The following is a 72,089-nucleotide window of genomic DNA, read 5'->3' on the forward strand; positions in this document are numbered from 1 at the left end:
GGTTGCTATGTCAATGAAAATGGCCAAAGATGTGAGCCATAGCCGGCCATGGGGCTTAAATAGAAGCCCCCACGAAATAGAGCCGTTGTACCCCTTCACTGGGCACACTGCGCTTTGACCAGATGCTCCGGTCCAACTGACCGGACCCTGGACTCAGTGTTCGGTCCACTGATGGACGCCATGTGTCACCAGCTTCAAACGTTGTTCGTCAGTTTTCAATGGCTATAAAGCTGATCGGACGCTCCGGCAAAACTGACCGGACGCTGGAGCCTCAGCGTCCGGTCGAGTACAGTAAGGGTCAAAAACTGGTTTTCCTCGACCGGACGCGTTCGGTCCACCTCGACCGGACACAGCCTAGCGTCCAGTGGTAAACCCTAGCCTCTATACCTCCAGTCAACACGACCGGACGCAGGCAGTCAGCGTCCGGTGCTTTTGGATCCAGCATTCGGTCACTTGACCGATGCTGGCATCTCCTCTGTTTTCACTTCTAAGTTCTTCACCCTTGCTTCAACGTGCCAACCACCAAGTGTATCACCTTGTGCACATGTGTTAGCGTATTTTCACAAACATTTTCAAGGGTGTTAGCACTCCACTAGATCCTAAATGCATATGCAATGAGTTAGAGCATCTAGTGGCACTTTGATAACTGTATTCTGATACGAGTTTCACCCCTCTTAATAGTACGGCTATCAAACCTAAATGTGATCACACTCTCTAAGTGTCTTGATCACCAAAATAAAATAGCTCCTACAAATTATACCTTTGCCTTGAGCTTTTTGTTTTTCTCTTTCTTCTTTTCAAGTTTAAGCCCTTGATCATTGCCATGCCATCACCATTGTCATGTTATGATCTTCATTAGCTTCTCCACTTGAAGTGTGCTACCTATCTCATGATCACCTGATAAACTAGGTTAGCACTTAGGGTTTCATCAATTCACCAAAACCAAACTAGAGCTTTCAATCTCCCCCTTTTTGGTAATTGATGACAACCCTTATACAAAGATATAAATTAAAATTCAATTGAATCCATGTTGCTTGCCCAAGCATATTTACCATGTGTGAAAGAATATGGACAAGTTTCATGAACCCCAAATGGTAGCAATTGCTCCCCCTACATATGTGCTAAGAGTTTGGATTGAAGCTTGCACATATGCTTGAATAGGAAATATAGGAGTCAATATCTACCATATGATGCTAAGGTATAAGAGATAGACCTTTGAAGTGTGATACCAATCGGAGTGCATCATTATATCATCCTTAGCATCATGGTTAGCTCAATATCACTTGAAAACATACTTTGAAAAGATACCACTTGTAAAGACTTGCTTGGAAATGAAAATTATCTAGTGATTTCATTTCATCATTCAACCTTACAACTAACATTCATCACACAAGCATGGATGTGTAAACTGAATACTTGTGCCATGTAAGCAAACATATGAAATGCACATACAAATGCACCATACAAGTTCATGAGCTTTCTCCCCCTACTTGTGTGCTCAAAATTTTAATTGATCCCTTTCCTTTCCTTTTTTATATCTCTCCCCCTATGTCATATGTCAAGATATCTTTATGTTTCTTTCCCTTTTTCACTATCTTTGTTTCTCTCCCCCTTTGTCATCAATGACCACAAAGGTTCTAAATGTAGATAGTATTACTTGTAGGGTCAAGATTATCAATGTCAATCAATGGGGTGAGGATTATTTTCCCAAATTTGGTCTAGTCTAGATCATTTACCAAAGATATTTAACTCAGTTTGATCCAAGGACAAGCTTCTTCACACCTCCAAATAAGGGTTATCTTGTACCACGTTGAGTTAAACACTTATATCTCATTTTCTAGATTAAACACTAGGTTTACAAGCCCATAAATATGTCATATGCTATCACTAGATCAAGTCAAGCATAGAAGCAATAGTGATATCATATAAACACCAACTTCATTTGATTTTCATGAATGAGCCTAATAAAATAGAACCATTTGAAAGGTCCTAAGAAGATTAAAAATATGACTAGATGCACGAAACATGTCCTTAGCAATGATGTATGCCATGTCAATCAACTTTTACCTTGGATTGCTCAAAGGAGAGGCATGTCATATGAGTGGGGGTGCATCAACACATATTTGAGAAATCTAATATGTTCAATTCATTCCTTAGCTTGCAAAACCTTTTCTCATCCAATGGCTTGGTGAATATGTCAGCAAGTTGATCTTCGGTGCCTACACTCTCAATGCAAATGTCCCCCTTTTGTTGATGATCTCTTATAAAATGGTGGCGGACATCAATATGCTTTGTTCTTGCATGTTGAACCAGATTGTTGGTTAGCTTGATTGCACTCTCATTGTCACATAGCAATGACACTTTCTTGAACTTGATTCCAAAGTCACACAAAGTAGCCTTCATCCAAAGTACTTGTGCACAACAACTACCGGGGGATATGTATTCGGCTTCGGCGGTTGATAATACAATACTATTTTGCTTCTTTGATGACCATGAAACAAGTGATCTTCCCAACAATTGACATGTGCCCAAGGTGCTCTTCCTTTCTACCTTGCATCCCGCATAATCCGAGTCGGAGTAACCAACTAGCTTAAACTTTGCTCCTTTGGGATACCATAAACCAACATTTGGTGTATGCTTTAAGTACCTCAATATCCTCTTTGTAGCCTTCAAATGACTTTCTCTTGGTGATGCTTGAAATCTTGCACACATGCATACACTAAACATGACATCCGGCCTTGATGCGGTCACATAGAGTAGGCTTCCAATCATAGACTGATACAACTTTTGATCTACCATATTTCCACTTGCATCACTATCCAAGTTGCCATTGGTTCCCATTGGTGTGCTAATGACTTTGATATCAATCATTCCAAACTTTTTAATCATGTCTTTGATGTACTTGCCTTGACTCACAAATGTACCATTCTTCAATTGCTTGATTTGAAGACCAAGGAAGTAACTCAACTCTCCAATCATGGACATCTCAAACTCATTAGCCATCATCTTTCCAAACTCATCACAAAAATCTTGATTTGTTGATCCAAATATGATGTCATCTACATAGATTTGCAATACAAATAGATCTTTTCCAATCTTCTTGATGAAAAGAGTGGTGTCAACCTTTCCCATTGTAACCCTTTAGAGAGTAGGAAATCTCTCAATCTCTCATACCATGCTCTAGGTGCTTGCTTTAAGCCATACAAAGTCTTCTTCAACTTGTACATATGGTTGGGCTTCTTATCATCTTCAAAACTGGAAGGTTGCTCAACATATACTTCTTTATTGATGTAGCCATTTAGAAATGCACTCTTAACATCTATTTGATAGAGCTTGATGTTGTGAGCACAAGCATAGGCTAGCAAGATTCTTATTGCTTCCAATCTAGCAACCGGGGCATATGTTTCTCCAAAGTCAAGACCTTCAACTTGTGTATATCCTTGTGCTACCAATCTTGCTTTGTTCCTTACTACTATCCCATCTTGATCTTGCTTGTTTCTAAAGACCCATTTGGTTCCAATCACATTGTGTCCCTTTGGTCTTTCTATCATTTCCCATACTTGATTTCTTGTGAAGTTGTTTAGCTCTTCATGCATAGCATTGACTCAATCAACATCCTTTAAAGCTTCATCTATCTTCTTTGGTTCAATGGATGAGACAAATGAGAAGTGTTCATAAAATGATGCCAATCTTGATCTTGTTTGCACACCTCTTGAAATATCTCCAATGATTGTATCCAAAGGATGATCTCTTGCAATACTTGTTGGTTGGAGTAATAGAACTTGATTGCTTGCACTTGCTAGATCATTGGGTTGATATGATGTACTAGCCACTTGATCTTGATCAATATCATGAGAGTCACTTGCACTAGCTTGATTTATATCATCTTGCACATTTGAGTTAGAGAGCACTTGCACTTGATCATCTTCATCATCATTCACTTGCCTAGGCCTTAATTCACCAATATCCATGTTCTTCATGGTATTTGAAAGTTGAATGCCTCTAACATCTTCCAAGTTCTCATTTTCTACTTGTGAACCCTTGGTTTCATCAAATTCAACATCATGAACTTCCTCAAGAGTACTACTATCTAAATTCCAAACTCTATATGCTTTGCTTGTAGTGGAGTAACCAAGTAGGAATCCTTCATCACATTTCTTGTCAAACTTACCCAATCTAGTGCCTTTCTTCAAGATATAGCATTTGCAACCAAAGACCTGAAAATATGCAATGTTGGGCTTTCTATTATTCAAGAGCTCATATGGTGTCTTCTCTTTCAATCGGTGACAATAGAGGCGGTTGCTACAATAGCAAGCCATGTTGATAGCTTCGGCCCAAAAGGATTGACTCACATTGTACTCACTAAGCATAGACCTTGCCATATCAATAAGTGTTCTATTCTTTCTCTCAACAAGGCTATTTGATTGGGGTGTGTACTTGGCTGAGAATTGTTGTCTAATTCCAAATTCATCACATAACTCATCAATTCTAGTATTCTTGAACTCACTACCATTGTCACTTCTAACTCTCTTGATGGTTGTTTCAAACTCATTGTGAATGCCCTTGATAAATGATTTGAATGTTGCAAATACATCACTTTTGTCCACTAGAAAGAATACCCATGTGTATCTAGTGTAGTCATCCACTATCACAAATCCATATTTGTTTCCACCGATACTAGTGTATTGTGTTGGCCTAAACAAATCCATGTGCAATAACTCAAATACTTTACTAGTGCTCATCATGCTTTTCTTAGGATGGGTGTTTCCAACTTGTTTGCCGGCTTGACAAGAGCTACAAAGCTTATCCTTTTCAAACACAACATCTTTCAAGCCTTTAACTAAGTCATGCTTAATCAATCTATTCAATTGTTTCATTCCAACATGACCAAGCCTTCTATGCCATAACCAACTCATGCTAGACTTAGTGAACAAGCATGTAGATAATTTAGCTTCACTAGCATTGAAATCAACCAAGTATAGATTCTCATATCTAAAGCCTTTGAAGATCAAATTAGAGCCATCTACACTTATGATCTCTACATCATCTACCCCAAATATGCATTTGAATCCAAGATCACATAATTGAGCCATAGATAGCAAATTGAAGTTCAAGCTCTCTACTAGCAACACATTGGATATGCTCAAGTCATTGGATATTGCAATCTTACCAAGCCCTTTGACCTTGCCTTTGCCATTATCACCAAATGTGATACTATCATAACCATCATTGCCATTGGTGTTGATTGAGTTGAACATTCTTGCATCACCGATCATGTGTTGAGTGCACCCACTATCAAGAACCCAATGCTTTCCTCCAGCTTTGTAATTGACCTACAAAAGAAGATCAATTCTTTTTAGGTACCCAAACTTGCTTGGGTCCTTGAAGGTTAGTTACTAAGCTCTTTGGAACCCAAATGGCTTTCTTCTTTAAGCCCATCCATGGTTTGCCAATGAACTTAGCCTTTACACCATTTGTACCCTTAGTAAGCATATAGCATGAATCAAGCTTAATGAAGGATACATTAGCATTTTACTCTTGTTTTTGCATTCTTGCTCTTTATGACCAACTTGCTTGCAACTAGTGCAAAACCGACCATTGTTCTTCATAAAACTAGTCTTGTGAGGAGCAAAGGTCGCCTTACCTTTCTTAGGGGTATAGCCCAATCTCTCTTTGTAGAGAGAAGCTCTTTGGCTACCCAAACACATAAGCAAGCGGTCCTCACCACCATAAGCCTTAGCTAAGGTGTGAGTGAGCTTAGTGACATCTTTCTTGAGGTTCTTATTCTCAACCACTAGTGAAGTGTCACAAGTGAGACCATCATTACTAGATGAGGTAGAAGTGGAAGTGCTACAAGAAGAGTTAGTAGGAGCAACGATGATAGGCATAGATAGTGATTTATCAATTATATCACAAATTAAACCTACATTGCAAGTTTCAACATGCTTCCTTTTATTTTGCTCATCAAGCAAAGTGGAATGAGCCTTTTCAAGCTTTTTGTGAGCTTTGCCAAGCTTCTCATTGGCTTCCTCTAGCCTCTCATGAGATGCATTGAGCTCATCAAAGGCTTGCTTAAGGGCTTTTAGTTCCTTACGCAAGCTTTTGCATTCCCTTCTCTTGATATCAAAATATTCTCTAGCATCTTCTAGCATGTCAATTAATTCATCTTTAGTAGGTTCATCATCATCACTATCACTATCATTTTCATTTTCATGTTCATTATCATCAACATGTTCTTCATCACTTTCATCATCACAAGATTGTACCTTAGTGGCCTTAGCCATGAAGCATGATGAAGATTCGAAGAGAGAAGGCTTTTCATTGATGGCAATGCTTGCAAGAACCTTCTTCTTGGTGGTCTTGTGATCATCACTATTATCATCATCATCACTTGAGGAGTCATCACTATCCCAAGTGACTACATATGAACCACCCTTCTTCTTCTTGAAGGCCATCTTGTCCTTCTTCTCTTTCTTCTCTTTCTTGTCCTTCTTCTTGTTCTTCTTGTTGTCATCATCATTGTCACTATTGTATGGGCATTGAGCAATAAGATGATCTTTGCTTCCACACTTGAAGCACCTTCTTGACTCTTCTTTATTCTTGGATGAAGACTTCTTTCTTCTAGCACGGTAGCCCTTCTTCACCATGAACTTGCCAAATCTCTTAACAAATAAAGCCATCTTCTCATCATCATCATCATCCCATGATTCATCTTCTTCACTTGATATTTCTTGCTTTGCTTTGCCCTTGGATGATGTGGCTTTGAATGCCACGCTCTTCTTCTTCTCATCTTTCTTCTCCTTCTTTTCTTCCTTCTCATCATCATCTCTATAAGTGTCATTGGTCATTATATCTCCCAACACTTGGTTTGGTGTCATGGTGTCCAAACCACTCCTCACTAGAATAGTAACCAATGTACCAAATCTTGAGGGTAAGCATCTCAAGAACTTATTGGAGAAATCCTTGTCCTTCACCTCTTCTCCAAGTGCCTTGAGATTATTGATAAGCACTTGAAGCCTATGAAACATCTCCAGCACACTCTCATCCTCCTTCATCTTGAAGTTTGCAAACTTTTCTTTGAGGATATATGCCTTTGCACCCTTCATGGCTTGAGTGCCCTCAAATGATTCTTCCAACTTCTTCCAAGCTTCATGTGCCATCTCAATATTATTGATTTGATCAAATGTTCTTTCATCAATTGCATCATGAATGGCACTTAGAGCAATGTCATTGTTTTGGAGAAGCACTTCTTCGGCGGCGGTGGGATTCTCCGGATCACCAATCTCAATTTTGGTTTCTACCACCTTCCACACCTTTCTATTGATTGACTTGATATGTGTGGTCATCTTTGACTTCCAATAAGAATAATTTGTGCCATCAAATTAGGGTAGTTTCTTGGTGTTTTTGATTTGATCCATTTTAACATCGAAGGTTGTTAAGCCTTAAATAACGGTGACCTCAGCTCTGATACCACTTGAAAGGTCCTAATGGCTAGAGGGGGGGTGAATAGCCTAATAAAAATTTCTACAACAACACTTAATAAAATAGTTAGACAATTATGAGGCGAAGCAAGTGTTGCGCTAGCCTACTCAAGATGCAAGCCACCTATCATAATTCTAGTTTAGATAGTATCGATTCACACAAGAGGTATGACACTAGCCTACGTTAGTGTGCTCTCAAAGGCTAATTAAAGAGACACACCAACCAAGTAAGCAAGCTCTCACAACTAGTTACACTAAAGAGCTTGTCAACTAGTTTGCGATAATGTAAAGAGAGTGATCAAGATAGTTATACCGCCGTATAGAGGAGTGAACCAATCAATCACAAAGATAAATAATAATGAAGACCAATCACCATGATCGAAGCTAGAGACAATCACCACCCTCCGCTCAATGATCCTCGCTGCTCCAAGCCGTCTAGGTGGCAGCAACCACCAAGAGTAACAAGCAAAATCCGTAGCGAAATACGAACACCAAGTGCCTCTAGATGCAAACACTCAAGCAATGCACTTGGATCACTCCCAATCTCACTATGATGATGAATCAATGATGGAGATGAGTGGGAGGACTCTGGCTAGGCTCACAAGGTTGCTATGTCAATGAAAATAGCTAAAGATATGAGCCACAGCTGGCCATGGGGCTTAAATAGAAGCCCCCATGAAATAGAGCCGTTGTACCCCTTCATTGGGCACACTGCGCTCTGACCGGACGCTCCGGTCCAACTGATCGGACCTTGGACTTAGCGTTCGGTCCACTGATGGACGCCACATGTCACTAGCTTCAAACGCTGTTCATTAGTTTTCAACGGCTATAAAGCTGACCGGACGCTCTAGCAAAACTGACCGGACGCTGGAGCCTCAGCGTCCGGTTGAGTACAGTAAGGGTTGAAAACTAGTTTTCCTCGACCGGACGCGTCCGGTCCACCTCGACCGGACATAGCCCAGCGTCTAGTGGTAAACCCTAGCCTCTGTACCGCCAGTCAACGTGACCGGACACATGCAGTCAGCGTCCGGTGCTTTTGGATCTAGCGTCCGGTCACTTGACCGACGCTGGCATCTCCTTTGTTTTCACTTCTAACTTCTTCACCCTTGCTCCAATGTGCCAACCACCAAGTGTATCACCTTGTGCACATGTGTTAGCGTATTTTCACAAACATTTTCAAGGGTGTTAGCACTCCACTAGATCCTAAATGCATATGCAATGAGTTAGAGCATCTAGTGGCATTTTGATAACCGTATTCCGATATGAGTTTCACCCCTCTTAATAGTATGGCTATCAAACCTAAATGTGATCACACTCTCTAAGTGTCTTGATCACAAAAATAAAATAGCTCCTACAAATTATACCTTTGCCTTGAGCTTTTTATTTTTCTCTTTCTTCTTTTCAAGTTTAAGCCCTTGATCATTGCCATGCCATCACCATTGTCATGTTATGATCTTCATTAGCTTCTCCACTTGAAGTGTGCTACCTATCTCATGATCACCTGATAAACTAGGTTAGCACTTAGGGTTTCATCAATTCATCAAAACCAAACTAGAGCTTTCAGCTGCCCTCACCAACTTCAGTGTGAGTTTTCTCCCCACAACCATTATTCAAGGCAGTCCCCTCAGCCTTAGCAGCTACACAATCAGCCTGGTTGACCCCAAGGGCCTCACCAGAACCTAGTGCAAAACTACCAGTGGCCATTGCATGACCAAAGATGGCCTCCATCTCTAGGTAGAACCTAATAGGATAGTTAAGGAACTCAGCATCCTTAGGGTGGTCCTGTAGGAGGGGATACAGTTTAGGTAATTGACAGAAAGACAGAAAAGGCAAAGATGAGGAAAGCATCTTAGTTAATCTCCTTGCAGTGCCCAAGGTAGTGCTCCCCCTCTAGCATGATTGCATTCACATCACTGTCCCATAGGGCCCCACTAAGGTCTTTTAGCTTACATATCCTAGCCCACTTCTGCCTCCACTTCCTCAAGTGGTTGTACACCTGAGTTGGGCTAACAGCCTCCCCAGTGTACTCCTTAAGGTGCTTGGCCACTAAGTTAACATCCTTGTCCTTGAAAACCTTATCAGGCCTACTATCATCACTCACTAGCTGTACTCCTTAAAGTGGTAGCAACATATAAGTAGCATGCAACTACCACACTTGGGATGTGTCTCATGGTCATGTAGCATTAAATAGAGCATAGCCATGAATACAACAAGTATAAAACAAGATAGGAAGAAGAACATTAAGATTTGGCCAATAGTTGTTCTTAGCCTTGTCCAATAGTTATTACATATGCAGTACACAACCAAATGTTCCATACTAGGGTCAACAAACTAAGTTGTACAAGAAAGAACATGCATGAATTAGGTCCTAGAAGTACCCCTACCCTCCCACATTGCAGTACCGATGTCATCCCTCCTATTGGACATGCCCTAGAAATCTTGAGACAGTAGCTCATGTACAAGTTGAGTATCATGCTGGCTGGATGGCAACCAGTCCTATGTGGGCACTATTTCATCAATGCCAAAGTCTAGAATCCAGTTGTGAAGAATGCAACAGGCCAACACAAGCTTGACCTGTGTCTTGTAAGGGTGGAATGGCTTGTTGTCTAAGATCCTAAACCTATTCTTCAATGCCCCAAAAGCCCTCTCAACTGTGACCCTAAGTGAAGAGTGCCTTAGGTTGAATAATTCCCTTGCATTCATTGGAAGGTTTCTGTTGCCATACTTAGACAGATGGTACCTGACTCCTTGTAGGGAGGGAGGAATCCACTACGGCATGCATATCCTGCATCTTCAAGGTAGAATTTACCTACAAGTTGTATGATCGAGATGGCGGACTAGAGGGGGGGGGTGAATAGTTCTTTCTAAAAAATAATCGCGCTAGATAATCAAAACAAATGCGGAATTAAAACTATCGAGACAACACCCCTCTATCTATGTTCTCAAGCATCTTATAAAGATTCTAATTAAGCAACTAAGGTGCCCAGCTTGCTAGAGCTCATCTAAACAATTCTAGTTAGCAAGGTCACACAAACCTATGCAACTAGTACTTCAAGCATGGGGAAGCTTCTACACAAACTAGTAAGCAAAAGCACAAAGCCCCTAAGCTCACTAGCAATGCTCAATAACAAGGCTACACAGCCAAATTAGAGAGCTCAAATTACTTAGCTACACAACTAAGCAATGTAACTAACAAGGCTACTCAAGCCAAATTAGCTACACAAGAGAGCTACTTCTATGCTATACAAGCAAAGAAGATAACTAGCAAGCAACTAAAGCTAAACTAGTTAAGAGAGCAACTACAACAACCAAAGCATAATATATGAATGAATAAAATACAAGCTTGTGTATGGGGATCGCAAACCAATGTGAAGATGATGACACAATGACTTTTATCCCGAGGTTCATGTGCTTGCCAACATGCTAGTCCCCGTTGTGTCAACTGCTCACTTTGTGGTTCGACGGCTAATAGGTGTTTCACAAACCTAGCCCACATGTTGGGTGCCGCAAGAACCTATCCCAAAAGTGAGGGTAGCTCAATAACATGCTCTACTAGAGTTGCTCTTCGTGGCTCCCACGGGGCAAGCACAATGCCCCTCACAAAGCTCTTTCTCTGGAGCATCGCACAAGCTTCTTGTAGGCTTCACAACGGAGACCATGATCCACCAAGCCATATAGGTGATGGCAATCACCAAGAGTAACAAGAAATCCCCAATCACAAAGATTTCCTAGTGCCACCAAATGCAAATCCTGAATGCACTCACTAGGCTCTCAATCCCTCACTCAAAATAGCACCAAGCTTGAGAGGGAGAGGAAGGGGATGAGGTGGATCTTCAATCCCTCAACAACACCCACACATGGCTCTCAATCTCTCCTAGAAATATTAGCTCATAGCCATGGGAGAGAGATGGAGGAGAGGAAGAAGATGAACCCTAACTCTTATCTCCAAGAGTTGGAATGAGGAAAGGGGAGAGAGCTAGGGAAGAAGGAAAGGGACACTACCTAAAAGACCCAGCCGGCCTAGCCTAGCTCACGCCCCCAGTGGCTCTCTCTCTCCATCACTAGGGAGGCAGGGACAATAGATGACGCGCGGTCTAGCCTCTCCAACGGGCATTCTTCCACTCACGCAGCAAAGGTGATAGCATTAGCAGAAAAAGAATGAGCAACAACGGAGGGGAACGGCTCCCAGCGCCCCATGAAGCTTCCTAGAAGCTTCATTCTCTCTCGGCAATGGCTCCCTCCAGTCACGTACACGCATGCACGACAGGCTTGCTTGAAAGCACCAAATAAAATCCATTCTTCACCCATATGATTTGAAGACCACTTATATGATCAAGTGCACTATCTTGTTGTTGTGGTTGGCTTGCTTTATCTTTTGATTAAGGCTTGCTTGAGAGCACCAAATATGAGAATACCACTTGAAATTCTATTACTTGCCCTTTTTTTGGGTGTTGCATGCTTTCTAGATCAACCCTTCTGATTTCTTCAACTAAGCATCTCAAATGTTCCATAGATCACCACTTCTATTTTAGCCTTCCAAACCCCACGCTCGGTTTACCTACAAAAGGCAACAAGTCCCTACACTAGAAAAAAGTGACCTCTCTCTCCAAAGAACCATTTTTGACACTCACTTGAAATGACTTGGTTGGTTGATCCAAGTGATTGACTTCATTTGATGAGTAATCTTGAATCCTTCTTTAAATCAAAGATTACTCATCAAATGAAGTCATTTGGTACTCAACTTTTACTCTATCTTCATCTTGAGTTTGATCTTGACCTTTTAAGTTGAGTACCAAATGTGTGCTAAGTACACTCCACAATCAAATTCCCTTATACTCTTTGCTTGTCATGCTTCTAGTGTAATCCAAAACCAAACTTAGGTACCTCAACCACTTATAAACATGTTTCCAACTTGAGGACCTTTCAATCAAAGTGACTCTTGATCAATCCAGTAATTATTACTTTTCTAATAGATTATGTACACTTCAAAGATAAATCCATAACTCCCAATATACAGATCCAAATACTACAAAATTTGGTGGATATATGCTTCACTAAGTATTCTAGCATCTGTAAAAAATTGAGCTTCATTTGACTTCTACATTGCTACCAGATTTTACATCTTTCCACATTGCTATATGCTGAAAACTGATGCACTATAGCTGACAAGATCCACTCCAAAACCGAAGCATTTCTTATCCAATTCTCATGAAATTCATACAATCACTAATACCATAGGTCTAGAGCATTCATACCAAATTTAAAGCCAATCCAAATAGATTTGATCATTCAAATTGGCTAAGATCATAGCTTACTCAGATTTTCAATAAATAACAGATTTCAACACTTGAGTTGTTCTTCTCCAAAAGTGAATCAAACTTGAAACTAACTTGTTTGAATACTTTCACAAGATATATATCCATTCAATACACTTACTAAAAGTTATCTTATAAACTTATCCAACTCAAATCAATCCAAACTTGATTACTAATCAATTAATCCATTCAATCATCTCATAGCAAGCAACATGTGTATATCCAATTTAAACATCTTATACACACCCAAATGAATTAGATCAACAAGAGATATACCTTGGTTAGCCATGATCATCCATAGCAAGCTTTAACTCAAATATTTGCAAGCCATCAAATATATCCAATAAAATCATCACAACATCAATATTTGCACTTGTATGTTAAGCACTTGGACTTCACTAGTTGTCATGGCATTGGGTTGTGATATGCATTCATAACTTGACTTCAACAAATAATAATCAATATTGAATCAATTAAATCAAGCCTCCAATGCCGATGGTACCTACACACATTCATCTACTTTTTGATGGTACCCAAACTAGTTTGGGTCCTCTCAAGTTAGGAGCAACATACTTAGGTATAGCCTTAGTAGAAATAGCGGGATGTTTTATAATAGCAACCAATGAGGTACCATTATCATCCTTTCTAAGCATAATATTATCATCAATTGAAATGGGCTTAGATTTATTACCTAGGGGACATGAATTAGCCATGTGTCCTCTTTGCCGACATGAGTAGCAATTTCTCTTGGTTAGAGCCTTTTCTTCCTTGCTCATATATTGCTTCTCATTGCCTTGCCTCTTGAGAGTTGCTTGAGTCTTTTTCTCAAGCTTGGTAGGACATATCAAGGCAAAGTGTCCCATATCTTCACATTTAAAGCACTTGATGCGAGCATAATCTTTCTTCTCATCTTAATTCTTGCTTATCATCTTGGCATCATGATTAAGCATTGGATGCCTTACTCTTCCACCTCTTCTTGTTTTCTTCTTCTTTTTCCCATCAACACCATCTTCATGGTTGTTCTTTACTTGAACTTGGGGCTTTGCTTTTGGCTTAACTTGAGGCTTCCTTTTGCTTGGGCATGATTTGGCAAGATGACCCATCTCATGGCAATTGAAGAATACGAAATGCGAGAGCTTCTTTTCTTCTTGCTTCTTCATCTCTCTTTCATTTCTTCTCTTGCCCCATCTCTTGCCTTTGATATTGCTCTTGTTGAAGCCAATGCCACTCTTGTCACCATAGCTTCTTTGATTGTCCAACATATGCTCAAAGGCGACTTTTGATTTGTAGCACCTCTCTAACTTGTTGCTCAAATTCTTCATTTCATTTTTGAGCTCATTATTCTCCTTCAAAAGGTTAGTCTCACAAGACATAGAAGAAGAACAAGCATCTATATGTGAAGAACATGACATATCTAATAAATCATCATAAGAGGTGGATACATACTTCTTTCCTACATCACAAGAGTTAGTCACATGTTGCATTTGATCACTTGACTCATGTGATGAGCTCTCATTCTTTTTAAGTTACTTTGAAAATGCTTTAATGAGAGAACCATGTTGTTCTAATAATTCTTCATGAGACACAAGAAGTCCCTCATGAGTCAATTTTAGCTCATCATGTGAAGTTCTGAGAACATCAAGTAAGTGCTTATGTTCTTCACATGAATTCTTTAGAAATGAGTTTTCTTTTTTCAATTTCAATGTTTTAGATTTCTCATTTTCTAAAGACATGGTCATGCTAGCAAGTTTATCTACAAGCTCATCATATGAATCAACATGATCAATCACATTAGCATTTTATACCTTTGTGTCACCTAGTGACATGAAGCATTGTTATGTAGTGGATGAGCTTGTAGTAGCAATATCATCTGGGCATGAATCATCATCATCATCATCATCATCATCATCATCATCATCAAGTGTGTATGGAGCAGCACCATCATTTGCATCACTTGAGGTATCATCATCAATCTTGTCAAGTGAGCTTGTGGTAGATCTTTCATCATCATCATCACTTGACCATGAGGTGGAGCAATCTTCCACAATCACCAAGTTGTGCTCATGCTCAACATCCTCATGCACCTCCTCCTTGAGATCCTCATCATCATCATTATTGGAAACCGTCCCATATTTATCATTGAGATAAATCGAAATCTCATGGGCGGATTCCATATCCATGATCTCACCAAATATGCTATCTTCTATAGATTGATAGAAAATGTTAGTAGCTTGGCAATCAAGATGTAGGCATTTCTTTTGCGCTTGAGTTGCATTCTTTTTATCCAATGCATGAGAAAATCCCACATCTATGATCCACCACTTTTGAGGGAAAATAAACTTAAAATTAATCATCATCCAATTTTTCCATCATCCAAAGTGTGTGGCATAAAAAATGTGTGGACACTCAACATCTAGCCCATAAGTCGCCATCCTCTCAGGTCGGTGAAAACCACAAATGAGAGACCTAGCTCTGATGCTACGTGTAGGGTCGAGATGGCGGACTAGAGGGAGGATGAATAGTCATTTCTAAAAAATAATCGTGCTAGGTCATCGAAACAAATGTGGAATTAAAACTATCAATCTAGCCAAGACTACACCCCTCTATCTATGTTCTCAAACACCTTACAAAGATTCTAATTAACCAACTAAGGTGCCGGGCTTGCTAGAGCTCACCTAAATAATTCTAGTTAGCAAGGTCACACAAACCTATGCAACTAGTACTTCAAGAACGGGGGAGCTCCTACACAAACTAGGAAGCAAAAGCACAAAGCTCCTAAGATCACTAGCAATGCTAAATAACAAGGCTACACAAGCCAAATTAGAGAGCTTAAATTACTTAGCTACTATTGACGGCCACTAACACCAATTATAAACCATCAACATAACTTGCATTTATACTTAATTCCATCACCAAACATAGGTATAAGGGTTTAAACTAATAAATTCTATGAGTTTTGGTGAATTTGTGTTTTCAGCAGGGTTTATCCAGAAAATCGTCAAGGGAGACCTATTCATCAAAGGAAATTACGGAATTCCGCCACGTAAACAGCATGGGAAGATTCTAGAAGACTCCAGAAGGCTCTCCACCGAAGTAGACCTCGAGGGGCTGCCATGTGGGGCCAGCCAGCCCCACCTATAGGCTGGCCAACCTATGGGACACAACAGTCAGCCTCCGCTTCAAAAGTTAGTTTCCCACCGCCATTGAGATCTAATCTTCGCCGTTTATTCAAGTTGGTTTGATCCGAGGGCTCAGGATTGATGCTCTAACCTATATGTATTAGCCCCTACCCCCCTCCCTCAGTAGATCCCTAAAACCCTAATTTATATCTTTAGGATCAGAGCCAACTAGATTAGTCCTCCATAGGATCTAGTCTTGTAAATAATAGTGAGATGGAGAGTGTGGGAAGAGTTTGTAGGAGATGGTGGCCTGTCGGTGCTCTTTATATGGCTTGTACCTTGGCGGATCCAAGTTCTATCTGAGATTGCCTCTGAGATTTCTCTAGTAATCAACTTATAATTCAAGTAAGCTTCTTGTTTATATTATTCATCAGGTTCACAACTTGTTTGAGTGCTTTATTCTTTATTCGGGAAGAGTAAAGTAGTAATTGTAGTGTAAGCATGGTGCTTAGACTCTAGTTACTTGTGGATGCATCCTGCATTCTGGATCGGTGGTAGCTCATGAGGGTGACTCTTATTGCCTCGTTGAATCCTCTATAGTCCATCCTCTGCTGGTGTCTTTCCTTAAGTAATGTCCCCAGTTGAATAGTAGAAGACATAGCTTACCTAAGTCAGAACTAGAGAACCTTAGTTTTTCTCTCTATGCTTCTATTTATCTTAACCTTGTTGCTACCCCTAGTTAAGTTAGATCATAGTTAGTCTCACATGTTTCCCTGTGGATATGATACTTGGAATACTTCTGGATGAAAGCTATAGTAGTATCCATGCACTTGCGGATTTATCTGTGTGCCTTACATATACCAACAGCCACACAACTAAGCAATATAACTAACAAGGCTACTCAAGCCAAATTAGTTATGTAAGAGAGCTACTTCTATGCTACACAAGTAAAGAAAATAACTAGCAAGCTACTAAAGCTAAACTAGTTAAGAGAGCAACTACAACAACACAAGCACAATATATGAATGAATAAAATACAAGCTTGTGTATGGGGATCACAAACCAATGGGAAGATGATGACATAGTGATTTGTATCCTGAGGTTCATGTGCTTCACCTCTGTCCCCCATCCGTGTGGTTCCCTACGTCCCTTGCCCCATCCGTGCGCCTCTAGACAGGCCTTCCCCGTCGACGCATCTCCAGACGGTCCTTCTCCATCGGTGAGGCTCCCTCAGTTGATCCTCCCCATACACGCCATCGCCATAGCTAGGTACCACGTCCTTACCCTTGTGCTCGTCGGTGTGCCTAGTCTCGAACACTCGTTCCCAACACGCGCAGCAGGCAGCCGCCCCTTCTCTGACCCTTGCATGTCTCTAATCTGTATGTGTTTCTTCAGAATGTCGCATCCATCTGATGGGGCTCCACCCACTATGCGCTGGGAAGACCCCAATTCTGCTTCTATGTACTTGTTCCCTATGTTCCCGGTGGCTGGCGGGTAGGAGCAATCAGAGTCACCGTCATTGGTTTGGTTAGGAAATGCAGGGGTTCCTAGGCAGCGGCAGTGAATTATTCCTCCCAATGTTGCGGCCACTGCATAGACCTCCTTCCCCAACATGAGCTCTGGTGAGTTTGACAGACCTATATGCAATTTTTAAGTTTCTATGTTGCGATATATGGTTTCTGAAGAATGCATGACCCGTGTTCGAAATGTGTTTGGTGTTGCCACTGAAAGGAAAGTGTTTAGATTTAAATCAATGACATGTTAGACAAAATCATAGAATTGCTTCCAGCTACTACTGTACTTGGGACAAAAACAGTCATGCACAATGCTCTTCCACTCATATTTAGAAATCTAAAATGAGCTACATGTGCCCTAAAAGCATTCAACAATTTAAGTGATCTTCTCTTGCCTCTGTAACTATATTCTTGGAAGTCATTTCTGCACGGCTAATTGCAAGTTAATTTGGGGCTTAGGTATTTTGATTAGTTGTTGCACAGCTAGGCAATGTTCTGAAGAGAGTATATGCAAAAGAAGAGCCTTGATAGCTCTGAAAATTGCACTGAGCTTTACTTGACAAAGTTCAGTCATGGACACTCGATAGAGAAAGCAAGCATGTAGTTCTTCTAAAGTCCTCAACTTTATATGTCCATGGGAGTCCTATTCTCACGAGGGTGAAAGCATGTATTTTGAAACTATTGCTTATCTAGCACGCTTCGGTTTTTTCTAATTGCTGAAATCATAATTCAGGTGGCATCGATTTAGAAAGATCTTTCACCGACATGATTATAGGGGGTTGCACTCCTGCTGCTTTGTCTGATAATGTCACACATACTAATGAAACACCAGCATGTGAGGAGGCCCCTGGAAGTGTGAAAGGGCAGAAAAGGAGCAAAAATTTCACCAAAGACGAGGACTTAATGTTGGTCTCAGCATGGCTAAATGTGAGTTTGGATCCAATGCATGGAGCTGATCAACCACATTTGACATATTGGAAAAGAATATATGATTATTTCCATTCCAACAAAACATTCGCTTCTGATCGGATGCAAAACTCCCTAATAAGCCGTTGGTCCGGTATACTGCATGATATGAACATCTTTGCTGGTTGTGTTTCAAAGGTAGAGGGTAGAAATCAAAGTGGCTTGTCTATCGATGATAAGGTTAGATAACATACCTTTCCCTTCCAATTGTATATTATGTCTGTCTACCTCATGCATTCTCGGTGTTATTTGCGGCAAGCCAATGCATTGACCATGTTCATGGAAGAAGGCAAGATGCACCAAAATTTCCCGTACATCCATTGCTGGAAAAAATTGAAAGACCAAGCCAAGTGGATCAATAGGAACAACCCGAGTGGAACTCAGAAACTAGTGCCCAAAAAGCAAAAAACCATTGCGAAATCAAGTTCTGCACAACTAGTTGTCGGTAGTAATGTTGATGATAGTCAGCCCACAGTGCCTACGCTGGACAGGCCTATAGGGAAGAAGAAGGAGAAAGACAAATTACGGCAACATTCCATCATTGAAGCATTGGATTATCTGTTGGCGAAAAAGAAAGATGCTGATGTGGAGAAGGAATTGAAGAAACACGAGTGGGAGTTGAAGAAAGAGGAGAGGTGCCCAAAAACCCTTGCTTTGCAGGAAGAAAGGTTAAAACTTAACCAAAAAAGTTTGACTTCGAGCAGGATAGAGAATAAGAAAGAATTATGAATGTTGATACAAGTACTATGTCAACCGATCAGCAATAGTTCTATGCGCACCTAAAGGCTAAAATACTTGCAACATAGCTCGAAAATTAGGACCATCTTCTTCAATTTTTAGATTTCCAGCATAGTCTAAGACATGTCTATTTTTCTCACATTTTAGATTTCCAGAATAGTGTGACTAATGTTCTTGCATTGTCCCTTGTTATATGAACTGATATTTGTCTTTGATGTGTACTCTGTAAAGGAGCAGTTTCCATTGAACTATTAAAAGACAGATTAAGTAAATTGAGTGGCATCCTCATCTCAAAATCAGATTTATTACAATATTTATTACATCAGATAAAGAAGATAGGTCCTCAAACTAATACAAAATGCCTAGATATTGTAATAGTAAATGGAATCATTCAACAATATAATTTGTATATAAATCTAGAAAATTATGCCATAAGTGTTCGATAAGGTCGGTTTGAAGCATTGTGTGTGTTTCCTTGTCCTTGTCTTCTTGTAATTCTGAATAAATTCATCAAACTTAGGTATATCATCGTGTGATATAGTCACCTTTTCTACCACATCATCATATCTAAAATCTTTTTCATCAACTCCTTCATCTTCAACAATCATGTTGTGCATAATGATACAAGCTGTCATGATAAGTTGAAGCGTATTTTCATCTCACAGACGAGCTGGCCCTCGAACGATGGCAAAGCGAGATTGTAGAACTCCAAATGCTCCTTCAACATCCTTCCGACAAGCTTCTTGTGCTCTTGCAAAATACTTCTTATTACCCCACGGCTCAGCTATGGTCTTCATGAATGTGGCCCATGATGGATATATACCATCTGCTATATAATAACCTATTGTATAATGTAACACCTTTGGTGTTACGAGCTCGCTTAGCACTGAGATTACGGTCAGAGAAATAGATCTAGTAGTATAGTGAGTTAGTCTAATCAAATGCAGTAATGAAAAACCTAATCCCTAGTTATATGGATAAGTTAATAGTTTGACTTAAAATGTAATTTTTATAAAGCAATAATAATATAGAACGTGTGTTTAGGGTTTTAATAAAAATTGAAATACGAGTCGAGTAGATGAAAACACAACTTGGGTTTTGGGAGAACCAATATTGTTAACTAGGGTTTTTGCCAGCTCAAAAATCAAAATTAAAATTTAAAAACCAGCTTCTCGCGTCAACGGTAAAAATAAAAAAATTATATTTTAAAGCATTGTTTGTGGCGATTTGTTTTACGCAAAATAATTATATAACACCCTAATATTTTGTTCCATAGCTGGGTATGGAGTATGAGCTATAGCGTGAGATATTTAGTGATGGAAGTTGATAGGATTTAGATCTTTTGGAGTTGCCAACGATGTATCGCTGTTCACATCCGCGTCGTGTCGTCTTACATGTAGGCAGGTAGCCAGCAGTGCCACGCGACGGCCATGTGTTCAGCTGCTGCATGATCTCTCACGTCCTTGCTGCTGCCGCTGCTGTCCTTGCCTCACTGCCTCCTAGCCGCTTGAATACGGTGGTGCACCCCCTACTTTGAATCCATCAACCATCGAATTCATTCGCGTTGCGCCATGTTGCCCTGCCGGCCACGTTGTGCCAGGTCGCCCTGCCCCATGCCGTGTTTAAGATGTTAGTGGCGAGCCACACACGGCTCCTCGTTTTGTTTCGCGCGCCTGCTCTTCCTTGCCTCCGTCAGCTCCCCTCTCTTTACCGAGCAACCGCCGTGGTCACGTGCCGCCGTGCCTAGGCCGCGTGTGTGTGGACTCCCGCCTTGGGCCGCTGGGTCGATTAGGTGGCCGCTGGCCCCTTTAGTTTTCTAAGCAATTGTTAATTTAGTTTTATAAATAAACTTGTAAAATCAATATAAATTTGTGTAGTTGTCCAAAAATTATGAAACTAATTTTGTTAAGTTCCTAAAATCATAATCTATCTATTAGCATATTTGGGTCATCAAGTTTTAAAATATTTCTAGGGTTGCTGTAATTATTTTAACGTGCTTAATAGTGTTAAAATGTGAACTTGTAGGAATTTTTATGATAAATCGGTGATAGTATTGACTCTGAAAATTTTACAGTAAATTACTAATATTATTAGCTGCTCACTATAATTTTTGTAGCTCTAGAATAATTAGTTTGCTAGATAGATAATGATGTCCTATTTCAAATATAGTAAATCAAATGAATAAAATAAAGAAACACCTTGAAATTATATAACTAAAATACTTGTTGGGAAATGACACCTTTCTCGACGATGTTGATACGTAGACTAGTGCGTTAGAGCTATCTCGTTAGCTTGTGAGGCGTGATCGGATTTCTAAGCATTTCGACTGTCGTTGATTATTTACATCTACGCATTTGCATCAATACCTATCATAATAGGAACGACGGTGGATCGATGGTATCAACTGGAGTAGCTGAAAAGATGGTGCTAGGGATCATATCATGGAGATAGAATGCTAACTTTTGGTTATATTTTACCTAGGCAAGCACCATTGCATAACCCCTACTTTTCTGCACTTTAAATTATATTTGTGCATTAATTTTTAAGGAGTTGAATGAAACCCACTTACATATATATATATATATATATATATATATATATATATATATATATATATATATATATCTTCATCCTATGAGTCTTACTAGTATGATAGAATTGTGTAGATTGCTATGCTATAGGACTCCGGTAGAAGTCGAGTGATTGCCTGTCACTCGCGAGAGATAGGAAATATATTACTGTATTATTATCACTTGGAATATATAAATGGTGAAAGGAAAAATAGAGACCAGGCAGGGATATGGTTTGGGTATTGGTGGGTGTAAGACGTTATGTCCTGCGGCCAACGGGACATAGCTTGGTTACACTGTTTTCCCTGTCTATGTATTTTAAGGACCGACTATTGTATTGGACTCTAGACAAGTCACAAACTTATTATCCCGAGCACATACTTGGGTATGGGAGTAGAGAAGACTTGTTACTTTCTTGTCATAGGTTCTGGTTCTTTCCGGACTGACTTTCATGATGGTTTTTGGGTGGAGGTCCTTGCACCGCTCTGAGTTCAGAACTCAGGAGTGAGGGCTTGGAGTCCAAGTTTGGATGAGGACCTGGACCCCATAACAGGAGGGTAGTGGGTTGGTCCTTCTTGTGCTTGGGGTATAAGCGGGGCGTGTGTTTCGGGGTACCCAGCTGGGCTCATTGATTCGTGAATCGCCGCCATGTCGGTACGACTTGTCTACACTCTAGCACCGTAGTAAGAACTGAAAGATGAAAGTTGGTAAAATGATTCTGATTGCTTACCACCTGCTTGAAAGTAGCACAGGTGCTTACATAGAATGGTTGGTTAATGAACTAATGTTGACTGCTAATAAAATCGAATATAAGGACGCACATTTAGTAATGCTCCTGCAGATGCAATAAACCCACCAGCCAGATAGCCTTGCATATCCTTGGAGTATTTTCTTTCCTCCTATCGGGTAAGTCTTGCTGAGTACAATTGAGTACTCAGGGTTTTATTTCTCCCTGTTGTAGGTGATAGGATGATTCTAGAGCTGAACCTTGTGTGTGGATTCCTCCTGATGGGCTCAGAAAAGATTTCTTTACGCTGCGATCATAGTTTTATTTATTACTTTCACTAAATATTTTTATAAATGTAAGTTTTATAATCTGTTGTCATAGTTTATATATCAATGCTTCACCATGTCAGGAATAAATATTTATTTCCGCTGTAACTCCGATCATATGTTTATATTCCGCTGTTAAATTAAATTGTTCATGACTCTGATAACATGATTACATTCTGCTGTTATAACAATAAATATTAGGAAAAAGTCTATTTTTGGCCCTCCAACTATGGCTACAGTTTTGTTCTAGCCCTCTAACTCGAAAACCAGACACACACAGTCCCTTAACTTTCAAAACTGGTTAAAATTGGCCCTCGCGCCCATTCGACCGCGGTTTCCGCACAGTAAACCCACCACGACCCTGCCTTTCAGGCCTTTCCCTCTCACCGCTAGGTTGGGACCACCTGTCATCCCCTCCCTCTCTTCGCAGGCCCCGCCTGTCAGGCCTTTCCCCAACCTCCCGCCCTGTACGGCTGCGTGGGATCCGTGGCCGACGCCATAACCAGTTAACCACCGAGGAAGAGGCAGCGCGGGTCGAGGAGGAGTAGCGGCGTGTGTTCGCTGTAGACACAGGGCCAACATTTACGAGTGGCAATGGCGAGTGGCGCTCACCTTCCTCACCGCTGGCCTGGTCCCCACTCACTGGCTCATCTACGCCGCCTCATCGTAGAGCCACAAGCAGCATGGCTGCGTCATGTGTGCCCATGGCTAGCCTGCTCCGGGCTCCCTTCGGCCGAGAAGAGGCCAGCCTCGGGGACACTGAGGCCAAGCACAGCTCGTCGGGTCTCAACACGAGCGTCGCGCGAGCCGTGCTGCTCACGGGCAGGGCAACCACCAACGTGGACAGCCGGCCATGGGTCACCTCCGACCAAGCTACGACCACCCCTGATTGCGCCTAGGCCGATCGCACCCACGCCGGTAGCAGCCGCACTGGGGCCACATCGCAGCCACGCCGGTGGCTGACGGTACCTTGCGCTACCATGACTAGGGGCCTGGGCCACCGCGTTGTCGCCCTGCAGCCAGTCACCCCGCCGCCGACGACCCAGACTTGGCCGCTCCGTTCGGCACCAGCTCAGCCGAGCTCCCCTATGACACGACTTGTGCTTCCTTGTCTCCATCCTCCCTTCCCTTTCTGTGCCAAGCCAGCAGCACAGCCGAGCAACTCGCCGCCGTAGCCATTGTCGTGGACAGTCACCACCGCACCACCTCCATCAGTTCTCCGACCAAACAGATCACACGGTGAACATCCCAATCCCTCCACGACTCTCTCTAGTTCCATGCCTAGCTCACCGAGCAGGCTACAGCGCACACTCGGCACCCCTTCCCTCTCAGCACGCACGCATAGCGAAGCAAGCAGCAGCCGGCCATGCTCTGCTCTGCTCTTGTGAGCTTGATGATGTCACTCTAACATCATGCACACTTTATGGCGGCAGGCGAGCTCTGCTCGGTCAAACAGAGAAGGATGCGGCGACACCCCTGAGATCTCCCCAATCCCACCCATGGTGACACCGCTTGTGCCGCTACCGGAAGCTTCGGCGACCCCTGTCTTTGGGCACTACCGAGGCAGGCCATGGGTGCCCCTGCGCCACTCCCTGGCGCACGCACCCGCACGCGCGAGCGCGCAGCTGTACAGGGCGGGAGGTTGGGGGAAAGGCATGACAGGCGGGGCCTGTGAAGAGAGGGAGGGGGATGACAGGCGATTCCAACCTGGCGGTGAGAGGGAAAGGCCCGACAGACGGGGTCGTGGCGGGTTTACTATGCGAAAACCATGGCCGAATGGGCGCAAGGGTCAATTTTAACCGGTTTTGAGAGTTAAGGGACTGCGCGTGTCTTATTTTCGAGTTAGAGGGCTAAAACAAAACTGCAGCCATAGTTGGACGGCCAAAAATAGACTTTTTTTCTAAATATTATACTCTGATGTTGTATGAAAAGTGATGTAAGAAATTGCTAAAATATTGTAAGCTTTATTATCTCATTTGTGATCTTGATGGAAAAATGTGGATTTTTGGGTTCTCCCTTAGGGTGTGCTCGACGGAACTGCATAATTTGGTGTCCTCCCTTGAGTACTTAGTGTCTAATGGAAGACAAGTACTCCTGAAAGGCATTAAATTAGGCGGTTCTACCACATATAATCATTTCCGTTAATGGTATAATTTACCTGCGTCCCTTGACCTTCAGCAAGCCTTACAAATATAGGAGATCTTTGAAGAACATTTATATCATTGTATGAACCTGGCATCCCAAAGAATGCATGCCAAATCTAGAGATCTTTAGAAGCAACAACTTCTAGTATAATTGTAGGCTCCTTTTCATGTCCCATATTCATACCTTGCCATGCAACAGGACAATTCTTCTAGCTCCTTAGCATACATTCAATGGAACCAAGCATGCCAGGAAAACCTCTACTCTCACCAATTGCAAGTAATCTAGCAGTATCATGCTCATTAAGCAACCTCAAGTATTCAGGTCCAAATACTTGAACAACAGTTGTGACAAACTTTCTAAGACTTTCTAGAGGAGTACTCTCCCCAATACGGATGTAGTCATCCATAGCATCAGCTACTACTCCATAAGCTAACATCCGAAATGCCGCTACCACCTTCTGCAAACAAGATAGTCCTAGGGTTCCGGCTGCATTCCTCTTCTACACAAAATAGTCGTCATACTCCTCAACAGCATTCATTATACGTACAAATACATGATGTCACATTCGAAACCTGTGGCACCCGATATAAAATTAGCCACAATTGAATGCATGCGCTAAACATAATTGAACAAAATATGAGAAAATTAGCATGCGCCTAAAATAGCTCGGCCCATACGTAGGATTATCTGAGAAATAATCTTCATACAGTTTGATGTGTCCCGACTGCCTATCACGATTCAAAACATGATGTCCCTCTATAGAACCACGATGGCATGCTGAATTTGCAATGTCTAACACTATGTGTGCTGCCACAATATAAAGTTCATCGTCATCATCCGAAGACGACAACGACAACGACGAATCCATCATTTCATTCAACACATCTTCCAAATCCATTATAGACCTTTGATTAGGAGAATCCCAGGAATTTGTTCGAGCACCTACACAAGGATTGAAAAATAAGATGTCTGGTAATCATTTCCCATGCAATGTTACAACCTCAATTTGCTCATCAGATAATGTGACCTAAATAAATATTTCAAGCAAGAATTAACACCAGAACACCATGCATAAACATCGTACATCTCAAGGTCGTCAGTGTTTGCATCTCTATTCTGAAATATAAGAAACTAATTTAGTGTTTGAAAACTTACTTGACAGAACAGGGCAACATATGATAGAACAGATGGCGGGGAACTCTGATCTCGTGCGGAGGCAGCAGTCCGTCGCTGCCAGAATCAGTGTATCGTGGTGCAGTCTGAAGTCGAAACCTGGAACGCCAGTCTGAAGTCGAAACCTAGAGGCCGCAGAGTTCTATTCTCGCGGGAGAGACGCAGTCCACGGAGTCCTATTCTCGCGAGGGAGAAGCAGTCCGCAGGATCTAATTGTTGCCACAAAACTAGGATCGGTTGGGATTTGGATGACAGGTATGTTGACGTGGCTTGTTTTCAAATATAGAAGAGCCAAAATAGCTAGGCTATTGTAGAGTCCTCTTTTTTATGACTTTTCTATTTTACACAATGGCTAAACACAAAGAATTTGGCTAGCTATTTTTAGATGAACTTTTGGAGTTGCTCTAATAGCAGCTTCTGTAGAGGAGCTATACCCATCTTCAGAGGAGCTGCACCAAACATTTTTTTTTCGAGCGGTAGAGGAGCCAGAGCCGTTTTTAGTTGAGAAGCTCAGAGCTGCAAAAGTGGCTTCTCTAGAGCTCCAACTCCTCTAGAGGAGCACTGCTAAACAGGCCTAACTGCAGCGTGCCCCAAGGATTCAAACAAAGTACTGGTACATAGAGAATGATAGAAAAACAACTGCTCTCGTTTGCCCCAGCGGATGAAAACTGTGTTGAATGACATCTTGAAGATACTCAGGGAGTCACCAGATTGAAGTGTATAATGTTGCAATTACAGGCATACGTTGCCCATGCCATGCATAGCGAAAGTGTTATTTACAACTGAAATCACAGAAAAAAGGCACTAAGAAAACACATAAATAAGATAATTAACTCTGTGTCACAAGAACCAAGTGAACAACAACATATCTCCATTCCACCAAACAGCATGACAGCCTAAAACTCAAAAAAAAAAAGATCAACACAATGTGCAGGGAAAACAACGGCCTGCAGCTAATTCCCAGCAGGATCCTCAGCGGCCGTGCGCCTCCTTAGCTTGGCGCGCGTCACACGGATCGTCTCCTCCATCGGCGTCTCCTCGAGCGCAGGGTCAAGCTCTTCTGCGTCCTCTGCAGCATCACCACTTACCTCGTCAATGGCCATCTTGTCTACTCCTTCGGCTTCAGGGAGTGGTGGGGCGCTAGGCTCGGACTTTGATGAATCGGCACTTGCGGCTGGAGTTTGAACTGGGTCAGCAGCAGGTTTGACCTCACCTTTCTTTGGGCTACCGCCAGGTTTTGGTGTGGATGCAGCTGCTGCATGCTTTGTGGGTGCCACCGAACCAGATTTCCCTGATGTTTGACGCTTGATCTTGGGCGAAGATGGAATGGGTTTAGTCTCCTGAGATTGCTGTGCCATTGCTGCCTGCCGAGCAGCAATAGATGCTGCTCTGCGCATAACAGGTGCTGCTTGTTTTTGAGGTTGCACCTGCACCTGTGGTTGCTGCTGTTGTGGTTGCTGTGATTCCTGGAAGACATCAAAGCATGATTTCAACATGGGTAACAAGATAACACTACCACATCAGTAAAACCAGAGCACACATTTCTGTGACTTATTTTGAACTGACGGACTTAAAGGATACACCAAAAAGAATATCTACAAGCAATCATGTATCTTTTGATTTAGAAGACCTTTCTTGTACTACATCTCTTCCTATGGCATACAGAAGGAATGCCTACATGGAGCAAATTTCTGAGTTTATCCTGAGTATTCTCTTAGAAGGACAGTGCAGTAGTGAGAGCTGTCTCACTGAGTCACCAGGTCACGGGTTCGAAGCAGCCTCTCCGGAGATTTTGCGGGGGAAGGCTTGCCTCGGTTTTTCTCTTCCCCAAACCCCACTCATGTGGGAGCCTCCGGCACTGGGTCTGCCCTTTTATCCTGAGTATTCTCTCAGCCATCCAACATAAGAGTCATACTACCTCTCTCTCAAGAAAAGAATGGTGCTGGCAGCGTCACTGGACAATTTGCACTATGAACCTACCGAGTTAAGCAAGACAAAAAGGAAGCAAACGACCATAAGTGCCTTGCTTATTTAGCAGGTATTCAGTACAAGTGTATATGTGTTATGGTGTTTGTGATCTCCTTTGGATGAAATATCAGCTAATGGGTTTGTTTTTGGAAGGTTCAAGATACCAAAATACATAGTGTTTGTGATATCCTTTGGATGAAATATCAGCAAATCGGTTTGTTTTTGGAAGGTTCAAGATACCAAAATACATAAAACTCAAGGATGCTGACATGCTGTCACAGTTTATGATATGTTCCAAATATGTACATACATATCGGTGACCCTGCAGACAGTTGCTAATGAAAGTAGCATTTGGTGTTTAGCATGGGCCCATGCGCTCCAGGAGTTCCTCCTTTGGTCAATCGCCCTGGCCGCCTATGTTACACGGATACTTCACTGAAGACGCGTATCGCGTATCCGATACGTATCTGATACGGATACGTGTCCGATACGCCTAGGATACGTATCCTTCGAGTATCCGATTTTGTATTATTTTCGTTGAAATCGGATACTCCACCGGACACGTATCCTGCGTCCCGATACGGCCCAGCCCAGTAGAAGCCCACGGAGCCAACCTCAGTCCCGCACGCCAACCTCAGTCCCGCACGCCCGCAGTCGGAATCCCCCTCACGGCTGCGCCCGCGCGTCGCGCCGCAATCCCGCTCACCGGCCGCCAGCCGCCAGCCACCGGCGACGAGCCTCCGCCTCCGCCTCCAGGCGCCACCAGCCTCACCGCTTCCTCCGGCGAAAACCGTTCCTCTCCGGCGCGCTACCTCCGTTCCGGGTGAGTCTAGGCGCATCGCCTCCTCCCACGGCTGGATCCTTGTCGGCCCGAGTCTGCGCAATTCGTGGATCCGGTGGCCCGGGTCTGCGCCGTCCACAGCAGTACAGCACCGCTCCTCCCCTCCCCTTGCTTCTGCAGGCCTGCAGCGCACCCCCTCCTCCACTCCGCTAGCCGCACGGATCCTCTCCATCGGTCCGTCCTCACCTCTTCTTCCTCTCTCTTTGCAGGTCTGCAAGGTAGTGCCGGCGACGAGGCCTCTCCAATCCCTCCGGCGAGCTCCCCTTCCAAAGTGGTGAGGTAAGCCGCCGCCGTCATCTCCTCCCGCAAGCAGGTCCAGCTGAGCCGGCAAATCTTGTCGTTTCTTCTATTCTACCCTCCTTGCTTGCTGCCCTCGCTTTGGGATTTCCCTTGCTGCTCTTTCTGATTGGGAGGGGCTCAGGGCCAAGGGTATCACCGCGGTGGGCGCCGTCTGCCACATCTCCGACGCACAGCAGCGCAAGAGCCTCATTGAGACGGCCGTCAAGGTCAGTGTTGGGTTCTTCGGGAAGGGGGTTTCAGTCTTTCAGAAGTGTTACATTACATTGTCAGATTCCTCTTGTTGCTAAGCTATCCCATTAGGCCTCCCTGCGGTGAACGTTTTGGCAAACCTTGTGGGGAGCCTAGAATTAAGTTTGGAGTACATGTGCATCACGAAATCTGGCTGTTTTGTTTTATCATAAGTTCGTAGCTTTATTACTCCACATGTCCAGTGAGATGACGGTCCACAAGGCTCATTACAAACTCTTGGGACTTGGGAGGCTGTTAGTCCAAACAGCAGAATAACCCAGATCCCAATTCACTCCCAAATGAGTTAAACTGTGAGCACAATTATTACATGAACGAGAAACAAAGGACTAAAGGAGATATACACCCTCCAGTAAAACTAGTTGTGATCAGATGCCGCAAGATAGTGAATACTCAAGTAGTCAAGTTTTAGTAATAAATTGATTGATAGTTGGTTACTTGGTTTTTCTGTGCAAATTTTGGACTTAAGTCTTGGAGAACTCGAGAATGGACAATTGAAGAATGGAGATGCTTCCGGAGTTCTGGTCTTTGCTTTGGCTGGTACTTGCTATTGCAAGGTAATTTACTATCACTCTTTCACAATTTTAATATGCGCTATTATCTATATTTATTAAAAAAACAGTAAAACGTATCCGCGTATCGGGTTTCTTAGGAAATTGCCGTATCCGCGTATCCGTATCCTTCCGATACCGATACGCGTATCCGTATCCGTGCAACTTAGCTGGCCGCTTAGTCTGTTGTGGTGGTTTAGTCATAATAAAAACTGGCGAGCACTTAAAACTTTCTAATTTGGGGTGTGTGAGCGTGTTCCAGGGAGGGGTGTTTGTAGTCTCTCCCTATGTACTACTTTCTCTCTTAATGAAATGAACGCAGCTTTCCCACGTTTTTGACAACACCACTTGGAAGCAGTAGCTGCTTAAACAATACCACTTGGAAGCAGTAGCAAATGCATCTTTCAACAACATAGCTGCTAAACTTAGTATAACATCATGGTCAATATTGCATCATAGAACAACAGTAAATTTTTTTTGAGGATCTGTGTAAACATGATGGACACTGAACAACAAATCATGCAATGGAAACTTTTGACAAAAAAAGAGTAATAGTGCATTTGATCCACACCTGATGAGGGCGCTGCCTTGATTTCTGAGAAGGTGACTGGGCGGCAACATATTTTAAAACGTCAAAGAAAGTATTTTGTCCTACCGAAGCAGCCTTCTGGAAATAAAGGACAACCATATCGGTGGCTCGAGCTCTCAGCTCAAGGAGATTCCGGTCGATTTCATTCTCATGCTGAGAAATATATGGCTTAAAGAAAGTCCCATAAACATATGTAGTTCCCTGTAATGAAAGCACACATCAGTCCTGTGCCAAAAAAAAAAAAACTGTAAGATAGAAGCAAAGGACAAACTAAGTACCTTTGTCTTAGGGTACCACAAGTATACAAAGAACATCAGCTTTGCTTCCGAGTAAAGCGGTAGCCTTCAACAAGAGCGCACACAATGTTAAGAGTCTCGTCAATGAACTGAAGAAAATCACAACCTTGCGCAGTCTCACCATGATATTGTAAAATCTCCAAATCTCTCCAAAACTGTCAACAGGGCAACTAAAATCCTAGACACAGGAAACAAAACTAAATTTGGCAGATTGTTCATGGAAGTCAACATTACGATCACATAATAACTCTTTATTGAAACACCTTACCAATACTGACACCAAAATATGAGCTGCTCAATCTCTGGTTTGTTCAGTTCAACAGTCTTGTAGCATTCATAGGCAGGATAGGCATAGCCAAAAGCCAACCTACAGGAAATTGACATATCAAATGAAGATAAATGGCATGTTAGCACTTGTATATTGTGACAAAAGCCTGTTCTTTCTCATAGTGAGTTGACATTTCAGTAAAACACTATTTATTTTATTTTTCCGTTTATTAAGTAATAAACCACAAAAAGAAAAGCTGACAATTTAAAGACGCATGGTTTTAGTATCAAAGTATCTTCCAATAGACTGACATTTTAGATGCGCTTACAGCAAAACGGTAGATAATTCATCAACACACAGATGAACAGGATCAAATCTAATTCTTGATGAAGCAGGTCAAAGATAAAAAGAGCACAACAATTCGACATATCTACAGTATTCTCCGATCTTAAGCATTTGAAGAAATATGATTATTAGAACATCATCTTCTAAAAGAATGAGTCGGACCGGAAGAATAAACGAACAGAACCTTTGACCGTTGTGCAATGCATTGAAAACTTGGTCCCATGCTCCTCGAGAACAATAAAATACTTTTGAATGGTTGCGTGTTCTCAGCCTTATTTTCCGGCGAAGAAGAAGGTGGACAAATCGACAATAAGGAACGCATCTCCTCTCTTTTTTTTTTTTTTTTTTTTTTTTTTTTTGAAGAAAGCAGTATATTAAGGTTAAGGATGAAGTTAATCGAAGAGAAAGACCGAACTCTCCAAATGGGTACACACAAATCCCCATTTCAAGGAAACAAATTTAAAACCCGAACACTCGTGCCTCTGATAAGGCTCCAACCTCAAAATGTCAATCTACAAAGAACACGGTACAAGATTCGGAGCAAGAGAGCGCTTACAGGAGGACCCTGGAGAGGAACCCGCCCATCATCTTCTCCGCCCACTCTGCGCACGACCAGATCCACCAAAGCGACGAACACAGATCAAAACACCATCACCGCACCAGCACATTCCGAAAGGGAAACCACAAAGAACCGAGCATACCGCGGAGAAACCTTGCAGGAGAGGGATCTAGACGGGAGACGACGACCCGGGCGGTGGATGGACGGAACAGTCAGACGGAGCCCGCCCGTGAGAAGGGAGAGAGGAACGGCCAGGAGCTCTGGTTTTCTCCTCCGGCGGCTAAAAATACCGGTAATGCGTTGCCAGGAATGGCATGCGGAGAGGGAGAGCCGGAGGAGAGGCGAGCACGTCCGCCGCGCCGTCAGCACTCTCAACCAACCCGACTGCCTCTCCCTCTGCTCTCGTGTTCAAGTTCAACCATGGGGCATGGGGGTACCAGCGAACATTTCTTTAACCAATTATTAATATTACCGTTGTCCCTCTCTATCGACTCTTGGGCAAGGGTGAAAAATACTATATTCAACGTTGTATTTTATAATGTAGGGTATACACATTCTTCCCTTATCCAACCGCTTAGCCATAGAATTCGCTATGAAACTTTTTTAATACACTCTCTAGAAACAAAAGTGATTTTAGCCAACCATTCAAAACTTCGTCGCAAAGTAATTTTCATGTGTTGATCTTAGGTGTTTCAGAATACTATGAGTATATTTGTTTCGAAATGTGATTTCATAAAGTATATATATTTACTACTCCCTCAGTCCCAAATTATAAGTCATATTAACTTTTTTGATAAATTCATTTTACGATGTATCTAGATATTAGCAAAATAGTGAATAAAAAGTTAAAATGACTTATAATTTAAAACGGAGGAATTATGCATTATTGCATTAGTAATGTTTCTAGCAGACTTTGCTAGTTAAACTTGTGTATTTTGAGATCGTGTTGAACATGTCAAGTATAGAAATATAACGTGCCAAACTGTTCTCCTTTTCACGTGTGTTGTATAATTAGTACCTCGTATGTTTAATGTACTTACAAATATATAAAAAAAATTAGTATATAAAAATTGAGCTGTATCGAAATACTACTATCTTTAACCTGAGTGTAGAATATACTTTTTTGGTGTGTGGCCCAAGAACGCTGATCTAAAATAGTAATCTACTAAACAACATTGACATTAATAAAACAACCGATGGTACAAAGTGTTTGATATGATTTAGGCCCAGTTCGGCTTACCCCATATTCGATTTGTTCGGCTTGTTTTTTCAGTTGGAACAGTGTTTTTCTCTCACAACAATTCAGCCAGAACAGTATTTTTCAGCCAGTTTCAGCCAAAATTCAGACCAGCGAACGGAGCCTATTTTTCAGTCGAAACAGTGTTTTACTGACGGAGTCACGAACTGAATACATGATTCTGTTTGACGGAGCTTTATCTTTAGCAAACATGTGGATTTTCTAGAGCTGTATGCACGTTAAGTATGTTTACATGATTCATTTCGTTTATACTTTAAATTAAATAATATGTAAAACAATTTACAATAATGTTCTCCATGCCCGATCACAATAGTTGTACATTCATTATTAATGATGATTGTCTATGAATCATTTTTTGGATCTTTGTGATGTGACCCAGGAGCGGCTTCAACGATGGGCCGGGAGGGGGCTCCAGCCCCCTATTGATACCGCAGCCCTGGAGCCTCCATAAATTTTCAGGCAAAGTTTTATCGTGTAGGAGGAGTTAAGATTTAAGATCGAGCAGCAGTCGGAGGTATGTTGCTGTCGCACTTTTGTTTAACCCCTCTAAATTTTTTCCGGGATCCGCCGCTGATGTGACCCTAATATTATACCGCTGTCTCTAGTCAAGATCCATCTGTAAGTATGGTCATCATGTCTAGCCTTTTTCTCTATACAATCATGTTATTTGATACTAACTATAACAATATATGTCGAAAATTTTCAAATCAGTACAATAATTAAGGAGAACTAAAAGGTTATCTTTGGTGCTTTTAACTTGCGGCTCCGAGATCTAACCTTGGAATTGCAACAGTAGGGGCAGGGCTCAACTCTCGTATGCCATTGCCGAGTGGAGTGAGTGTGAGTGTGAGTGTGAGTGTGAGTGTGAGTGTGAGTTGCTTTTCCTGGTCCCTGGAGCTCACGCTGCTCACCGCGCGAAGTGGCAAAGTGGGGGACAGTGAGACCGCAAGTGCTGGTACTACTAGTAGCTTTGAACGCACGGCTCACATGTACTCCGTCGTGCAGTTTACATGTACCAACAGGCGTAATAGGATACTCGCAGGGAGCAAAGGGACAGGGAAGGCCAGAGCTTGGTGGTGGATTGGAGAGGCAATGGATCCCTGGGTGCGCTCTGATCGGATCTGGCGTTCCTCCGGCCTTGCTTTCTGTGTCGAACGTAAAAGACCCCGTTTATGTGCTGTTAAATTCAATTTGATTCGTTTCTTTTTTTATTTAGAATAATATTTTTCTCTTATAAATTCATTCCTTCGTATTCTTCGTAAATTCTTCGCAGCCCCAAAATTCTTTGGCCCGGCCGGGACGTGACCACCGACGTGCGTCCAAATCGCAAGGTGGCGGACCGCGGACCTATGGCCTACTCACTACGGGATACTGATTAATTACCGAGTGTGATAAACACTCGGCAAATATGGATAAACACTCGGTAAATTGTTTACCGAGTGCCACACTCGGTAAACATGACTCGGTAAACAACGACTCGGTAAAGTTAGTTTACCGAGTGTCAACTAACGGGGCACTCGGAGAATAAATCTTACCGAGTGCTAAGCCGGCACTCGGTAAACAACTACGACGTGACGGTCGTCAGTCCCCAAGCTTGCCGTTAACGACGTCGTTTACCGAGTGTTAGACATAGCACTCGGTAAACAGATAACCATTTTCATGATTAAAACAATTCCGCAAATATTTTTTTCCTAATATAGTTTACCGAGTGTACCAGTAACACTTGGTAAACAGATAACCATTTTCATGATTAAAACAATTCCGCAAATATTTTTTCCTAATATAGTTTACCGAGTGTACCAGTAACACTCGGTAAACAGATAACCATTTTCATGATTAAAACAATTCCGCAAATATTTTTTCCTAATATAGTTTACCGAGTGTACCATTAGTATGGATGCTAATATGAAATGCCATTAGTATTAGTTACCCTAAAAATGTTACAGTTTAAGTCATACTGGCCACTATCTAATTCAAGATACATGGATGCTACTTGTGCATTATTTATAGGAAATTAACCATGTGCATTGAGAATTGTCAGGTTTTACAGTACTGATTGTTGGCACAGCTTAACTGTAGTTGTACTGTTAAGATAGAGCTGTTTCTCACTATCTAGGACACTTTCATGTGGTCTTTTCATGAGTGCATCCTTATGAACAATGGAAATGAAAGTTCAGTGGCAAAGTGGTCCTTTATTGTTGTCAAACTCACAATAGTACTGGGAGGATATTTTGGGTACCTATCAGGTCATCTTGTTAGAGTTTTGCCCACATCAAAGTCTAATGTGCGCTAATATTCAGTGCCCCACATCAGGTTTGCGCACAGTAGAATTTGCTTGTGGTGGGGGTCTGTCCACGAAAGGAACATTTCAGGTTTACATGCTTGCCACTGAGTCTGATATCATTAGAGGGATCTTCCATTATTAGCTGGGGATGGCATCTTCATGAAGTCCCACGTTAGGATAGCTAGGCAGCCCAAAAAGTTCTCTTTTCCCCCTTTTGTAATTAGTATCTTTCACATCACAGTTTGTGGTAGTGGCAACGATCTGGAAAAAAAAGCTCCTTTCCTGAATCATTTTAACTTTTTTTTAACATATTAAAGCCTCATGGTAGAAGCACTTGTGCCACTAGACATACTAGCACGGGCACTTTCTTCTGTCAATCTCTGCCTCACGTATTGCTGTCAAAATTATTATTGCGTGACAGGACCTCAGTGAAATCCTGTTCGCTGGGAAAGTTGGCACACCCAAAACTGTTGGCTGGCAACCCTTTTCCTGGTTACTAGATTTGCAAAAAGGTTCTGGCTATTTGTCTTCTGCGTCCACCAACCACGGAGTCACACCCTGAGTGGTGGGCTAACCATTCTCCCTTTCCCAATTTGGGGTCGCCACTCAATCCTCTATGATTCCTAGGTCCTACCATAAGCAACCTTGGAAAGCGTGTGCTCTGATCCCTCAACATTTGAAGAAGGATTGTAATTGAAGTGGTGTACATAGCAGCCTTAGAAATACTTGCACGGCAGCTAGGAGAACAGGGTTCAGCTACTATTCTCTAGTGGAAAGGATGGAACGGCAGCTAGGAGTACAGGGTTCAGCTACTATTCTCTAGTGGAAAGGATGGAATTTATAGTAGAGATGTGGATGTATGCTCAACCGGCAATGAGAGATCTTCTGGCCAAAGCAACCGGCACTGAGGAAATATGCTGAAACCGCAATGAGGACTATGACTGCCCAATAAAGGCAATTTGCTAGGTTTCAGGTATTTCCGTGGTCACTTGTATTTCCATCTTTACTTCTTTTTCTTTCTGTTATGTTACATTCAATGTAGATGATGTAATGACGCAATGGGGCACCTATATGTTGCATCTTCGATTTTTCCTAATTTGTTAGATGTCAATTTTTGAGCTTACTATTGCTTCCATTTCCTGAGTGGGTGGATTGTTACTTTGGTTTCTTCACTATATGACTATAGTGCTGTTTATCCACTCACTTTTGCGTAACTAAGCCCTCTTCTATTTCAACAGTCCTGGTACTGTAATTTTACTACTAAAAAGCTGCCAAACTGGAGATACTTGGGCTCTCCGACATCTACCTACTCATACTACAGGTGAGTGCTCCTCCTATTCGAGTTCTTCCTATTCATCCAGAAAGGCCAGAACATGAATAAACTTAATTTGATCTTGGTGCTTAAATAGTTATTGATACAACCATGTACGGTCTAGCCCATTTCCAGCTCTACCAAGAGATTCACTTTGTTCAACTGATTATTTTCACTGTGATAGTTCAACAATTTTCAGTGGGCAGAGATTTCCTGGGAGCTCGGTGCAGAGAGCACTCAGATTTCTTTGAAGGCACAGCAGGCAGGACCCAATGACCCATGTCCTAAGCCAGCAGCTAGCCAGCACTAGAATAAACTGATGGAGTAGTGGACTAGGTTGTGTTGCTTCCAGATAATGGGGACGACAATAAAAGGGTGGTAAAATAAATCCAAATCAAGAGAATAAGCCCTTTGATGTGATGAAGCTGTGCTGTCTAGTTTTGTAATGCCAAGCGGATGCATGGGAGCAGTGGTGTGTTACCTAATTCAGTCAGCAGATGAGCAGGTCCGGAGCTTGGAGGGGAGGAGGCGGCCGCGGCGGCGGCAGTCCCGCGGTGGCGGCGGGTGACCGCCCTCCCCCGGTGGCGGCGGTGGTGGAGGGGAGAGAGTGCTCGCCGTCGCCGTTGCTGCTGGGGCCCACCCCACCCCACCTCGCGGGAACGGGAGCGAAGGAGGGAGCACGGGGCGGCGTCGGCGGAGGGGATCGTCGTCCGGTGCGCCGGTGCCGCTGTCTCTCTCTCCGTCTCTCCGGTGGCGGCAGCTGTGGGGGACCGCCCGGTGGCGGCGGTGGTGGAGGGGAGGAGGCCAGCGGCCGCGGCGGTGGGGAGGCGTGTGCGGTGTGTGTGTGCGCGTCTGTGCACGATTTGAGGGAGAAAAGGCTGTGTTGAATGTTTCTGTTTACCGAGTGCCTAGATGTACGGCACTCGGTAAACTCAAGTACCGCAGCCCAATGACATGTGGGGTACATGTTTACCGAGTGCCCAGATCTACGGCACTCGGTAAACATAAGCCTGGTACATTACCGAGTGCCCAGATCTACGGCACTCGGTAAACAGAAGCAACCGTGGTAGAAGTGGGCCGTGGCTAACCTTTACCGAGTGTTTCACGTCACACTCGGTAACTGTATCCATTATTTCATGCAAAACAAAAAAGAAAAAATGCTAATTTAATCCTAAAATTCACCAAACTTTCACACGAACTATTTCATGTCATCTATTTACTATCTAAAAATTCCAAGTTCAAATCATATTGTTGAATTTCACTCTTAATAGAAATCCTACTCGTCATTGTGAATGTTTAGCGTCTCTTTGGGAGATGTACCGGTTCGGCAACGACGAATGTAAAAATACTTCCAAAACGTTATGAAATTTTTTCTATAACATAGATGTATGCTTCAATGTTAATTCTTCCAATCTTGTGATTTATCGAGTTCGATTTTAATTATTACAATTAAATTCACACGATATGTTCCTAATTTTCATAAAGAATGAAACTTTTGTGAAATATAGTAAATAAATTGAAATAAGCACCATATTTTGGAATGGAGTACTAAATACCATATGTGGATAGAGGAAAAAGAATGAAGGGAAAAACAAGAAATTTGGTTGAATTTTACCGAGTGTTGGGCCAATACACTCGGTAAAATATAGTGTTTACCGAGTGTATTGGCCCAACACTCGGTAAAATTTTCATGTTTGCCGAGTGTATGATCATAACACTCGGTAAACATGTCATGCCTAGACGCCGTCTGGTCACGGTTGCTGTCCTAGGTGACGTGGCACGTTAATACCGAGTGACCATTTTTACCGAGTGCACCCCGTCGGTAAAATTGTAGTTTTACCGAGTGTCTAAATATACCGAGTGTGCTGACTCGGTAAAGAGGTTGATTACCGGGTGTTTATGTTTTCCGAGTGTTGGCACTCGGTAAATAATGTTTTCCGAGTGCCCCGACTTTTCACACTCGGTAATTGGCGGAGCACTCGGTAAATACACAGTCTCCGGTAGTGACTGTGCATGCATGTGCACGTTTCACCAATCGCCGATCGATATCGGAGGCAACATATCGGCTGCCAGAATTTCACGCGAAACTGATTGAAAAACACGGATATGTTATGAGAGAAAAATACTGTTTCAATTAATGTCAGAATTTTAGGTGAAACTGACTGAAAAATACGATTCTGGCTGAATTGTTACTAGGGAAAAATACTATTTCAACTAAAAAAATCGAACAAATCGAATATAAGGTCAACCGAACGGGTCGTATTTACGTGCACGGTGCACAGACTGCTGCTTGTACGGTTAGTTTGTTCTCAAGCTGTCACGAAATACTTTTCATGTACTATTCAGGAGTGAGCCAAATCATGATAACACAGTAGTTTGGACAGTTCTATAGCTCTCTACTACATACATTCTTTTTAGTTTTCACATATGTAGGACGACACGCCGACATGGTATTGTAAACTGATATAGCCGGGTACAATATGGGCCCATAACTCAGCTTCACTAATAAAGCTGTTTTTTTTAAAATGGCTTTATGAGCAGCTCTCGGTACGAAGTTGAGCTGTTTTTTAAAAAAATTGTTTGGCAAAATAGCTTCACATGGCAGATCAAAACAACTTCAGTAGGAACAATTACTATAATACCCTTAGCCTTTTCTTTTTCTTGCTTCCTACGCATCGCAACAAAGGCCGCGATGACGGCGCCATGGCCGCCACCGGGGCCGCTGTCGGGGACTCCGTCAAACAACCGTTCCTCTACCGCGCGTACCCGTCCCACGTCGCGTTGGCCTCCTCTCCCGCGCTCCTGTTCGCGCCCCTGGGGTCCGCCGGCCACCGTTCCCAGGGGGACTCGACGTCCCCAACCTGAAGAAGCAGGGCGGCGGCACGCGCAGTTGGATCCGTCGAGGCTGCCACAGCCTCTGTGCAGACGCTGGAGATCGACAAGGCCACCATTATGTGGCGCTGCGACCTCCTTACGCGGGACCTCCGCCTGCTCGACCCGCTCTTCGTGTACCCGTCCATGGTCCTGGGCCGCGAGCGCGCCATCGTCGTCAACCTCGACCAGATCCGGTGCGCCATCACCACTGATGATGTGCTCTTACTCACGGCGACGTCCATCACATCGGCCTACGCCCCCAGGGTGGCCTCTCCTAGTGGCCCGCGCCCCTCCTCCACGGCCCACGCCCGGCCAAGAATGCGCCTGCGAGCGCCCCCGGCAGCCGCGCTAGCTCTCGTGCCGGCGATAAAACGTGGAGAAAACGGAAAGTGCTAAGCACTAGATTGCTGCGATATATATATATATATATATATATATATATACTTATCAAAGCCCCTGACGTGCCGCCCAAGATCAGCACCCTGATCTGGACAGCATGGAAAACCTTGACATGCAGCAGCGGCAAAACGTAGTAAGCCAACAAGCGAATCGGTAGACGAAGTCCCCAACTTAGCTGGCGAGCCCCTAGCGTAACTAACGATGAAAATGACAGACAATTCGATCAGTTGGTTGGCGAAGAATCAAGTACCGAGCAGCCCAACCAATTGGTCGGCGACGAAGTGAGCGCCGAGTAGAAGTGAATGACGAAAGGTCCAACCAACTGGTCGGCGGCGAAGTCATGAATCTAGTGGTCCAACCAGTTGATCGACGGAGAAATCCGAAGGCCAGATGGTGCGACCACCCAGACTGATGATCCTGCAATACAAATATGTAGGACGGGTAAGTACATAATTTAAAAATAAAATATATAAACTCGGTGATGAAGAAAATAGAGCGGAGTTTATCGGGAGCAATGTATCAGTGAATTTTATACCCCGCAGAGCAGTTTATGTTTATTTGAAGTTTGTTCATATTTGTAAAAAGAATGAAATCCCCATGTTTAGCACTGAACATTGGAGTAAAATTTGAAGAGTGCTTAGCACTATACTATGGCGAACATTGGAGAACATGGAGAACATTGGAGAACAATGGCGAAATATGGAGACCGTGGCGAAATATGGAGACCGTAGCGAAATTTGGAGACCGTGGCAAAATTTGGCGACCTAGCGAAATTTGGAGACCATGATGAAATTTGGAGACCGTGGTGAAATTTGGAGACCGTGGCAAAATATGGAGACCGTGGAGAGTGCTTACGACTGAAGCGGCTCGCTTAGTAGCTCGCTTGGCGGCTCGGGCGGCTCGGCAGCTCGAGTGGCACGGCGGCTTGGCGTCTCGACAGCTCGAGCGGCTCGGTGGCTCGACGGCTCGGCGGCACGACAGCATAGCGGCTACGCAGAGTCGTAGGCAAACAAGCGTAATTGGAGCCTGACGGAGTCAATTTGCGTGGGGAGATGAAGCCCTTGAGCGTGTCCGACTGAGGCAATGGCGCAGTCTGATTTGAATGGTGATAGTATATGCCATCTTAAAGATGTTTAGCATGGAGAAATAAGTAATTTAAGAAAAAATATAGAAAATAAATGGAGAAGGCACAGGGCTTGTCGTTGCTGTTGACAGTTATCAAGGTAGACAAAGTTATATATATGTTAGAATATTCAATGGAAAAAACCATTACTTCGCTCATTCGTATTGATAACGTTGGAGTCACGTTTTGTGAGTGTAGATTGGTAGCAAGGGAATTTATTTCTTGCATACATGCTCGAGGCTTGTATGTAGATGCAGTCAAAACATCGTGATGGTCTGCTTACTTATCTTGCATGGTATTATAAATAATACTGTCGTCCGTTTGCTTGTTGATGTTGATCTTAGTGAAAATCACAATGCGTCGCCGTGAGTTGCCTCATAATATCGAGTCGATAGCGAGGACCACGCGAGCCGTCGATGAGGGCTGACGAGCGCCGCCGAAGGATGATGACGAGTCGATATCGGGTGATGCAGCCGAATTCTTGAAGTTGACCTAGCATGCTGCTGGCTTGCTGCATGTATCCGTCTCCTTGATTGGTGCCGACGAAGCGCAGCGTTGGACCTCCGGAGAACTCTTACGAAGAGCGATGCGCCTCGAAACCTTGAGTTGAGATCACCGTCTCATGGAGCCGGGTTGTCGCCGCAGATGGTGATGATGATGGAAAATTCCCATCTGGTTCTCCCTAAGCGTAGCTAACGATGAAGCGACAGGCAATCCGACCAGTTGGTTGGCGAAGTGAGCGCCGAGTAGAAGTGAGCGCCGAACAGTCCGATCAACTGGTCAGATATTGCATTATGGAACATCTTAAACACGGAGATATTAAACGTGGAGACATTTAATTATAGAAAATAACCGAAGAAATAATAATTAAAGAAGCATGGCGAAAACTCGTAGAAAATAATTGGAGAAAGCTGTATTAAATGCAGATATAGTAGAGGTACTTAGCTTTAGTCAAAATGTCTGATCGGTGGCGTATGACGTTATTTGGTCGGCATCGACGAAATTGCCCGGCCCTCGAGCTTTTCAGCCTGTCGTCACTGGCAGCGGTTGCAGTCGTCATAGCGTCGTTCTACACGGTGATCCTTGCGACGCGGCAGGCGATCAGAACGAGTAGTACGAGCGACGTCGTCCTTATGCCACTAGTCGGCCTTAGACAGATTAGATATAGAGAGATCGTTGTCGTAGTCGCATTCAATCTGGTCAGAGAGACGATGTGACATGGCACTTTAATAGCCGGTGGAGTAGAGTAATCGGCGTATATAATATCCAGCTCGCGTCTACGCAGAGGACTTATAGTGGTAGTCGAGGGTGAGGTTCGATGAGTCGTGATGGAAGATGAGGATGATCGCTGCTATGAATAACCATAGAAGCGTATGTAGATACACAGAGACATAAACATGCAATACAGTACTAAATTGGAAGAAAGGAATAGGACTTAGCTTGTCAACAAGCCACGGGGCGTGTTTGTGCTTGCGACCTCTCCATGCATGCATGCTGAGCGTGTATATATATACTCCCATATATACAAGCCAATTAATGCATAGCACTGTACGTCCTCCTTTGTTGCTTGAGGTTGTGCTACGGTTCCTACGTAGAAGCCGCTTGATGCTTCCACCGATGGCATGAATAGGAGCGCCGTGCGTGGTTGTCGATCCTGATTGGTCGGTATTGTACAGGGCAGGAAGGCACGCCGTCGAACGTCGAGAGAAGGGCACCGCTTGACTCAGCACCTCGTCGCGAGCTACCGCAGATTGCCCCGAGACGTAGAATCCCATCGTAGGCTGGCAGGAATACCGCGAGACGCCAAGTTGCTGCCGACGCCGTTGGTGAAGAAATCTGAACACCCTACTTAGCTGGTGATGAATGCGACAAACAATCTGACCAGTTGGTTGGCAAAAAATTAAGCACCGAGCAACCAAACCAACTAGTCGGCGGCGAAGTGAGCGCCAAGTAGAAGTGAGCGCTGAACAGTCCGACCAGCTGGTTGGCGACGAAGGACATGAACCTAGCGGTCCGACCAGTTGATCGTGGAGAAAACAGCGGCGGAGCTTGCCAGAGACATCTACCTTAGGTGAAGTGTACACACTTAGGCTTCGTTGACGAAGTCAGATGATCATCATTCATGACTTATGCAAAGAGGATGTTAGTATTGATACATGCGCCGCAAGGTGTAATGTATACATTATAGTCCCCGAGCTTGACAGTAGGTGAAGAATGCACCTGGTGTTAGGATCAAAGAAGTACAACGATCAGTTAATCAGAATAACTGAAGTCCCAGCTTAGCCAAGCACACAACCATCTCCCAGCTTAGCTAAAGACCAGTAAGAGGAAAAACAGTACACTCGCTACTAGGTGAAGTGTACATTTACTGATCTCCCCATTGTCGTCGGGGTCGATGATCGAAGTCATGGATCCGACCGTGAAGATCTGGCTCGGCTTGGAAAATGCCATGGAGCTCGGAAAAGTGACCATCTGGTTGGCCATGAAATCTGCATGCACACCCCTACCTGGCATGCCACCGTCGACAAAATCTGGTCGACAGTCTACCGAGGGATATACCCACGGTAGTAGCTGATCCGTGGAGGTGCGCGTAATAGGAACCGAATGGTGACATAAGGCGCAGAGACAATGATTTAGATAGGTTCGGGCCATCTGATCGACGTAATACCCTACGTCATGTGTCTTTGTTGTATTGTATTGAATATGAGATGATTTCGAGGGAGATCCCTGCTCGCCTTATATAGTCTGGGGGCATGGTTACAAGTCGGTTAGATCTAGATCTATTCAGCTATATGGTAAGTATTTATAAGGAATACAAAATCTATCATATCCGAATAGGTCCTTCTCTATCTTCAAGATTCTTCTAATTGCCTTGCGGTGCACGCCGACCTAGAGCTGAGCACCAGGCCTTGATCTTATGGGATGGACCTCCCCTGGTGGTGCAGCCCATGTCCATTGCCTGTGGGTACCTAGGTTATACCCCACAAGTGGGCCCCGCATATGTCAGCTAAAGCTAGGATAAGCTAGTTTTTTTAGCTCTCTCTTATCCCATTTCCTCTGTGAGAGAGGAAGAAAAACACCTTCATCCATGAAGCTGTTTTGGAAAAGGGATGTTTGGCAAAAAATACAGCCCACAACAAGCTCATGAAGTTGTTGTGAGCTATGCCAAACAGGCCCTATATCATGCATGGGTTTTAGTATAAGCTAAAGCCATGGACAAGGATTTGGTACGAAAGAGCGTGCGCAGTGAGCACGTCTCAGCTTTAAAGATGGTTTCACATGATTGCCATGCATGGGTGGAGGGTAGATTGATTCCTTCAAAGCTAAGCGGTGTTTGGTTGCTCCTCCTAAATTTTAGTCGCTGTCCCATCGAACTGTTTGGACATATGCATGGAGTATTAAATATAGACTAATGTGGTAGAACCGCCCAAAATAACATACTTACGGAGGCACTTGTCTTCCACCAGACACTCAGAGCCTCGAAAGCAAGCTACAGCAGGGCGGTATCCGTCGGGCACACCCAAAGAGAGAACCCGAAAGATCCACATTTTTCCTAAGGATCCAATAATGAGAATGAGTTGCAATGCTTAATCCATTTCATACATCCAGAGTTCTTAGAAATTCACTATTACATTGCCAAATGTCAGAAGTGCGGAATATTAAACAACAGAAATCAAAATAACATTTAGCGATAAAGAACAAGGATCTGTCTGTACCCACTAGATGAATCCTCCACACAAAGGTACTCCTCATGTGTTACCTGCAACAGGGGTCAATAAACCCTGAGTACACAATGTACTCACAAGACTTATCCAACTAGTAGGAATAATTTTCAGACTCCAAAGGATACGATGAGCTTTATGGTTTGCTAGTTTCCTTTTGTAGAAAGCAATACTAATAGTGAGTCCTTATTTATATTATTATTAATAGCCATATTGATTTATTATCTAGCCATTCTATGTAAGCACCTGTTCTACTTTCAAGCAGAAGTTGAGCAATCAATTCTATTTTATCACCTTCCATCTTTCAGTTCTTACTACGGTGCTAGACCCAAACATAAGCCATACCGGATTGCCCAGGCGATTCGCGAATCAATGCCCCCAGCTGGGTATCCCAAAAACACATGCTCCGCTTGTACCCTAGGCATATGCAGGACTAACCCATCACCCTCCTATCCTAGGTGTCCAGGTCCCCGTCCAAACTTAGACTCCAAGCCCCCACTCCTGAGTCCTAGACTCAGTGCGGTGCAAGGACCTCCATCCCCAATCAGTCGGTCCAGAAAGAGCCGGATTTCACGACAAGAGAACAACGAGTCTTCCCTACGCCCATACCCAAGTATTTGCTCGAGATAATAAATCTGTGACTTACCTCGAGACTTATGCAACAATCGGTCCTTAACCGACACAGACAGGAAAAAAGTATAACCAAGCTATAACCTGTTGGCCATAGGACACAACCTCTTACACCCACCAGTACCCAACCATATCCCTGTCCGGTCATTATTTTCCTTTCCACCATTTTATCATGAGTAATCATAATTATCACCTATTATGAGTAACAACAGGTTACTCACGCTACCGATACCCTTAGCATAGTAGTTACTCGACCTATACTAGTAGAACTAATAGGTAGATATATGTATGCATGTAGTTTCCATAAAATGCCTGTAACGTAAATACACATCATATATATGTATTCATTGATCATAAAATATGGGTTATGCACCGGGGCTTGCCTTGGGCAGGCGGCTGGTCAGCAAAGTCAGCACCAAAAGGCTTTGAGGCTCTCTCCTGCATGAGGATTTCCTCCTCATACTCCTCAATGACTTCCTCGTAACCCTGTTCGTCCACGGGCACGAACTTTACCAACTCAGTGATCTACATGCATGAAATGATGATGCAATACTTAGTAATACGACAACAGGAACTCTTAAAAAAATACATCTATCTAACTACTAAGTTAGTGCTACCGACCAAGGTACTAAGTTACCTACGGTTACCACTAACAAGTTTGAAGCATGACATATCCTTACCATAGCAACTAAAGGTATTCTTACTCCTAATACCGATTTACTCTATATATGATAAAACAAGGACAATAACTACTCTATTTATCAAACTACTCTAGGGCTATAAGATTTATAGCAAGTACATAATAATCTCATGAGTCTACTGTAAAAATTTCATGGCTAAAGTTATCACTGGTTTGCCACAAAAATTCCTATAAATATTAAGCTAACTAATATTAAGAATTCCAATTTGAATTTATGAACCTATTATTGTAACATCTAACTGTGAGCCAACTATACCAATAGATAGATAGCATTTTTATGAACCTAACAATTTTTGTTTCACTATTTTTGGACACCTACAGATTTTTCTACAATTTTACAAAGATCATCTCATAATGAAATTGAATACACCTTTATTACTTTACTGGAAAATCAGGAACTCGATTCCACAGCATGGCACCCGGCATGACCCACGCATCAGCGCGCAAACGCGGCCCACGGTGGAGCCTACGCGTGGCTGGCTCTTTTGCAAAAGAGCCCCCATTCTCTACCGTACGTATTTCATGTCACCTACTGAAGATCATGCGACAAACTTTACTAAAGATTTGGCATATGCGTTCTATAGCATTTTTGTGCCATAAAAATTCATTTAGAACCCTAAGTAATACAACATGGCATGAAACGTAACATGCATTTCGTGTTTCAATTGAACGTTTCAAGTTCTGTATGTTGCCTTATACCCTATATTACACACATTTACACACAAGTATGATGCTCATGCAATGTTTTAGCAAAAAGCTATATAGTGTAACACCGAGGGTGTTACAAATCTACCCCCTAAAACAAAATCTCGACCCGAGATTTCATGTGCCTAGTGTGAGAAGGAGATAGAAAGTACATTTCAACGTAACAACTACATATCAGAACCAGAGAGAAGGTGGGGGTAATGCTTCAGTATATATCTTTCTTGTTCCCACATGGCCTCATCCTCAGAGTGGTTTTGCCACTACACCTTGTAGAACTTTACCACACTATTTCTGGTCGCTCTTTCTTTTTCATCTAGGATTTTGACAGGGTGCTCAACATAAGTCAAATCAGGCTAGAGGGGAAGTCCTTCAATTTCTACAGCTTCATCAGGAACTCAGTAGACATTTCTTTAACTATGAGACGTGAAACGCATCATGTACCATAGACAAGATATCAGGGAAGCTGGAGACGATACGCCACTGGGCCACACTGTGCCAAAACCTTGTAGGGACCCATATATCGAGGAGCTAGCTTGCCATGGACACCAAACCGATGCACCCCTCTCATAGGAGACACCTTGAGGTACACATAATCCCCAACTTCAAACTGCAAAAGCCTTCTTCGCTTGTCCACATAAGACTTCTGTCGGCTCTGAGCTGCCTTCAAGTGACTCCAAATAATGGTGACTTGTTCTCGAGCCTCTTTGATGAATTCTGGCCCAAAGTATCCACGGTCTCCCACTTCAACCCTAGTTAAGCAGGTGTCCTACACTTCTTGCCATACAGAGCTTCAAATGGTGCCATACGAATGCTCTCTTGGTAGCTATTATTATAAGAAAATTCAACAAACTTCAGGCATTCATCCCACTTCTCAGGAAAAGAAATGGCACAAGCTCTCAACATATCCTCGAGCACCTGATTCACCCTTTCCGTTTGACCATCAGTCTAGTGGATGATATGCGGAGCTTATGAGGAGACTGGTACCAATGCATTGCTGTAGTTGCTCCCAGAAATGGGAGACAAAAATTGACCCTCTATCAGAGATGATAGTAAGGGGAACTCCATGTAGGGTCACAATCTAATCAAAATATATCTTCGCATACTTCTTGGCTGTATATTTGGTGTCCACTGGGATAAAATGAGCCGTACTTAGTGAGACGGTCCACAATGACTCAAATAGAATCATAGCCCTTAGATGTGCAAGGCAAACCCACCACAAAGTCCTATGGAGATATCTTCCCACTTCCAAACATGAATGGGCAAGGGCTGCAAATATCTTAGGAGTACGCATATGATCTGCTTTAACTCTCCCACAAGTGTCACACTCCATGACATACTAGGGTGATGTCCTGCTTCATGTTAGACCACCAATACAAGTGGCACAGGTAATGGTACATCTTGTTGATGCCAGGATGAATAGACAACTTTGAATGATGGGCTTCACTCAAAATCTTCCTTCTTAGCTCCTCATTGGATGGAACCACCAGTCTATCCTTGTATCTCACTACTCCATGCTTATCAACACTAAAGTGAGGGCCACGCCCTTTGGCAATCAATTTCCTGATGTGAGGGATTTCTTCAGGGTCTTTCCTTTGCTCTAGAATAATCTGCTACAGCAATTCTGAGGTCAATGCAATGTGAGCCAACACCTCTGCATGGTTGAGAGATAAAGGTGTTTCCTCAACCTAATGTGACTTTCAGCTCAAAGCATCAGCTACAACATTGGCCTTTCCTAGGGTGATAATAGGACTTCCAAATTATAATCCTTGATCAATTCTAACCATCTCCTTTGCCTCATATTCAGCTCAGACTGAGTGAAAATATACTTGAGGCTCTTGTGATCTGTAAAGATATGCACTTTAGTTGCCCAACAGATAATGCCTTCAAATCTTTAGAGCGTGGACCACCACAGCCAGCTCTAAGTCATGAGTGGGGTAATTCACTTCGTGCTTTTTTCAGTTGGCGTGAAGCATAAGCTATCACATGCCCATCTTGCATAAGCACACAGCCCAACCCTGTCTTTGAGGCATCACAATATATATCAAAGGGTCTGTCAATATCTGGTTGGGCCAACACAGGAGCAGTGGTCAAAATGTCTTCAGAGCTTGGAAGGCCTCTTCATAGGCTAGACTCCACTCAAACTTAGCTTTTTTTGGAGTAGCTTGGTCATTGGCTGAGCTATCTTGGAAAAATCCGGGATGAAACACCGATAGTACCTAGCTAGACCAAGAAACTAGCGAATCTGGTGCACAAACTTGGGAGACTTCCAATTCAACACATCTTGCACCTTGCTGGGATCTACTAAAATGCCGTCAGGTGTCAACACATGCCCCCAAAACTACACTCGTTCTAACCAAAATTCACACTTGCTGAATTTAGCATACAACTTGTGCTCTCTTAGTCGAGCCAGTACTATCCGAAGGTGTTGGGCATGCTCTTCATCATTCTTAGAATATATCAGGATATCATCAATGAATACTACCACAAACTTGTCTAGCTCCGGCATAAAGACTGAATTCATCAGGTACATGAAGAATACAAGAGCATTGGTGAGACCAAAAGATATCACTAGGTACTCATACAACCCATACCTAGTAAAAAAGTTGTCTTTGGTATATCATGTGGTCTGATCTTGATCTGAATGATAGCCTGAACGGAGGTCAATATTCGAGAACACCTTGGCACCTAGCTAGCTGATCGAACAAAGTATCTATGTAGGGTAAAGGATACTTGTTCTTAATTGTTACCAGCATTAAGAGGACGATAATCCACACACATCCTCAGAGTGCCATCATTCTTCTTCACAAAAATGGCTGGGCAACCCCATGGTGAAGAACTAGGATAGATGAAATCTTTTTCCATCAACTCTTCCAGCTGCTTCTTCATCTTAGCCAATTCTCTTGGAGCCATGCTTATACGGGCGTCGGGAGATAGGAGCGATACCAGGCTCTAGCTCAATGGAGAATTCCACATCTCTGTCCGGTGGCAACCCAGGTAGATCTTTAGAAAATACATCCTAGGAACTCACATACTACTGGAATGGAGGTAAGGTCAGGAGAGGCTTCAGCATGGGCAGCAACAGGTAAGACTAGATCTGAGGGTACAAGAAGAGACATCCTATCCTTAGAAGAAGGAAGTCCGTAACTCGACACTTCTCCTATTTCAAATCCAAGACTACCCCATACACCTCGTAACCAATTCATTCCAAGGATTGCATCAATGCCTTGCCCAAGCAGTACCATGAACTATAGGCTGGTAAGTGTGGGTGGCTAATACCAAGCTTACTATGTCCATTTGGGTATTAATGCACATTTGTGAACCCACAGTACTGGATTCTATAGGGCATACGGTATAGCCATAAGTGGTATATTATGCCGGTCTATAAATCCCATGCTCATAAAGGAATGTGATGCACCAGAATCGAACAACACATAAGCTAGATGAGAATCGATGGTAAACATACTAGCCATCACCGGTTCCTGCTGCAATATCTGCTCAGCATCCATGAAATTCACCTATCTAGATCGGCTGGTTAGCACTTTCCTCTTGATCACCGTCCTGCTTGACTAGCCTAGGAGTTTGTCGATGGTTGAGCAGACTGGGCTGGCTGGTTCTAGGGACACTCTCGGATATAGTGTCCATCCTTGCCACATTTGAAACAAGCGCCAGGCTTGTTCCCCAATCCTTGGCAAGGTGGGACCTGCTGTCCCTAAGGCTACTGGGGCTGCACCTGCTGAGTGGGTGCATGGTACTATGTGGAAGAAGTCTAAGAAGTATGCTGGGACAACCAAAATGAATGCCCACCTAATGATTGATAGGGCACTCGTCGGACAACCTAAACTTTCTGAGTATGAAGGTGGCTAGAAGACTCCGTAGCCACCCGCTTCCTCTTCCACTCTGCCTAGGAATCCTGCTGCAAGCCCTCCATGGCTGATGTCAGTATTCATCATTGTCCCAAAGGTCTGATAGTTCCTAGTGTATAGTTTCTCCTGAAGGATGTAAGAGAGGCCGAGATAGAAGTGGTCCTTCTTTTTCTCGTCAATGTCCACATGAATGCCAGCATACTAGGACAAGTGATTGAACTTATTGACGTAGTCCATCACTGTCATACTCTCATTGTCGCAGTTCTAGGAAACTCGGTCAGCTTTCTATTGAGGACACCAGTAGGAATATAGAACTCTCTGAATATTGTGGTGAACTCTTGCCTAGGTCACCTGGTGATCTAGCTACTGCATGGCATGGAAGGTATCCCACCATGCACTCGTAGACCCCAACAACCTGCTGTGCTGCATACCGCACTTTCTGCTCATCGGGCCACGTTGAGCAACAGAAACTTCTGCTCCATAATGTGAAGCTAGTGCTCCGCATCCAGGGGCTCATCTATCGTTGTGAAAGTGGGTGGGTGGGTCTTGAGGAAATCCTGGTAAGAGGAGAGTCCCTCAAGACGGCGGGCACCACCCCCGTTCCCACCATTACCCCCGTAGCCTCCACGAGCGAAGCCAACGACAGCTTGTGCCATTAGTTCTATGGCACGGGCTGACTCACGGCGAGCAGCCATAAGTTCCGCCATCATCTCGACGTGAGTCATTGGTGGTGGTGGTGGCGATGGCAGAAAAGGATGAGGAGCCAGAAGTGGAGCCTCCTAGCTCTCCCCGTTGCTGTGCTCATTGGCCCAACCACTCTCGTCTTAGCCCTCGCCAAGACCGTGAGCCGCCCCAGCACTAGTGCTCCCACGTACTAACCTTAGATTGATCTGTAAGAGATATGAACCATCCATTTAAAACAACATTCCTGATTAGAAGCAAGGGATTAGAGAAATTACAACACATTTTGTTAAAACATTCTTTTAGTAATCCTATCACTTTACTAATCTAATTATATGTGTAGGGGGATTTTAGTTTAAGCAAGATCCTATTATCATGATGCATGCTTCGGCCTATTCGTTCACTCAAGCTAAAATATAGTGGCATTCATAAAATTTTTGGCACATCGTACACTCACTTTCTGTATACTAAGCGATTTCTTACGCAACGTTAGTTAGTGTACCTACAGAAAACTGATTAGATAAAACCAGTGCCGCTATCCTAGATAGGCTATATTGCTAGGGCTTATACTTATTTACATAATTTAATCGTATCCTACTTTTCGTAAAACTTTTGTTGGTTAAATTTTTAAGTTTTGAAAAAGAGTGATGAACTCGTAACCCAATATTGGCTCTTGTACCAACTATGGTAGAACCGCCCGAAATAACATACTTACGGAGGCGCTTGTCTTCCACCAGACACTTAGAGCCCTGAAAGCAAGCTACAACGGGCGGTATCCATCGGGCACACCCAAAGGGAGAACCCGAAAGATCCACATTTTCCCAAGGATCCAATAATAAGAACGAGTTATAATGCTTAATCCATTTCATACATCCAGAGTTCTTAGAAATTCATTATTACATCGCTAAATATCAGAGTGCGGAATATTAAATAGTGGAAATCAAAATAACATCTAGCGATAAAGAACAAGGATCCGTCTGTATCCACCAGATGAATCCTCCACACAAAGGTACTCCTCATGTCTTACCTGCAATAGGGGTCAATAAACCCTGAGTACACAATGTACTCGCAAGATTTATCCGACTAGTGGGAATAATTTCAGACTCCAAAGGATATGATGAGCTTTATGGTTTGCTGGTTTCCTTTTACAGAAAGTAATACTAATAGCGAGTCCTTATTTATATTATTATTAATAGCTGTATTGATTTATTATCTAGCCATTCTATGTAAGCACCTGTTCTACTTTCAAGCAGAAGTTCAGCAATCAGTTCTATTTTATCATCTTCCATCTTTCAGTTCTTACTACGGTGCTAGACCCAAAAACAAGCCGTATCAGATTGCCCGTCGATTCGCGAATCAATGCCCCCTAGCTGGGTATTCCCAAAAACACACGCCCCGCTTGTGCCCCAGGCATATGTAGGACTAACCCATCACCCTCCTGTCCTAGGTGTCCAGGTCCCCGTCCAAACTTAGACTCCACGTCCTCACTTCTGAGTCCCGAACTCAGTGCGGTGCAAGGACCTCCACCACCCCACCTCCAATCAGTTGGTCCGGAAAGAGCCGGATTCCACAATAAGAGAGCAACGAGTCTTCCCTACGCCCATACCCAAGTATGTGCTCGGGATAATAAATCTGTGACTTGCCTCAAGACTTATGCAACAACTAGTCCTTAACCGATACAGACAGGGAAAAAGTGTAACCAAGCTATAAACTGTTGGCCATAGGACACAACCTCTTACACCCACCAGTACCCAACCATATCCCTACTCGGTCATCATTTTCCTTTTCACCATTTTATCATGAGTAATCATAATTATCACCTATTATGAGTAACGGCAGGTTACTCACGCTACCAATATCCTTAGCATAGCAGCTACTCGACCTGTACTAGTAAAACTCATAGGTAGATATATTTATGCATGTAGTTTCCATAAAATGTCTGTAATGTAAATGCACATCATATATATATATTCATTGATCATAAAATATAGGTTATGCATCGGGGCTTACCTTGGGCAGACGACGGGTTAGCAAAGTCAGCTCCAAAAGGCTCCGAGGCTCTCTCCTACACGAGGATCTCCTCCTCATACTCCTCAATGACTTCCTCGTAACTCTGTTCGTCTACTGGGCACGAACTCTACTAACTCATGATCTACATGCATGAAATGATGATGCAATACTTAGTAATACGGCAACAATAACTCTTAAAATAAAAATACATCTATCTAACTACTAAGCTAGTGCTACCGATCAAGGTACTAAGTTACCTACGGTTACCACTAACAAGTTTGAAGCATGACATACCTTACCATAGCAACTAAAGGATATTCTTACTTCCTAATACCGATTTACTCTATATATGATAAAACAAGGATAATAGCTACTCTATTTATCAAACTACTCTAGGGTTACAAGATTTACAGCAAGTACATAATAATCTCATGAGTCTACTGTAAAAATTTTATGTCTAAAGTTATCACTGGTTTGCCACAAAAATTCCTATAAATATTAAGCTAACTAATATTAAGAATTCCAATTTGAATTTATGAACCTATTATTGTAACATCTAACTGTGAACCAACTATACCAACAGATATATAGCATTTTTGTGAACCTAATAATTTTTTTACTATTTTTGGACACCTACAGATTTTTCTACAATTTTACAAAGATCAGCTCATAATGAAATTAAATACACCTTTATTACTTTACTGGAAAATCGAAACTCGATTCCACAGAGCGAACGGCTCGGCCCACCCCGGCGTCCCGCCCGCGCGTGCACGCAGCAGCGCGCGGACGCTGCCCACTGCTATGCGTCCCGCGGTAGAGCCCACGCGCGGCTGTCTCTTTTGCAAAAGAGCCCCCGTTCTCTACCGTACGTATTTCACGTCACCTACGAAGATCATGCGACAAACTTTACTAAAGCTTTGCATATGCGTTCTATAGCATTTTTGTTCCATAAAAATTCATTTAGAACCCTAAGTAATACAATGCGGCATGAAATGTAACATGCGTTTCATGTTTCAATTGAACGTTTCAAGTTCCGTATATTGCCTTATATCCTATATTACACACATTTACACACAAGTATGATGCTCATGCAATGTTTTAGCAAAAAGCTGTACAGTGTAACGCCAAGTGTTACAACTAATTACGAAACTAATCGCATAGTTTACGACTAATTTGCAAGACGAATCTTTTAAGCCTAATTAACCTATGATTTGACAATGTGGTGCTATAGTAAATATGTGCTAATGACGGATTAATTAGGCTTAAAAATTCGTCTCGTGGAGTACTGACGAATTATGTAATTTATTTTTTATTAGTATCCAAACACCCCATATAATATCCTTCCGACATACTTCCTAAATTTTAATCACCGGATCTAAATACCAGCTAAATCTAGCTCCCTTTATTTGCTGCTGGCCTTGTTTCAGTCCGATAAATCAACCACCGGCACCTGTGTAATAATAGGAATGAGGAAAAGAAAGAGAAGAATGCAAGAAGCCCCAATACGTACTCCATCCTCCACTTCCAAATTAAGCGACGTTTTACGCCATGTAACTACGTAACTAGCTATTTTTTTTGTTACAAATTACATCATGTAAATATGTCTTTAAAATACTATGAAAAAAAAATGAGCGAGTAGAGGATGAAATAAAGGCTCTGTTTAGCAATGCTCCGCTGATCTTGCTTCACGCGAGAAGTTATGGAGCGCTGCCAAAACATCACCACTCTGCAGCGCTACGCCCGGAATCGCTCCCTCCACTTTAGGACTTCTGTGCCGTCTTCAGCGCTCGCTCATGGGGCACTGGGGCTGCCCCCTCGTCTCTGCCTGCGTTGCATCGCCCGATCACGCCTCCTCTCCTCACCCACGCCGCCCCTCCTCTCTGACAGTCATCGAGATGGAGCTAGAGCTAAATGAAGAAGCTTTGCCAAATGGTATTTTTCAGGTGAGAAGCAGGAAGACCTAGAGCCGAGGGAAGTGGGAGCCGAAACCATTGAAGCCTACCTACCAAACCAGCCCTAATTTAGGGTGTGGAGAAGCTAAATTCATCTCCATACCACCGTGTGCCTCACCGTCTACTCCGTGCCTTCGATTCGACCAAATAAAGCTCTGCCTGATCCACCACCCCAACTCCTTCCGTTTTCAAATTGTAAGTCTTTTGACTTTTCTAGATATATAAATTTTTATTATGTATCTAGAGATATAATATATATCTATATAGCAAAAGCTATATATTTAGAAAACTAGAATAACTTATAATATTTTAGCTTAGGGACAGCTAAAAATCTCTATATTTTAGAATGGAGGTAGTGTCAAGCACACGGCAGTGTATGTCATTTTGTCTGGATATGGTACCCATGTTCTCTTGTAGCACGTGATATGTATCATGTATGGTCACAAATTGTGCGCTGTTGTTTCCCTTTTTGTCGCTTGAATAATTCGCAAGTTGCTATGCTGCTGCAAGAATCAGCAGCTATTACATATTCCAGATCACTCCTACAATTGTACACTCTCCTTTGTACGGCATTTTCTCTACCATTAGCAAAAGACTAGGAATTCAACTGTGCCCTTTCGTAGCTAGTCTCTGCGCACGTCGTCTCTCTTGTTTTTATTTTCTCTGTCTCGACCCGATGCCGACGCCCAACTGCTTGTTAGACATAGGTCCTTGGGATCATAATTCCTTGGTTGGTGAGAGAACAGGTGGTTTAGTGACCAGTCACTAACGTCATTGGAAATCATTTGCAATCGATGTGTTTCATCAACATTGAGATGACTGGTTTATTTGTTTTTATGTCACAACAACCGAACCTACTAGCGCATTTTGACCATCACAATTATCTGCCATTATCATATTTCTCCATCATCGTGCAAACAAGCAACGATCAGCTACATCTTGTGCGAGCGTCTCAAATAGGATTGTGTATCTAAACAATCTTTGCTGTCAAGCCACGTTGAGGTCAGTCTATTTGTACTATTCAGGGGAATACCAGTATCAGACCAATTACAATAGCAAAGTGTACAATCAGGCAGGTGAAAACGCCACCCTTTTCTCCTTTTCAGTCCAATCTCTGTTTATATATAATTTGTGTGAGATCATCTATGTTATGCATTCTACTCCTTGACAAAATCGTCTAAGCAAGTTATACAATCTTCTTGTTTTTGTTTGCTCTTTGATACAACTAATTGCGTTTCAATTTAGGCTCTTCTTACCCACCAAAACATAGCCCAGCTAGTCTACCAAAAGATAGCCTAACGCACCAAAACACTGACCAGAAAGCTAGGTAATATAGGACACAAGTTGTGGATATTTATGATCTAATTCTGAACCTTTCTAAACAACCTGAGTAGCTCCTCTTCTTGCAGCAGGTTAGAACCGCGCAAGCTCATCTGCTTCCTGAATCAACATAGCCGTGGAGTTTCAACTTCAGTTAATTCCAAAAGATTTTGTGCCCACTCCGATCCCAAACAGGGCCTCGATTTGCAACACGGAGTGTGTCATATTGTCAGATCAGCCGTAAACCAATTCTCCACAGACCAAGCATCTTTAACAATTGTTTAATCTGTTACCGTGCGTCATTGCTTTTGGTTTTCAGACTATTAAATCCAAGGCCAACTCCACTGAGGCAGAGTCAGGCCCATGCCACAAGCAACCAGTTAAAGATGATGGGCTGATGATTGTGACTGAAGGGAGATCCTAAAAGAGACACATTTAGTTTCCTTTTTGCAAAGAACAAAGTCGCCGCTTAAACTTTCCCTTTGGTGTAGATAAGACCCACATCTTATGGCTAGGTAGGACACTTCAGTGCACACTCATGGATGCAATCAGCCCTGTGAGATGGGACCACAAGTCAGCCTTATGAGATGGTATGTCTCAGAACAAGCTGCAGTGATGTGATGGGGTCCCACTGGAATCGCTTTGTTACCTCCAGAACGGATAGTGATACTTAGCCTGAATATTTATTTGAAATCTTTGGGAGCAGCAGCAGCTACCTAACGATAGCAACCTAACTATAGCTTAATCGGATTAGATGCTAAGTTGTTAACTGAGAGGAGTGTTAAAAATCTGCTTAACGGTAATCTGCAGGTGTAAATGTTACCAGAGATACCATGGGAACATGATGTACGGTACCTGTGCTGCATCACTCAACCGTCGTCGATGTGTCCGTGGACCGGATTAGGCTGTGTGAAAAATCAGGCTCGATAGGCCATGTGTTGTCAACTGCACGCAGGTACGGAAAGACGGGGAACATCGATCACGACGAATCGACGACAGACAAGTGGTGCTGCACTGGCGCCGCTATACATCACGAGTGCATAGAATTTTTTTTCCAATACCATAAGCTTGATGTGTACATTTATGCTGATCCACAAGAATGTCTCAATGGATTTCTTAGGAAAGATACCCTCTAGTTTTTTTTATGTATAACATTGGTTAGATCAAATTGATCTAATCAATATCACATCATGCATAGAAAAATGGAGAGAGTACATTCAGGAGCGGAGCCTGGAATTTATTACATCGAGGAAGGAGTCTGGAGTTTATTTATATCTTCAGCTAGTCGCCATGAGGCTGCTGCATAGCTAGCTGGGCTCTCCATACAGTAAGTAGTTAATTGTAGGCTTAAGAGTTAATTATTTAAGCCGGGGTGCTGCCTCTCATGCGTAGGTCGACGACGACGAAACCCCGCCCGATACTATCTCCGATGGTAAAATTGATGGCGGCGGTCGCAAGCCGTTGCGGCAGAGCAGAGGTTCCGGAGAAGGAACTCTTTGGAATGTCTAACACGAAATCAGGGAGATCATAGAAGGGAATGGATTTTATGTGATTAAGAGGCGCACGAAGGGAAAGACGATGGAGAAGACGCTGCTCGGTTCGGGAAAGAGAGAGGAAAATAGGATGTGTTGACCCACGTGATCGCGCGTATTTGGCCCGCGGGGCACGAGCTGCTGGTTGCTCCCTTCGCCGGCGGCTGGGCCTGGGCAGAAGCCACCGCCAGCACGAGAATCGTGGCGAGCAACACAGCGGGCGATTTGGAGGCCATTGCTAAACTCAAGTGTGGGCTAATTAATTGCTAAATGCTTGAATGGCTCTCGACCGTGCGTACAAGATGCATATTTATAGGCGCTCGCTCGGCCGCCGCATGTGTGGTGCACATATGCGATCACCATCCGTTGGTCTCACGCGCGAATATATGGTCGCTTGCACTTGCACGGATGCATATTTGCTTGCACGACCTATGGGTCCCGTTCGGTTGGAGGAATTCCAAATGAAATTGGATGAAAAATATTGTTCCGAATAAAATATTATGAAAGAAAAATACTGTTCCGACTAAAAAAAAGAAGCCAAACAAGCCGGTTTTAAGGGCAGACGAACGGAGCCATGGTTGCTTGCGCTTGCACGATTGATCCCGTGGTACCTGCTTATTTTGCGGCACTGCATTCATCAACGGATGGTACACATATGCGAATTATCAAGATAATATTTTTCGTATGATTGCTAAATATAACAATATATTATTCACCCATATATATGCATGTATGCTTACTTGATCTTTATGGCGGTGGGGCACATCACGTGTGTTCACTTTAAACTTTTTTTTTACATATTAATAGTGGTAGAGGTGAGTTTTTAGAAACATTTATATAGATGCTTTATGGTTATTCAATTTATCTTCTTTTTTTGTAATAGTAATATATTGGTAACTTATAAGTACATTAGAGGTTGATATTTTGGTTTATTTTTAATACTGGTAGAGGTAGATAATTTAGATTTCAATTGCATTACTTAGGTTATTTATTATAGTCACAAGAATGGGTAACTTACGTGCAAATGCATGGTGTTATTGCAGATTATCTTTCATAATGGTAGAGATAAGATGATTTGGATGCAAGTTTAAAGGTTACTTAATAATTTATTTCAAAATTACAAGGTGGATAATTCCATGCATACTGTGATTGCAAATATGGGTAATTTTCATAATAGGAATCTTAATCTAAATAGGAAAAATATAATAATATGGACAACTATGAATCTTAATCCAGTTAGATCTCGCCAACTCGAGTAACCGGAATAGGAATCTTAATCCAAATGCACAAATATAAGAACAAAAATCTAATAAAGAGGAAAAAAGGTAGATTTTTTTTGTTTTGTTTCTTTTCTTTTATTTTTTTTCACTTTTTTTTGTTTGTCCGTTTTTACTTGCTCCGAGTACGTGTTGCTTTACATTCATTTGGACGATTTTCACTTAGCTCCGAATATGTTCACATTTTTTTTCCGTGGCTAGTTTTTAGAGTACATTTCAATTTTAACCATGACTATTTTCTACTTGGCTTCGAGGCTCAAAAAAAATTCTAGGATGTTTTTGACACTAGCTCGACTTTTCTGATTTTGTTTTCATTGTTTTCTTCACCTGTTTTTTTTCATGTTCTAATAAATATAATAAGAGTAAAAACAAATAATAAATAAGAGATCACAGCCATCTTAATCTTTGACTCCTTAGAAAACAAAGTTTTTTTTACCACTAAGTTAATTTATTTTTTTTGACTCGAACTCATGACCCGTGCTACAACTCACTATGTATTGGATCTCGTTGCAACGCACGGACATATTTGCTAGTTCAATATAATGCCCATCCAAATATGGGTACTTTTCCCACGAGATTACCATTTAGACTGTCTCCAACAACCGCGACCCAAAATACAAGACCCATTTGTCCTTTGGATAGCGCTACAGGTAAATGATTCAATACCTATTTTTTTTCTTCTCCAACAACAAGACCTAGAAGATAACCCTTTCTGCAAATGGGTCTACGGAAGAAAGGATACTAAAATTTGAGTTATACCTCTTCTGACACCTAAAATGGGTCTTTCATATATATACTCTGTTGGAGACTATAGGTATTGTGTTGGAGACCTATTTTAAGTTTGGGTTCTGCAATGAGTCTTCTGTCGAAGACAACCTTGTAGTATAGTATATTGATTGATGTTCGGATGTTTATGGTTTCTGTGAGAGTTTCTAGAATTCATCTGTTTTGCAAGATTCTCTTGCGAGTATTAACATGTCAATTCCGTTGTGGCTTCTGGTCGTACTAGTATAAGATTTGCATACGATAGGCACGTGCTACTATTTAAAGATAGCTAGTACAAATTGATTAAAAAAGTCAGGTCCATGTGTACTATATATGAACATACTTGAAAATTCAATCTTTTTTTTTATTGAAAAATATGCAAGGTGCAGCTCGAACTACGATACGTCAAGCCGTCCCCTAAGTACAGTTGACACATAGTACCATAGTAAATAATGCCCTTTCTACCCTTAAAACCTGCATACCAGGAAATTTAATATTCTGAACCACTGCATGCTATTTTATAGACAAGAAGAGCAGATCCATAGTTATTGTTGAGATCCAAAATATGATCGAAGAGTCAGGATGGATTGAAAAACACGTGCAAACAAAAAAAAGGTCAAATTCAATTTAAATTGTGCAAAATTTACAAAGATCTTGAAAAAACCGGCCCAGACCACTTTGGATAAACCGGCCCAAACCAGTTTCAGTATAAGGCCCCGTCAGGCCCAGTAAAAACCGGCCTAGAAGGTTTTTGAACCAGCCCAAGCCGGTTGTGGCAGTCCAAACCCTAAATCGTGTTTTTCTTTTGGGAACTCATCTGATCTCATGGAAACTCATCTGCACGCCAAGAAGGTCCAGGAGATGAAGATCTACACAAGGAGAAGGTCCTAAAGGTAAAGACTTGCGCATTGAGCAAAGTTAACAATCCATGTCATAGAAGCGGCCAGGAAGCCAAAGCCCAAATATGAAGATATCAGGGAGATCGACATCAAGGCACTTGGAGTGGTAGCTTCCTAAGTTAGCACTATAGGCTAGAGTCATGTGTGTGCTCTTTTCTCCATGCCCCTTCTTCCCGTAGGGTTTTGGGATGGACTTTTTAGTGAGGTGCACACGGGTAGGTTGCAAAGGGTGATCCTCACGACCAGGGGTTGAGTTCTGTTTGTGCCTCTTTTAGTATGAGCATCTATTAGATCATGTTGTATCGGTCATAACCTAATAGATGAGGGGCTATTATTGGGGGAGCCCATGAGGTATGTGGGCTAAATCCACCCTACAAGAGGCCCAACTAGCAGCTAGAGTAGTGTCATGTGAAATCCAACCCCACCAAGGAGACACTTATAAATAGTCATTGCCTGTATAAGTGCCCAAAGGCATGAGGGCAAGGGATCTCACCTCCCACTCATTTCTATTTATTTAAAACCCTGTGTGTTCTTCTATCGACCGTCGAAACTATTAATTCCAACACATTACTTAACATTCATAGTATCGATCGACATATTATTGTGATCCGCACTCAATATTCAACAATTCAATAATTATTTAATGGTTTATTACATCATTTATTAAGTGAATAATCTAAAGGAGAGAGACATAAATTAGAGTTCTCTAGAATAGAGAATGAATATCTACCTCGGTCAGGATTAGCGGTGCTAAAAATACATTGCGGCTAAACCAAATAGTTGTGTTTAGCGGAGCTAAAATGTCATTAGCAGCTAGCAATAGTGGAACAACTGACAATAGCAGAATAATTGACAATAGCGTAGCGGTAGACCCTCTGAAAAGCTATAGCGAAGCTATAATAGACCTATATCGTGCTATTTAAAACCATGGTTATGAGGAGAATTGTTACACCTCCCGTGTGCGCACGTGCCTCCGTTCTGATGTGTTGATGCCTCTGGATGAGTTGCAGCATCTCCCTTAGGCCAAGAAGAAGAAGGGCAAAACGAAACTCCCGCATGAGATCATCCGATGCCTAGGCAAGGAAAGCAAGTGGGATGATGTGTAGTGGGACAAGATAGTCGCTGAGGTCGCAACAAGAGATCTTTGATCAATTGTATGCCAGTTTGCAATTTCTTCCTAGGTGTATTCAAGGGCGAGGAGGGCAAACTGGGATGGTGTGCGTCACGCTCGCCTTGCTCATCTCGGAGCTTATCAGCAAACCATAGGAGCATCAGGTGTAGGCATTCAAAAATCGCTCCATCCACTCCAGTGTGCTTGTGGCAAAACCCACATGGAAAAGGTAGAGCTCCTTCGCAAGGTGGAATGTGACAACAACTTGAGCCTTAGGAAAGTGTTCAAAGCTATGCTCAACGCTGCAAAGGGAACGAGACCACCAACCAAGGCAGAGGATTTAGTGAAGACCATCTTCTTCGTGTTAAGATATAAGGATTTTGATAGGGTATTAGTGTCATCAGGGCCGATCAGACGTGACAAGGACTTCTCGTAATTGTGTGGTTTTAAAGAGAAATATCCGCATCGAACCCGGCATTACCGTGCATGTGGAGGGATGAGTACGACATCTTGAGTGGCAAGTTCGTCAAGGCGGGCTATGGAGAATGGATGCCTCAGGTTGTGTTCTAGGACCTATGTGGGCAGCGCTCCGCAACCTTGACATCGACCAAGGATGGCGTCATGTGCTTGAGCGGTCGACAACTTACTCAGGTTGTTCTTGGAGAAGAGTGGCATGGTGCATCCTGAGGACGAGATGTATGCTGCGATCGCCGACGAGGAGTACAAGAAGCTCCAAGTGTTTGATTGATTAGCTAGGCTAGGGATAAGATGAACGGTCAGTCGAGAAGCTAAGCTAAGCTAGCTAGGTCTACCCGAAGTTGCTTGGAGTATGTAGTTGATAACTTGGGATGAGATCGATCGACCAAGTAAACGCAATGCTTATTAGTAGTAGTGTAGGTGGTTTAACTGATGGTGATACAATATATTCGGTGGTCTCTAGTGTCGTCCATGACTTTGACTTCATCCCCTGTACTTCATTCGAGTCAAATTACTACAACTGCGCTACCTTTAGTTCGTTTACCACACCGAATTCTGATGCACCCGCACATACAGTCATCATGTTACTATATCTGAAACTGGAAATCCAACTAGCTTTCATACGAGGTCAATTTGCAGTGGTCCTTTAATTTTCCATGATGCTTGTCATCTTCAAAGAAATATTAAGGGTCTATTTGGAACGGTGGAATAAAAAACACAAGAATCGAGAAAACACATAAAAATGAGAGGAATGCAGTGGTAAAATAGAGGACCCGAATAAAAAACACAGGAGATTTTATGTAAAGAGGTGTGCGGAATGCAGGGTACCATAACACAAGGATGAGATAATCACATGCATGATAAAACTTACTAAAAGCATGCCAAATCCTTTGATTTAGCTATTATGTTAAATATAAAACCACCTAAAAAAAGAAGAGTGTAACAACAGTCTAGGTAAATTTTTCATTATCCATATTTAAACCTCCCACGTCATCAGGCTTTCAAAGATTAGATCGCCCGATATTCGTCCGCCGCCAAACGGGCTCACAACGTCGCACGGCGGGGCATCCAATATGTGGCATCTCCGGCGAGCTGACAGCCAACGCGGGCTTGTGCGCGAGGCCAACCAGCAGCCGCGGCCATTGGCCAATGATCAATGGCCACGCAGCTGCTTGGTACAGTAGCGGCTGGCCCCTGGCTGCTTGGTACAGTAGCTGCTTGAAGATGCTGTGACATCCTGAAGATCCATATGGAGGTCAAAGTTGTTAGAACTTAATCATGATCAGCACATTAGGGTCACTAGTCTAATGACATGAACACACTAATTCCATGATTAATTAGCACTAACCTTGATTAGCAGAAGACCATTGTTAGATCTTAGGTACCTCCTGGATCGGCCTCCTGGTTCTCGGTGGAGCGGTAGAGGACGTCGGTCTTCAACCGACTCCCGTGCCTCCCTGATCGGTGGGTTAGGAGGTGTGGGTGTTCTCATCGTTAGAGTGAGAGAGCCGCTAGATGCCACACACGGTCCTATCTTATAGCACGACATCGGTTGGGACCTCCGATCATGATGCGTCAGTTAGGAGTGGTGGGCCCATAGCCATGAGGACTCGGTCAGCAAGCCTAAGCCCAGATCCACCCCGTTCGTTTGGGCTTGTTTGGCTTATAAGCCGTACTTTTTTAGCCAACGAATAGTATTTTTCTCTCATACCAAATCAGCCAACAGTACTTTCAGTCATGACTTATGAGCCAAACAAGCCCAAGCGAATAGGGCGATCATCTCCAACATTCTTCCCCTTTTGATCGAATGGCGTAATACATAAGTCCACTCTTAACTTAACATCATCAGTCCACTCTCAGTAGAGAAGCGTATATAGGTAATATGTTACAACAATCTATAAACGTCATTGTAACCTTAATACCTACAATATATGCCAATCCACTTCGATAGGATAATCACTTATGCATAATGGGAGATGGCCCTTTACTTATGGTCCTATTGTGCAGTTTGTTTATATAAATGTGCACACATAAAGGAGAAAACAAACATGTTTCCAGAATCAAAATTTGAGATCATAATTTTATCCCTTAATAATAGGTTGCCAATTATCATTATGCCCGCAAGACATGAGGGCAAGCCTAAAGTAGGGAATCATCAAACTAAATATATGCTCCACGCGTGACACATAATACTTATACGGAGCATATAAGAATAAACATTAGAACATAATTCATTAAACATAACCTTAGACATTTATAGTTGATGATATATGATTCTGGAATTTATCTTTCACAGTGTCTCGGGTTTGGTAGTACCACTTGACACGTTATTCGAGTAAATTGCACTCATTATGTAATTAATTTCGGGATAAATCATAAATTCCTTAGTCTTAAATCATAATATGTCACAACTTACAACACATAATTAATGGTGCCTCGAGAAAACTATTGGAGCCATTCCACAATATGGCTCCCCCGCAAGGGTGAAGATTCAAACTTTATGTGGATTTCATAATATCACCACACCTTGCATAAATTAATTTCTCAGGGCACTTTTGACTTTTATGTGAACATACGATCCATTAGTGTCATGCATATCAACGATTTTCAGGGGTCCAATCCTGAACAATTTCTGCCAAATATTCCGTTTATAGAAGATCAAGGGTTCATAATGACTTAAGTATACTTAATGCTTATGAAAGCAGCAGCGTGAATAAAATCAGTCGCCCTTAATCATATGACAGAGTAAGTATTTCCATTAAAACTTAAGTACTCCATCAAAGTATAACTTTTGAGACAAACTTAATTCTCACTTTGGACCAATTTTGGTGTATCATAATGTCCAGAATCATGAGAGACATCACCAAGATAATTCTAATGCCCAGGCGAGAAAATAAATCCTAGGTCTTAAATACAATACCCTTATTACTTAATGAGATATTGTCCACTTTGTTACTCAACTTCTGTACCTCTTATGTAGACACTCATAGCTCTAGAAATATTTAGAAATAAGTGCCACCATTGTCAGCATAGTCCATTTCTTACTTTATGAAATGCCTTTACTACAATCATTAGCTCTAGTTTTTCATTATTTCCTTTTGGAGTAACACTTTCGTTATGTGAACACATGACAGCTCATTGTTTTGACTCCTCAGAAAAACAAACATCATTATAGGCTAATTCATTAGTTAGAACTGAGTATAAGACTTTTATCTATCATAGAGAATTGTATGTATCAGTGACAATGTATTAAATAAATATTGGAACTGATAAGCCCAAGCAATTCAGCTATGTGGTACACTTTGATCAATTATAGCGGTAGTGGTACCCCTTAATCTAGATGGAGATTAAAGAAAATAATAAGATCTTAAACTTAGTGTTGGCATCCATCATAACATAAGATAGTCTATAGTAATTTTGTATGAAACCAACTTAGATCTCCATCTAGAAACACTTTGGCTAAAAAGACATATATAAGATAGACCAGAGGTTTCAACAATAGAGTAAATAACTAAAACTTTATTCATAGGGGTATTGCCTCTTATAGTGAAGCATCTCTTTTACTAATGAGACATTCAATTAAACATTTCCTTTTCTTAATGAGTCGTTCAATACTCCCCCTCGAAATGTGGTCAAACGTCAGTGCCACAATTCGATGAACTTTCATTAAAGAAAAGACTATAGAGCTACAATCATGCTTAATGTTTCTAAAACAGTAAGGGAGAAGCAAACAAAATATTTCTCCATATAATAGGAACAATGATTGCGTTACTGGAATAAAGTAATCATAACTTAAATTTAGCCTCATTTCCATGTGTAACTCTAAGACTTCACTTAACTCTTCCTTAAATTTAAGATTACATAGGTACCGTACAAAATTCTTTATCTTGTTCTTTTGCTAACCTTCCTCATAAATGCACACTTTCTTTTAGCTTAATCATAGTTTACCTCATCTCCCGTGTTCATTATGGTCGATTACATAATGAAGCAAACTCAAAAGCTTGTACAACTATACGTCGGAACTCTTTAAGTTTTGAGCATTCTTATGATCGATGTAACACCATAGGTTTATCGAAGCATTTCTAATTGCTTTCCCACCATTATTGTAAACTTAATGTTGTTAATCCAAAAGGATTGCTGTAACATCCCTGGTTTTACGAGCTCGTTTAGCACCGCGATTTAGGCCTAAGTAAATTTTTCGAAACGAGTTTCTCGGAATTTTTGGATTTAAAATGTACTTGATGAGATAAGCAGATCCCGTGTGACTTAGTTTTGTGGACTCAAATAAACGTCCAAGTTAAATTACTTAGTGCGTAAAGATATTTAGGAATGTCGAACGACGATGCTAGCGAACGGTTTGTTCTGTTAGATTAAGCATGAAAAACAACTTTTATAAATAAAATAAAATCTATTAATAAATAGAACGATATATATATATATATATACACTCACGGGTTTATGTTGATAAGTACGTACTGACGAGAAAGAGAGCGCAGCAGCTTCGTTTATTTTTTTTGGCGTACAGCGTACTTGTTGCATGGCAATTATTCACCGTCTCGTTCTCGTTATGGCTCTACATTTCTCTGCATTGCAAAGCCCCCCATCCAATCGCATTGCGCTGGGCGTCTGAAATTGGTGCACATGGTTCTACCCCTGCCCACGCCGTGTCCTCTCTCTGCCGTGCACCGCCGAGTAACCGCTGCTCGCATCGCCCCGTTGATCTGCAAAGCTGCCGAAGCACGTCGCGCTGTCCTGGCGTTAATGAAGTTGGCTGGGTCACTCACGTTGTTTTCTTCCTTCTTTTCTACTTCTGCTGCCTCGGTCTTGTCTTGCCTAGCTCTGCGGTCTGTCCTCGCTTGTCCTTGTCGCCTCTGCTTCGCCAAGCCATCCAGCTCCGCTTCTCACTTGCTCTCTGCTCTCTGACCTTGCTTGCCTTGCCTGTCTTGCTTTTCTCGGCCTACTTTGTTTGTTTCTATCGGACGCGGCCGAGCTTTTCGTCGTTGTTTCCTCCTTTCTTTTTCTTCTCTGCTACCGATGGGAGGCGTCCCACGTTCTGCTCACTTGCTCTCTCACGGTGGCACCTCGACCGCGTGCACCAGCGCCCATCACCTTGCAAAGCCGAAGCCCCATACTCCGCAACGCCTGAGCCTCCATCCCCTGACCTCGTTTTCCTCGCCGCACCACCAAACCCCTGGAGCACTGTCACGGTCACCTCGCGGGGAAGCGCTGCGCGCGCGAGCCTTTTGGCCTGCTACCGTCAAGGCGTCCTAGCGCACATGCTGCTCATCCGCTGCCCTCAGCCCCACCGCTTCTCTACCGTTGTCAGCCTGGCCCGTGCTGCTGCTGCTGCTGCCATGGGGCCCCACCTCCATGGCTCCTGCCATGCCCCACAGCGCTGGTCCATGGCGCCAGGTTCGCCTGGTGCTGGAGGGGGCCTACCCGTCGCCGGCTGTCGCGCGCAGGTGCTCCCGGATCCCACGCCGTGTCCCCGCTCTAGACCGCTGTCGGGTCATCCTCCTACTGGCGCCTACGCCGCCTTGGCCTGTTTCTCGCGCCTCGGCCACACCGTGCGCCCTAGGCTCTCGAGTTGCTGCTGCACAGCCACCGCGCCAGGAGCATCGTCGCCATGTACGCATCCCTTTCGGTCCAAAATTCATCGTACACAAGGTATATCCCTCCAATTCCTTGAATCCCTAGAACCGTGAGGAGGTTATAGAGAGCTTTGATGTGGATCGAAAGTCATTAGTTCAATGGTGCGCACGTGCGTGTCATTTTCATCGCTGGCTGCCGCACGCAGTCCTTCCTTGGACGCCGCCATGGATGTGTCCGTGGCCAGCTCAGCTCAGAGCACCCCATGCCTAGCATGACTAGTAGCAGCTCTGCCTCGACCATTCGAGTTCCGCGTGTTCGCTATTGGAGTGGAGCCAGGCCTGGCACCTCACCACCATGCGCGGCCATGGTCACGCCGTCGGTGCCCTGCTCATGCTTTGCTATAGAGCCTCCCCTCCTGGGCCAGCCCGTTTCCGCATGAGGACCAGTGGCCCACCCGCGCTGGATCAGATTTCTGGCTTGACTGGGCCGCTTGCTCCCCGCCACGCATTGGGCCATGCTCATCCGCGCATGGACCGGCCTGCTCGTGCTGGGCGGCGGTCCATTTGCCGCCTAGGCCGTGCACGCATCTGGGGCCATGTCGCGCTACCGGCCTTGGTCCGCTTACGCTTGGGCTGGTCGAGTGTCACTTCCACCTAGGCCACCGCGTCCCTTATCGCGCCGCTGGGCCGAATGAGTGGCCGCTGGCCCTTTAGTCTTATAAGCGATTGTTAATTAGTTTTGGGAATAAAACTTATAAAATCAATATAAAATTGTGTAGTTGTCCAAAAATTATGAAACCAATTTTGTTAGTCTCCTAAAACCATGATCTACCTGTTAGTATATTTTGTTCACATAGTTTGATGATATTCTTGGAAGGTATATAATTAATTTAAGGTACTTAATATTGTAAAAAATATAAATTTATAGGAATGGTTGTGATAAATTGGTAATAGTGTTAGATCGGAAATCTTGATTGTAGGCTCCTAGCAATATTAGGTACCCACTGTAATTTTTGTAGCTTTGGAATAATTAGTTTGCTAAATAGATAATGATATCCTATTGCGAATAAAGATTAAATTGATAGAATAGAATAAAGAAACAACTTGGGTTTATATAACTAAAATAATTATTGGGAAGTAACGCCTTATTCGACAACATGGATACGTAGACCAGCATTAGAGCTATCTCGTTAGCTTGTGAGGCGTGATCAGATTTCTAAGCGTTTCAGCTGTCGTTGGTTATTTACATCTATGCATTTGCATCAATACATATCATATAGGTACGATGATGGATCAATGGATCAATTGAAGATGGTGTAATGGTATTCTCTCCAGGAGATGATGCAATGGGCTTTCTATTCAGTTGATGGTGGATGATCTGAAGGTGCAGATACTAACTTTTAATATATATCTTACCCAGGCAAGCCCTGGTGCATAACCCCTACTTTTCTATAGTTTAAATTATAATTGTGCATTAAGTTTTAACAAGTTGATTGAAACCCACTTGCATATATATATATATATCTTTATCCTATGAGTCTTACTAGTATGATAGGATCGTGTAGATTGCTATGCTATAGGACTCTAATAGAAGTCGAGTGATTGCCTTTCACTCGTGAGAGATAGGAAATATATTACTGTATTATTATCACTTGGGAAAATATAAATGGTGGAAAGGAAAATGGTGACTGAGTAGGGATATGGTTTGGGTATTGGTGGGTGTAAGAGGTTGTGTCACCGTAGACGCGGGGCATAGCTTGGTTATACTGCTTTCTCTGTTTATGTTGGTTAAGGACCAGCCGTTGCATAAGTCTCGAGGCAAGTCATAGATTTATTATCCTGAGCATATACTTGTGTATGGGTGCTTGGAAGGCTTGTTACTCTCTTGTCATGGGTTCCGGTTCTTTCTGGACCGACTGTCATGCTGATTTTTGGGTTAGGAGGTTCTTGCACCGCACTGAGTCCAGGACTCAGGGGCAGGGGCTTGGAGTCCTAGTTTGGATAGGGACCGAGACCCCATGACAGGAGGGTAGTGGGTTGGTCCTTTTTGTGCCCAGAGTACAAGTGGGGTGTGTGTTTTTGGGGTACCCAGCTAGGGGCATTGATTTGTGAATCGCCAGGCAATCCAGTACGACTTGTTTTGGGTCTAGCACCGTAGTTAGAACTAAAAGATGAAAGATGGAATGGAAATGGAAATGGAAATCTAATTGCTTACCACATGCTTGAAAGTAGTACAAGTGCTTACATAGAATGGTTAGTTAATGAACTAATGCACTGCTAATAAAAATCGAATATAAGGACGCACATTTAGTAATGCTTCCTGCAGATGCAATAAACCCACAAGCCTGATAGCCTTGCATAACCCTTGGAGTCTTTTCTTTCCTCTTGTCGGGTAAGTCTTGCTGAGTATAATTGAGTACTCAGGGTTTTATTCCCCCTATTGCAGGTGACAGGTGGATGCTCGAGCTGACCTTTGTGTGTGGATTCCTCCTGGTGGGCTCAGAGAGGATTTCCTTTACGCTGCGATCATAGTTTTTGTTATAAATCTCACTAAACATTTTCTAAATAAAAGTTTTATAATCTGTTATCATAGTATATATATCAATGCTTCATCATGTCACTAATGGATATTTATTTCCACTGTAATTCTAATAACATGTTAATATTCCGTTGTAACTTAAATTGTTCATAACTCTGATAAGATGACTACATTCCGTTGTTATAATAATAAATATTATACTCTGATGTTGTATTAAAAGTGATGTAAGAAAGGGTTAACAATGATGTAAGCTTTATTATCTCATTTGTGATTGTGATGGAAAAATATGGATTTTCGGGTTCTCCCTTGGGGTGTGTCCGACGCAACCGAGTAATTTGGTGTTCTCCTTTGAGTGCTTAGTGTCTAATGGAAGATGAGCACTCCTAGGAGGCATTAGATTAGGTGGTTCTACCACAATTGCTCCCCCAGACCCCAACACATATATGAATATACATGATCATAAGTGACATTTATTTAGATTGCTCCAATAGGCATTTGACAAAAGAGAAATTCCATGAACTCTCAACAATGTCCTAACTATCAAAGATAAGCCTTTCTTTAGGGAGCTCATAATCATGTGCATACTCACAATAAAAGGAAATAACATTATACTAATTACTTTACTCTTTCTTATAAGGGTACATGAAAACAGACAAGAAATTAATGACTGAATTCATTACATAAATGTAATAAGGATACATAAGTAAGGATAATATAAATACCTTAAATTGTGCATTATTGTCTATCATGATGCCAATCCTATGCTGATCAGATTAGCAACATGTGAAAAGACATAGTTTAATAATTATCATTCACATCACACCATGACAAAGAAAGGACATACCCTCCTAGTAATGCCATTGTCAAAAGACTCATAGAGGGTATTAGCTTCACTAATGTAGATTGCTAATGGGCATATGAAATGGTTATGAGCAAAGCAATAACATAGTTCTCTTAAGGAAGCAATTATACCTAGGGCATATAGATATGATCAGCGTTGGCCAGAAGATATCCATGTGCCACATCTA

At 42.7% G+C, this 72,089-nt stretch overlaps 1 protein-coding gene and 1 pseudogene across 1 annotated transcript; one reads left to right on the plus strand and one right to left on the minus strand.

Annotated features, from left to right (window-relative positions):
* Nucleotides 1–17,527: 17,527 nt before the first annotated feature.
* Nucleotides 17,528–19,162, plus strand: LOC136537326 (glutathione S-transferase T3-like; annotated as a pseudogene).
* Nucleotides 19,163–26,759: 7,597 nt separating this feature from the next.
* LOC136540288 (putative HVA22-like protein g) lies at nt 26,760–32,394 on the minus strand. Its single transcript, XM_066532289.1, has 7 exons — nt 32,180–32,394; nt 32,035–32,080; nt 31,134–31,232; nt 30,987–31,043; nt 30,848–30,911; nt 30,552–30,770; nt 26,760–27,540 (listed from the first exon to the last, which is right to left on the minus strand). Exons 2-7 carry the CDS (start codon nt 32,064–32,066, stop codon nt 27,028–27,030), a joined length of 984 nt encoding a protein of 327 aa, XP_066388386.1. The 5' UTR covers nt 32,067–32,080; nt 32,180–32,394; the 3' UTR covers nt 26,760–27,027.
* Between the last annotated feature and the right edge of the window lie 39,695 nt (nt 32,395–72,089).

Source organism: Miscanthus floridulus, chromosome 2 (genome assembly GCF_019320115.1).
Source record: "Miscanthus floridulus cultivar M001 chromosome 2, ASM1932011v1, whole genome shotgun sequence".
Classification (NCBI taxonomy): Eukaryota; Viridiplantae; Streptophyta; class Magnoliopsida; order Poales; family Poaceae; genus Miscanthus; species Miscanthus floridulus.

Bases quoted from the DNA above. Each gene is read 5' to 3' on its own strand.
- LOC136540288 (XM_066532289.1), bottom strand. From the start codon at position 32,066: ATGATGGGCGGGTTCCTCTCCAGGGTCCTCCT. The intron at 31,233-32,034 runs GTAAGCGCTCTC...AATTTCCTGTAG, and splicing joins TTCCTCTCCAGGGTCCTCCT to GTTGGCTTTTGGCTATGCCT. The intron at 27,541-30,551 runs GTGTGGATCAAA...GATGTCTTCCAG, and splicing joins CAAGGCAGCGCCCTCATCAG to GAATCACAGCAACCACAACA.